General features: G+C 34.1%; 4 protein-coding genes across 4 annotated transcripts; 1 reads left to right on the top strand and 3 right to left on the bottom strand.

The window, feature by feature from the left end:
* Positions 1–444: 444 nt before the first annotated feature.
* Positions 445–14395, bottom strand: LOC123556960 (N(4)-(Beta-N-acetylglucosaminyl)-L-asparaginase-like). The gene is made up of 8 exons (XM_045348089.2): positions 14232–14395; positions 5665–5821; positions 5161–5273; positions 4901–5013; positions 4313–4503; positions 3882–3989; positions 3399–3532; positions 445–603 (listed from the first exon to the last, which is right to left on the bottom strand). Exons 1-8 carry the CDS (start codon positions 14362–14364, stop codon positions 509–511), a joined length of 1044 nt encoding a protein of 347 aa, XP_045204024.2. The 5' UTR covers positions 14365–14395; the 3' UTR covers positions 445–508.
* Positions 14396–23259: 8864 nt separating this feature from the next.
* On the top strand, positions 23260–27118 carry LOC123558331 (neuronal acetylcholine receptor subunit beta-3-like). The gene is made up of 3 exons (XM_045350209.2): positions 23260–23405; positions 24020–24149; positions 25985–27118. The coding sequence occupies exons 1-3, from the start codon at positions 23260–23262 to the stop codon at positions 27116–27118; spliced, it is 1410 nt and encodes a 469-aa protein (XP_045206144.2).
* A 3394-nt stretch (positions 27119–30512) lies between these two features.
* LOC123558332 (jerky protein homolog-like) lies at positions 30513–32129 on the bottom strand. The gene is made up of 2 exons (XM_053544557.1): positions 32115–32129; positions 30513–31808 (listed from the first exon to the last, which is right to left on the bottom strand). Exons 1-2 carry the CDS (start codon positions 32127–32129, stop codon positions 30513–30515), a joined length of 1311 nt encoding a protein of 436 aa, XP_053400532.1.
* A 4888-nt stretch (positions 32130–37017) lies between these two features.
* On the bottom strand, positions 37018–39023 carry LOC128557303 (neuronal acetylcholine receptor subunit alpha-3-like). The gene is made up of 2 exons (XM_053544558.1): positions 38446–39023; positions 37018–38157 (listed from the first exon to the last, which is right to left on the bottom strand). The coding sequence occupies exons 1-2, from the start codon at positions 38602–38604 to the stop codon at positions 37018–37020; spliced, it is 1299 nt and encodes a 432-aa protein (XP_053400533.1). The 5' UTR covers positions 38605–39023.
* Positions 39024–72089: the final 33066 nt, after the last annotated feature.

A 72089-nucleotide genomic window follows, 5' to 3' on the forward strand; every position in this document is an offset into this window, starting at 1 on the left:
ACCAACAAACCTGACCTCACCATTACATGTTTTGCTGTACTGTCCCGTACAGTGGATACTTAAGATATTCTGAAAAAGTTGTCACCTTTTAAAAATGAATGCCATTTGTAAAGAAATAAAAATAAACAATTGCTGAAAACTATGTTCCACCTAGTTAGTGATATTTCAGCTCTGGGACATTATTGCAAATGCATCAAAACAAAAGTATGTAACAGTTCTTTAAAAATGGTGAGTTTTTAAGGCTTTGAGCTGTCCGAAAATGTGACCCCTTTATGCAGCCCTTTTTCGGAATTCAATGTATGTATCAGTATACTGACAATTGTTTTGTAGAGTAATATACATGTTTTAAATGCTGTTCAATTTTCATGTGAAACAACCGTTTCTTTGGTTTTGTTTTAATTTGTTTTCTCAAAATGTAAGGCTAAGCATTAAAAAAGCATTGGGTCGTATAGTACACAACTCCTTGTTCTTGTATTACCCCATTCAACATGAAATTTTATTCGAATCACTACTGTGTACATGTTATGTTATAGACGGTAGCATCAGAAAGAGCTGGGGTCCTTACAGTGATGGCAAAATTCGTCCACACATGGCAAGCTGCACCTAAATAAATAATGAAAGTACTTCGTACGTGAACTGATAAGCAAACATAGAGAATATGGTAAGGTTAGTAGGAAGCAACCCATAAGGCTTCTAATTGGTTGAAAATGTTGGGGAATTCCGCTGTGTATATTTCCATGTAAAGTGGTATCCCATAGGGCGAATATGTGTTGAACGTTTTTGAAAATTATCTAATTTCATAAATTAAAATTCAAATCCATGATTACTGGCTAAAATATTGGGAATGATGCATTTTGGGAGATAGATATGTATGTTTTACCAAAATGGAGCATTAAAAAACCACTACCGGACTATCGGTAACTGAGTTCGAATACGGAAAAAAAGTGCCCAAAAATGATGGTCAACAGGTACATTTCTTGCTGTTTTATGATAGGCCCTGGAAAGGTTTTCCATCCTGAGTAGGTAGAATAGTTAGCCATAACACAAAACATTACAATGTTGGCCTTTGGAAAATGAGTTAGTTCCCTCTGACCTAACATTACATACTACAATATCAATTTTACCTAGAGTTTTGAACAATTCAAAGAATGTATTGACCAGCTTTCATCTGTTTTCTCTTATATGTCCACCACACATATTGTGGAAACAAGAGGACCATGATGGTCCTGAATCGCTCACCTCTTCCCACATGACCCAGTTTTGAGTATGACGTCGTTTTCTCTATTATTTGACATAGTGACCTAGTTTCTGAGCTCATGTGACCCAGTTTTGAACTTGACCTAGATATTATCAAGATAAAAATTCTGACCAATTTTCATGAAGATCCATTGAAAAATATGGTCTCTAGAGAGGTCACAAGGTTTTTCTATTATTTGACCTATTGACCTAGTTTTCGAAGGTACGTGACCCTGTTTTGAACTTTATCTAGATATCATCAAGGTGAACTTTCTCACTAATTTTCATGAAGATTTCTTGAAAAATATGGCCTCTAGAGAGGTCACAAGGTTTTTCTATTTTTACACCTACTGGCCTGTTTTTGACCGCACGTGACCCAGTTTCGAAAGTGACCTAGAGATCATCAAGGTAATCATTCAGATCAATTTTCATGAAGTTCCATTGAAAAATATGGCCTCTAGAGAGGTCAAAAGATTTTAATAATTTTAGACCTACTGACCTAGTTTTAGACCGCAGTTGACCCAGTTTCAAACTTGACCTAGATATCATCAAGATGAACATTCAGACCAACTTTCATACAGAACCCATGAAAAGTATGGCCTCTAGAGAGGTCACAAGGTTTTTTTATTATTCGACCTACTGACCTAGTTTTTTAAGGCACATAACCCAGTTTCAAACATGACCTAGATATCATAAAGGTGAACATTCAGACCAATTTTCATGAAGATCCATTCAAGGGTATGGCCTCTAGAGAGGTCACAAGGTTTTTCTATTTCAAGATCTACTGACCTAGTTTTTGATCGCAGTTGACCTAGTTTCAAACTTGACCTATATATCATCAAGATGAACATTCAGACCAACTTTCATACAGATCCCATGAAAAATATGGCCTCTAGAGAGGTCACAACGTTTCTCCATTATTTGACCTACTGACCTACTTTTTGAAGGCACGTGACCCACTTTCGATCTTGATCTAGATATCATCAAGATAAACATTCTGACCAATTTTTATGGAGATCCATTCATAAGTATGGCCTCTAGAGAGGTCACAAGGTTTTTCTATTTTTAGACCTACTGACCTAGTTTTTGATCGCACATGACCCTGTTTCGAGCTTGACCTAGATATCAGCAAGCTGAACATTCAGACTAACATTCATACAGATCCCATGAAAGATGGCCTTTAGAGAGGTCACAAGGTTTTTCTATTATTTGACCTACTGACCTAGTTTTTGATGGCACGTGACCTACTTTCAAACTTGACCTAGTTATCATCAAGATGAACATTCAGACCAATTTTCATACAGATCCCATGAAAAATATGGCCTCTAGAGAGGTCACAAGGTTTTTCTATTATTTGACCTACTGGCCTAGTTTTTGATGGCACGTGACCCAGTTTCGAACTTGACCTAGATATCATCAAGGTGAACATTCTGACCAATTTTCATGAAGATCTCAAGAAATATATGGCCTCTAGAGAGGTCACAAGGTTTTTCTATTTTTAGACCTACTGATCTAGTTTTTGACCGCACGTGACCCAGTTTCGAACTTGACCTAGATATCATCAAGATGAAAGTTGTGACCAATTTTCATACAGATCCAATGAAAAATATGGCCTCTAGAGAGGTCACAAGGTTTTTCTATTATTTGACCTACTGACCTAGTTTTCGAAGGCATGTAAGCCAGTTTCAAACTTGACCTAGATATCATCAAGATGAAAGTTGTGACCAATTTTCATGAAGATCTTGTGAAATATATGGCCTCTAGAGAGGTCACAAGGTTTTTCTATTTTTAGACCTACTGACCTAGTTTTTAATGGCACGTGACCCAGTTTCGAACTTGACTTAGATATCATCAAAGTAAACATTATGACCAATTTTCATGAAGATTTTGTGTAATATATGGCCTCTAGAGATGTCACAAGGTTTTTCTTTTTTTAGACCTACTGACCTAGTTTTTGACGGCACATGACCCAGTTTCGAACTTGACCTAGATATCATCAAGATGAACATTCTGACCAACTTTCATAAAGATCCCACAAAAGATGTGACCTCTAGAGTGGTCACAAGCAAAAGTTTACGGACGCACGGACGCTGCATGATCACAAAAGCTCACCTTGTCACTATGTGACAGGTGAGCTAATAAAAAGTAATACATATTTATACCATATTCTCCTTGTTTATTTGCTGCGACTACTGCTCCGCTAAAGGTCGGGTACTTCCGGCGTATTGCGTTTATAGCAGCCATTGCAGCGTCCGTCGGTGACATACCAGTGCCCATCAAAGTTACAGCGTGATAACTGAAAATATATTATTAGCTAAAGTGCCTTTGAATTTTATGACAGTCCAGGTGACTGAAATGAGCTGGAGTATGTCAGCATACCTCGAATTATTTGACCATTTACAAAAGCTGATTATTTTTTAAAAGATATGCACTGACTGTTACTGTTACAATCCATGCATAGGGAGTGCTCGCAATTTCATCTTTCAAGCACGGCCACCACAAATTTCTATATCATGAATTTTTATAAGAATTTAAAGCTGATAATAGTTTGTATCAAATAATCGATTTAACAAAACAAAAATGGAAGCAGCGGAGTGGAAACAATAATTTCACGTGCGTTAAGGGAAAAATCTACTTTTGCAAACCTTGGCAGAAATCGCATCATTATATCTCCGTTTCCCGTGCATGCCGCTGCACCTATATCTGTGTCTGCGTAGGAACCGGCTCCGGCAACAGGGGTGTCACCAACACGACTGTAAAACCAAAATGAATGGGTGATGCTATAACACTCCAAACTTGCAAGTAGTATATATGTTCTCTCATTAATACATACACAATCTCAATGCCAAGAAGACAATATCAAATATATTAGATACTACACACTTTTCTTAAACGGACTGATTTTCTTTGATTTTCCACGATAAACATTTTATCATCTAGCCTGTGTTACCTCATTGCATAGCATTAGAGAATATAAAGACCACAGCCTGAAACGTACGTTGGTATGGGAGCAACAATAATGACAAATGCAATTATACTAGATCATTATATACAATTTGAAAGTAAAAAAGTATACCCTGGAATTTTATACGTTAAACCATTGGTTGACGCGCCTGAAGCAACTGTTCCATATGCATCTATGGCGATGATTCCAATCGTGTCGTGATTATTTTCACCAATCATTCCTGGCGTTTCATCTCTTGTTGTATTAGAGCTTTTGATTGGATGATACGGGCCGCAAGATTTGCTGGGATCAGGGAAGACATTCTGTTAAAATATTGAACATGTCACTGCCCTGTACAAATCGAGGCTTAAACTTCTATGATCGCTATTTTAAGTATGATTTATTTGTTGTAGCCAGCCACATCAGATATTAAACGCCAGGGTAGCGACATGTCTATCTTTTTAAAGCAAAATAAATAAATAAATAAATAAAAATAGATCAATAAAAATACAAGAAAATAAGACAAAAAGGATCATATTGCCTAACAGTTGCTGACGAAGCTATTATCGGTCTAGAACAAACATATATCACGGATAGCACTATTAACCGAAACATGCCATTGTTATAGCAATTTTCAGCTCAAGAAGACACTAGCGTGTAACTAATTGTTACACGACATACTTCTATTTGAATAAATAACAAACTGAAGAATTTAAATACCTCACGAAAATTTGGTTGACAACTTCCATTTTTCCATACTTCCCACAGTTGCTCAGAGTATGATGTTGTCAGGTTTTCCTCCATGAACCCCATTTCAACGGCAAACTTCGTGGCTAAAATAGTGATTTTTTAGTATTAGATATGGCACCCTAAATAAAGTTTTTTTTTTTAAATTAATGACATCATTTACCAAGCCTCGAAAAAAAGAAACCCCTTATAGATAAAACCTTCAGAATGACACTCATATTTTAAGATCGAACCTGCATCTCCAACTAACAATGTATGGTCAGTGTTGTCTAGGACCTTCCTGGCTACTGATATGGCTTGTTTGATCCTTCTTAACCCACCAACTGCACCCACGTTGTGTGTTGTACTGAAATGTAAATTCAAAGGCATTAAAACAATATAACCGAGACTTACAGTCCTCATTTAAGATTCAAGTTTTGTCGTAATGGAATCTAAAGCTTATGGGCATTGTCTCGAAAAAGTTTCACAAGAAAATCATTACTTGTTTACGTAAGATTGAAAGCGCTGCAGAGTTTGTACCAAAAGCAATAGGCTGGTATGAATAGTACCTTTATTGTATCGTATTTATAAACGAGTTTCCGCATACCCGTTTTATGGGTGGCGGTGTTGTCTGCATGTGAATTTTCCTGCTGGACTTCTGCTCTTGCTTTTAAAAACTGGAAGTAATAGAATATCTAAGAGATGATTTTAAGTTTTTTGTTTTTGATTAAATGATTTCAGCATTTTAAGTTCCCTACCCGTCCATTATCATTGCATCAAGAGTAGTTTCACCACTTTCGTCGGGTGTGCCTCCAAATCCTACGGTGTGTCGGCACGTAGACATCTCACAAGAATGACCAGTCGCCTCAACGGCATCAACCGCGCTGTTACCACTTCCGGTTAAAGTCATCCATCCTATAAATAAATACTGCTGCTAATGATAAATAATAAATTTTACAGAGCATTAGACAATGTTCGCAGTCTGTTGTTGATGAAACATACCACTTAGATTAATCCACAACGTGGTGGCGGGAAAAAGTTGTGTTGATACAGTTAGTTGCTACGCTATCCTGTTTGATGTTGCGATGACTTGTAAAGTGTAAGACTCCATGATGAGGTGTCAAAAATATTCTGGACCTTGTAGAGCATGGTATATCGTAAAATGTCAGGTCGATGCTGCAGGATGGTCCTGTTCATGTCTTGACGAGCACAGAAGTCGCTCTGGTTGACAAAGGATGGTCCAGACTGAAGAGGTTTTTTCTATGATAAGATGGCCAATGTCTTGTAGGTTTTGAACCCAGAATTTTGATTACCAAGTATTGATACTTCTATGTAGAAACGAGAAGACTGAATTCTCTTTTTCATGGAAATGTATTTAAAGTAGGTTTCCCAGTTAAGGTCGTTGGTAATGTTACTGCCAGGTATTCGAAGCTATTTGTTGATTTTAGGATGGATTCTTGGATGGTGTGCGTTGACTTAACTGCGGTTTTCTTCTTATTGGTATGTATAACATCGCACTTGTCTTGGTTAAAACCCATCTGTTAGTCATCTTCCCAGCTTTGAAAGTTGTTGAATTTTTGTTTGATTTCCGCATCAGCTTGATTCTGGATGGTACGATATACTAGACAGCCATCAACAAAGAGCCTATATGTGGAGGAAGTTATGCTTTGAAGGTCGTTGACATAGACAATGAAAAGCAAAAGACAAAGAACTGGACTCTTGGGACAGGGGCTGACGGGGATTATGTTCACCGGGACAACCTGTTCCATGCGATCTGGCAGAAAATGTTTAATCCTCTTATGCCATAATTGTTGAGTTTCTTTATGAGGCGCTGGTGGAGGACTCTTGGTTTGATCAGCACACTCTTTTGGAAGTTTATTTTACCGTTCTGAACGTTGTCCAGCCGCTTGGGCCATTGGATTTTCTTGCTACCGAAATCAGCGCTTCCTCACACGGGCCGATCTGACTTCCCTGTTGATCCAATGTTGATGGAAACACTGGAAGGATGGGAATTCATCTTGAACGAGCTTCTGGTAACTTACAAGTTTTATTTATATCTTCGGTGGTATATATAAGTCTGTGATGAAATTGGAAAGGGAGATGCGCTTGGTCTTAATACTTTCGACGTTGGCTTGCTCGACATGAACTTGGTTTTCTTGTTAGTTTTCTTTCTTGGGGCAGCAGAGTTTGGTTCAACGAAGATTGCACGAAGGTCACTGATTCCAGGTATGATTTTGAAACGACTTATAATAGAGATCTTACATGTTCCGACAACGCGGCGTTGGAATATCTATATTTTGGCTCAAACCCGTGACAAGAAACACACTGAGGAAAAGTACGAAGAAAATCTCATGGGTCTGTATTTATGGCCCGATATGATTTTGCTTTACCATGAAATATCTAGTAGATTGAAGCAGTCCAAATGAATGCGTCTCGGAACAACTTGCAGTCCTAGATAACGACATTATCATTTATAGGGTGTAATTGCCATTGCTGTTTGTAGGTCTGTATGAAAGCTAGCATGAGGTTCGCTTGTTAATAAATACAATGTACAATATTTCTGAATAGCATGTCACAGCTTGCATCGATTTTTACTTATTCGCTTTAGGTGTTATTTTTTAAGTGGAGCTTGTTACCATCTGGGGGATCCTTGCGGAAGATCTCATAGTCCGTGTTGCGTGGTGATACTTCAGCATCTGAGATATTTGTCTCCAACCATGACTCACATCCGCATACAATACGGTATCACTACGACTTGAATCTAGAAAGTTCCAGATATTTGTTTTTTTTTTTTTGCACTGGTCACGCCCTTGATGTAGAGTATATTAACCGTAGTGTTGCTCCTGTGTAGCTTGGTACTATGTCTCTTCATTGGGATGGAGCAGTATGATACATGGCTGTCTAACCTGGATGAGGAGCGTGTTACAAGGTCAGTCAAAGAGGGCTTGGTGGTTGAGAACTGACTGTGCTTAAAATAGAATGCAGGCTTTGGTCTGGGCGTGATCTGCCAATGTGATTATTGCGACTAGTAGACTTAAACAGGCTTGCCGCAAAATTGGACACACAACATGAAATACAGGTTAAACTCATGTACGACTTGGTTTATGGTAAAAACACAGCTTCCCTCATAAGGAAGCAGGATACCATATTTTACAATCATTGCAAATTGCTTTCTGGTTCTAGCGATAGCCGTTTTGTTAAACACCGCCTTCTTTTGGAGGTGCTGCACTTTAGCTCTGTGCCAGATGCTTTAAAGATAAGCAAAATAGCAAAATGTTCGTGTACTTTAAGTGTCTTCCATTATGCTTTTGTCTGGTAGGTAATTACTGTATTGGCGTGAATGCTTGGGAAATGTTCATTAATGCACGTTGAATACTAGAGAATTTGGATCAGCAAGGAAAATAATCATGTCGTTCTTGCATGCATGAAAGTCCAAAACAGTCCAAAGTACAATAAGGAGGTCAATGCTAGTGATAAAGAAACATTGTAAACAACTAAAGTATGTCTCATCTAATTTTGGACCTCATATAATTGATTTATACTGTAGGTGAAATTTAGGTCTTTAGGCATGCGGGCGATGAAGTTCTTATTAAACCCTCTGCCTGATTAGCCTAATCCAGCAATACAATAGGGTTATTGTACCCCCCCACCCCCTCCCCCGAACAACGAAGTTGTAAGAGGGGTATTCTGGTTTCAGGTTGTATGTCTGTCTGTCTGTCCGTCTTTCCGTCCGTCCGTCCGTCTGTCTGTAGACACAATCTTGTGCACACCATCTCTCCTCATCCCCTTGACACAATTTAATGAAACTTCATACAAGTGATCAGTAACAACAGTAGTTGTGCATGGTGCATGTTAGGTTCTTTCAGAAAAAATATTGCAGAGTTGCGGGACTTTGTTTTTTGTTACTTTACTATATACATAGAGTCTGCATATACACTTTTGTGCGCGCTAAATCTCCTGAACCCATGCACACAATTTAATGAAACTTCACGCAAGTGATCAGTAGTAACCGAAGTTGTGCATGGTGCATGTTAGGTTCTTTCAGAAAAAAAATCTGCACAGTTATGGGACTTTGTTTTTTTGTTAATACAGTCTGCATATGCGATCTTGTGCGCGCCTAATCTCCTGAACCCTTGTACACAATTTAATGAAACTTCACACAAGTGATCAGTACCAACCCTAGTTGTGCATGGTGCATGTAACTGTCTTTTAGATACATATTCTGCAGAGTTATGGAACTTGTTTCTTGTTACTATTCTATATACAAAGAGTCTGCATATGCAATCTTGTGCGCGCCTAATCTCCCGAACCATTGCACACAATTTAATAAAACCTCACACAAGTGATCAGTACCAGCTTTACTTGTGCATGGTGCATGTTATAGGTTCTATCAGAAAAATATTCTGCAGAGTTATGGGACTTTGATTTTGGTTACTATACTATATACATAGAATCTATATACATACAGTCCACATAATCATGCAGTCTTGTGTGCGTCAGATTGCAATGTACAGTGTCAGTGCATGTGGGGGATACATTCATCACCTTCAGTGATAGCTCTAGTTATAATAGCAACTCTATCTTGGATGCTGTATTCGGCTCGAGTGGATTTTGCCAGATCGGATCTCACGAGGCGCGCAAGCGCCGAGTGTGATCCGACTTCGCAAAATCCACTCGAGCCGAATACAATATCACACATCTAACTACTATTATAATGACCCTTTTATTATATTCCTCCGCTTTGTTTTGTTTGAATTTTGCTATCGTACGAAATCTTCAATATTTATTGATGCTTAAATAGAACTGAGAGTTAAATGCGCTATATATAGAATTGTGTCAGATCATACATATCAAATGAAAGTAGTCCGGCAACATACAATACAAAAGGTACGATACGGACATTTTTTCTGCCTGTTCGTATTTAACGAAATTTGTGAAATATAAGCCGAATTTTTGACAGAAGTTATATAGGTATATAATAAATGACAATATGTATTACTTTTACTTAGATATGGATAGGATCATATATGGTTGGCGTAATCGTGACGAGTTTGCTACATTGACGTACTCGAATAGCCAATAAAACCATATAACGTACGTACCGTTTTTCTTATTATCCCCCGACGAAAGTCGGAGGGATATAGTTTTGGCGTTGTCCGTCCGTCTTTCCGGAGCCATATCTAGGAAATGGTTAGGAATATTTATATAAAACTTCATATACATGTTCACCACAGTATGAGTTTTTGCGGCCCGCCAAGTTTCAGTCAGATTGCCCTAGTAACACCAGAGTTATGGCCCTTAGAAGTTTCTAGTGTTAACTATATAGGGTACTATAAATACGGCAATTTCTGCATCAGAACTTTTGATATATTTGACCTAGAACTATGAAACTTGAACAGAATTTAGAGCACTATAATGTGGTTGTGCACACACAATTTCGTACGGATTTCTTCTGTAACTTCAGAGTAATGGCCCTTTAATTGTCTAAAAATCCACATTTTTGTATATAACAAACTTACCATTTGGCATATTGGCAGAATTTCATTAAATTTCTTTCATTTCTTTTCCCTGAACATTTATTATTAACATGTGAAGTTGTTCACCCACACCTGGTCACCGACTTGCCTTGATCACACCCCCTCCCCCTCCTAACCCGCCCCCCCCCACCCTAAAAAAAAAATTTTTTTCATGCCTTATTTTAGATTTTTTTCGAACCTTCCATGAATATTTATCAACATGCAAGTTGTACCATTCCCCCACCTCGCATTTCAATTAACTGCATTTAATTTTAAAAGCTAAGTTTATTACAGTAAGCATATCCCATTCAAAATAAATTCTTTAGTCAGGATCAAAGTATCATACATTTATTATGTACTCTTTAATTAAACATTTGTTTTCTGTTAAATTGATTTTGACTAATGAAATTATTTGCTTCTTATTAACATCCTTAACTTTTTGCCGGATATATTTTTTTGCCATTCCTCACCACAAACCCTTTCGGCGGGGGATACCAATTCATCGAATTTGCTTGTTTTACTTGTTTTTATTGCTTGCTTAATATGAGACGTTTTGGTTGTAAGATTTTAGACATATTTTCAGGATGCCATTTTATGGTCAAATAATACTACATGAACAGACATTTTCGGTTGTAAGAGTAAGGAAAACATCTTTTAAAACTTAGAATTAAATTTTTGTCTGGTTATTTAAAATATTTTATGACTGCTCGCCTTTGTATTTTATCTAATAAACAATCTAGGTCTTCGAGTGGTTTGTCGCCTGATTTGTCACGGTTCAGAGTTCAGATGCGCAAGAATTGACCCACGAGAGCGTTAGTCTGAGTGGTTAAATATCTAAGCATTAGAACGTTGAACCGTGGTAAATCAGGCGACAAACCACTCGGAGGCCTAAATTGTTTATTCATTAGAACGATGAACAGTTAAATGTCGCAACCACCGCTAAATGTCGCAAAATCATCTGCCGCTATAAATCGCACCTTTAACACTAAATGTCGCAAGAATTTGTCCACCGTTATAATTATGTCGCCACACCAACGCCAAACACCAAAAAAAAAACAAACAAACAAAAAAAAAACAAAGCAAAAAAACAAAAAAAAAACTAAGGTAAGTTCAACGGTCTTGACAATTTAGATATTACATTGTACTTTGAACCAAGATAAGATAAGGTGGGTGCTTGCGTGCATGCATGAGTATGCATTGTGTGGATTATGGGAAGGGTTTTTAATGATGCCGTGCCATACAGACTTTACTTAATTGATAAATTAAGGTTGATCCTCGGCACGGTATTCACCACAGTACTTAAAGGATTTTAGGTATAAACTACGGAATTCTATGAGGTCGTGTTTTGGTCATGTAACATTAATGTGGCACGTCGTGTTACTCGTCTTATCGTATTTCGCGTTGTCTCGTATTGTCGCGAGTTGTATCGCATGTCATGTGTCGACCTGGAAAATAAGAAGGTCAACACACAACACGAAACACAACAATGCGACACGACGCTCCACACACGACACTATGGACAATATAACACGACATCGCGACATAAATGTCACACGTTGTGTTGCATTGTCCAGTATTTTGTCGTATTGTCGTGTTGTAAAATCTTTTAGGTCGACGCAAGACTTCAAGTTGTGGAACTCGGGTGATCGATCAAAGACCATCATTACTATCCTGTTTAAAGGTAAAATCATCTCGAGCGGACGACATCTTATCTCGAGAGTACGACATCTTATCTCGAGAGCATGTCATTTTATCTCGAGCATAAGACGATCACACGGCATCATACCTCTAGAGCACGGCATCTAATCTCGAGTGCATGACATTTTATCTCGAACGCAAGACATCTTATTTCGATCGCGCGACATCCAAACTCGAGAGCACACCATCCTATCACTAGAACACGGCATCTTATCTCAAGCGCTCGACATTTTATCTCGAGCGAACGACATCATATCTCAATCGCTCGACAACTTTTCTCGAGCGAACGATATCTCATTTCAATCGCGCGACATCTTATGTCGATCGCTCGAAATAATTTAAAAATATAAGTGTATGTCCTAAACTTACCACCGTACTTTCTGTAGGTGTCATAAACATAAAGTATAACATTTGTATTTAGATAGTTGCCGGCAACTTTCCCACACAATTCCAAACATAAAAAAACAGTGATCTTCTATCAAAGGCATAGGCAAAACTAGCCTAGCGCAGCCTAGCCCAGCAGTCTGACTCATTTCCAAGATATATTTTCACAATAGGAAAATGTATGATGGATCGAACCCAGGAATGTTGAAAGACAATCGCAAACTGATGTACATGTGAGTAATGCTAAATGCACCGATCGTGATAACGCCTGTGCCTGTGTACACTAGAGACTTAAACCTGTTAGTAAACAGGTTATCTGTGTTTGATATCCTTTTATGTAGTCATGGGTTCTTTTTCTGTTTTGGAATTTTACAGTTAAAGTCATAAGGCGACTATCCGGCTTTAATGGCGGGGGAAGATCCTATGTGCCCCTCCGTGCATTATTTCAAGCATCGTGCGGGCACCTTGATATTATTTTTTACTTATACTTTTAGTTTCTTGAATTTGTCTCTTAGTATCAAGTCACCATCCTCCCTGCCCAAATTATGCCCCTCACTCCTACACCCCCATCACCTGAATATTAACCGCCTCCACCCTAAAAATACTTGTTTACTGTTTGTTTGTATTGTGTCTTAGACTCCTGTATTATTATTCACCCTCTTCCCCACACCTACCCCGCCACTATCCCATCCTTCAAACACACAATGTCATTATAAACCCGTATTTATTAAGTGAAAACTAAGTAAAATCCTGTCAGAAAACACTGTCCCTATTTCAAAATAATTTCACAGATATTTTTCTTGCGTGACCCTCTATCAAAACTGTTCAAGCTAAATGTGAACTTGAAGTTAGCGATCTAGGGCCGTCATGGTCCTTTTGTTTCTATATGTACATAGATAATTACTTGTAGCACATTGATAGTATAGCAATCTTTATTAATATGTTAATACTGCTACCCTCGAAAAAGTATAAAAGAACGTATGAGTATGATATTATTTTACTTTTGAAGATCCAAGTCTGTTACATTAAATAAAATTTAAAAGAAAAAGTGAGCAATGAATTGTTAATATATGTCTTAGTTTTAAATAGGCAGTGCGACATTTAGCGTTGTTGTTGCGACATATAACGGTGGACAAATTCTTGCGACGTTTAGCGTTAAAGGTGCGACATACAGCGGCAGATGATTTTGCGACATTTAACAGCGGTTGCGATGTTTAAGGTGTAGAAAATTAGACGACAAACCAAAAGAAGACCTTGATTGTTTTCATTCTTACATGGTCATTGAAATCTTAATCGACGTCATAATGCTCTCTTACCGGTCCGCGCGTCAACCGTTGTTTATCGCAGAAGATACAGGGCTTGACTTTATTCTTTGTTTACTTGCGATCAAATCCAGTCATGTTAGAATCTTTAATTTGCAATTCAGTTAAGTACGAACTAGAAGGACTTTCACCGAAAAATATATAATTGATATCTGGAAAGCGAGCTTGTAAAAGCAAGACACTCTGGCAGTCAATAATCTTATTCTGTATTTTCTTACAATGTAAATATCTTAAACTGTAAGCCCATAGGAAAGTTCAAATCAGTGTCTTACCAAAATTACAGCATTAATAATCTTTCTTTGTTTTCACATTGAACGTTGTATGAAGATACAAAAATATCATGTATTGTTTTGAAAACAAAAAGCTAATACAAATACATTTAGTTGCACTTATTAAAACACTAACCTGCCCTCACTGCATCTTGATAAGGCCATGTGGTTAAAACGAGAGGTAACGCATCGTTAGAGGATCCTACCAAAACAAAGCCTTTAACAAAACATAAGACACACAATCCCACAACCAATGTCTTTACAAACATTTTGTCCTCGCCCTAAATACTATCTCTATGGACTAAGACATTTTCATGTAGAAACAGATATAGATAGGCCTACAGATAGAGATAACAGAATGTCGATTCTGTATTTGAATTAGTGTCGGCAGTATAACGTTAATTAATATTTTTCAAATGCTAAGTACAAATATATATTTTGTACATATACAGTGGAATTTCGTTATTAAAAGGATTAAATGCGAAGTTTTCTTTTTATTTAGCTCGCTTCTTGGGGTAAATATTAATATGGTGCTTTGGTTTTGAAAAAAAGTTTAACATTGAAATGTGTATTTTCTGAATACATTCAAAAACGAATTTGCTAAAAAACACAAAATTATATTCAGATTTCCTTGGAATAGTCCCTTTAATGAATTAAAAAAATGACAGATGTTATCAAAATCGATCAGAGAAACATTTAGTTGACACGAGCCCGATATTATTTATATAATTCTTTTCAAAACAAAATGGGTGCATTTGTAATAAATATATATACATTTTGTATGTCTAAATCAGTGTGAATGTTGAATCAAACATATACAAAAATTACAAGATAGATATTTTGTTATTTCAGTCGCATGTAGAAAGTAAATTCTGTGATGACAGTAGTCTCTAACTGTGTTTAGAGTTTTAATTAAGCTCTCTCCAAACAGTAAGCGTTACACTGGCAGATCTGAAATCAAAACCAGCAAATTTGAAAATTTGCCAATAACTTACCTTAAATCAACGAAGGTCGAATCTCTCTCCCTCTCTCTCCCTCTCTCTCTCTCTCTCTATATATATATCGTAAAATTATAAAATGACTTCACACGCTCGCTTAGATTTTCTTAAATTTTAATATAAAAGTCACAAACTAGTTTCGCCGTGAATGGCTCATCAGTGTGTCTAAATATATAACATATATATCTAAAAGTAAATCAAGTTTTGCAGATAATTCTATATTTAATTCTACTACCCCATGCTCTTCATAAGTCACCGATTATATTTCATGAATCCTTTTGTTTCGTCTTTTGAGAATGAGAATATTTTGCTTATGCAGATGTTACATTTGCATATAAACACCTTTACAATATTATTTTGCGAAGCATGGTTATTTTCATCGGGAAGTAAACTTTTCATGTGAAACGTATATAAAGCAAGCTCGGCAGCTGTGAACCACCATATAATATCAGTTTCAAGGATTCAACTGGTAAATAAGTAATATGAAATAAGACAATGCCTCAATCGGGAATCGTTACAGTCCATCAGCTTGCCCAGAAATATGCGTTTGTATCAATTTAAAGGTAGATTTTGGAATAAAAAACATACTGCACATATTTGTACTGATGTGCAAGACGTTGCGGTTCGGACAAGTTATGTGCACGCTTATTACGCACAAGGAAAACGCGTATCTTCCAAAAAATCCGAAATCAGACGCTCTGTGCATGTGCCGGAAGACCACATTTTTTTAATTCGATAGTATATCTTATTCGGTATATGTCGCATGTTACCGTAGAGCGATCGGTAGGATCGATTCCCTATTAAAATATTGAAGAGAAACATCTTTTTGAAAAAAAAGTTAATATCAATCTAATTTCCTTCAAAATTGCCACGAACAAATAATTTAATAACAAATGATTCTTCTTAAGAACGTAAGTGCGTCTTCTAAAATAGCATTTGCGAAAGAAATAAAAATTCTTCCTAATACCATATAGGTAGCATGATACTAGTTCATTTTCATATTTTGTTTCATAAACGACTACATTTGCAGACATCATTTTCAGTTCTTTAGAGCATATTACTGAAAACAATATTAAGCCATTTAGTATGTCATTCCTACTGACTAAATATATAAAAAAATATTCATATACAAAGCCAGGAAAGAAATTTATACAGAAATAGCTACTTTTTGTTTGAAGATGGGTTGGGGTTATATTCGATATCCCCAAATAAAAGAACAAAACGAATTTTTTTAGGGTCTATGTACATTTGTCTTGAGTTTGTCGATCATGTCAATCATGACAGAGAAATTAAAAATGCATTACATTTATTTATTTTAATTTTTTTTCACAGCCAGAAACGCTGTGGTTCCCTCAGTAAATAGTACTAAATACATGGCTGACCGCGCGGTCCTTTTGTCTCTTTTTTTTTTTTTTAAATTATTTAGTGATAACCGGTTTATTTTCCATTCCATGTAAAACAGTACAATTTACACAATACAACATGCTGCATATGTAAGTTAAGTAACATTACAAACTGGAAAAATATTAAATATTACATTTATGGAGCAATTTGTTGGTAGGAATAATCCACAAAACATATTTATATTGAAATACTCTCAACTTAGCCTCGACAGTAGTCTTAAGTGGTATTATATAGATACTCTTCCAATTTAAATTTACTAAACATTCGTTCCATTTTTGCTCTGCTGTTAAGATTTTATTGTTTTTATTGTTTTCTAAGTATATTTTGTACAAGAGTTTGTTAGGTTTTTTTCAAGTGCATGATTTTATTAATAAGATAGTATGCTTCTCCCACTTTTTCATTTACCTTTTCTGACTTTATACTTTCTTTCCAGGCAGAGGGGATGTTTAATATCAGAGAATGGTAGTGAAGATAATGATAATTTTCGATTCCATAAAGAGTCTGAAGTTCCTCAAATCTGTAGAATCGTTTGTTTTCATAGCTATACAGAATATACAGAGCTTGGCTTTCTTCTTTGTTTAACTTGCAATCAAATCCAACCATGTTAGAATCTATAATTTGCAATTCACTTAAGAACAAACTAGTGGGACTTTCATCGAAAAATGTATAGTTTGATATATTGAAAGCGAGCTTGTAAAAAACCAAAACACTTTGGTAGTCAATAATCTTACACTGTATTTTCTTACAATGTAAATTTCTTGAACTGTAAGTCCATAGGAAAGTTCAAATCAGTGTCTTACCAAAATTACAGAATTAATATTGTTGAACTGAATTCTTTCTTTGTTTTCACATTGAACGTTGTATGAAAATACCAAAATATCATGTATTGTTTTGAAAACAAAAAGCTAATACAGATACATTTAGTTGCACTTAAACACTTACCTGCTCTCACTTCATCTTGATTAGGCCATGTGGTTAAAACGAGAGGTAACGCATCGTTAGAGGATCCTACCAAAACAAAGTCTTTAACAATACATAACACACACAATCCTACAACCAGTGTCTTTTCAAACATTTTTGTCATCGTCCTAAATACTATCTATATGAACTAAGACATTTTCATTTAGAAACATATATATGTAGGTCTACGAGGGTCCTGCAAAAAGTTCTGTCACTGGGTTCGGATTTCTTAAGTGCTACGTAATATCAAAATTATTTTTATTACAAACCTTCAAAGTATTCCCCCTCTACCGAAACACATTTGTGTAACCTTTTTACCCAATCGCGAAAAGCAGATAAATAGTTTTCTTTTGGTTTTGTTTGTTTGTTTGTTTTGGTTTAACGCTGTTTTTCAACAGTATTTCAGTCATGTAACGGCGGGCAGTAAACCTAACCAGTGTTCCTGGATTCTGTACCAGTACAAACCTGTTCTCCGCAAGTAACTGCTAACTTCCCCACATAAATTAGAGGTGGAGGACTAATGATTTCAGACGCAATGTCGTTTATCAAATAGTCACGGAGAACATACGCCCCGCCCGAGGATCGAACTCACGACCCCACGATCAACGCTCTACCTACTGCGCTAAGAGGGCGGGCTCTTCTTTTGGTATCTGTTTGAGACACTAAAATAAATAGCGCTGCCAGGGGAACTTGTGGGCTTATATTTCTTTCCAAAGCCTTGGAAATAAAAAAATGTCACAGGATGGTTTACAACTTGCACCTTTTCAGAAGCCAAAAAAAAAAAAAAAGAGTCTTAACCACCTCTCTTGTGTGAGAGGATGCGTCCTCGTGTATAAGATTGACTCCTGACCAGTTCTTGTAGAATCTTCCAGTGACTGTATGAGCACATGGATAAGACACTTGAACGACTGGCCCACTAGAATTGAAGAAAATTGCGTACAACATCTTTTTCGAACTTATAGTTCTCTTGGCAATATAGGGCTTTTTTTTATCTTTTCGCTTCCATTGCTTATTATCAGCCCTTCTCTGTGGCTCAAACAAGTTCGAAATAACCCAACTATCACAGCCTTTGTATGTTTTCAAAAGTTCCCGGGCACATTTAAGGCGTTGTTTTATTTGCTCCTAAGTGAGCAAATGAAGTACCCACCTAGCGCAAACCTTTCTCATTCAGAATTGTTTACACATTGCCTTCTGATATGCCAGTACAACTGGCTATATCTTTCACCGATAATCGCGCATCCTGTTCGATCATAAGTTTTACAGCAGCGATATTTCCCTTGGTAACAGAGGTTTTAGGTCTTCAAGAACGGGTATCATCTTCGACACATAATTTCCCAGCTTTAAAAGCTTTAACCCACATCAAAACTGTGCGCATTGAAGTGGCCTGAGGTCCATATTTACCACACAATTCATTAAATATCTGCTTTGAATCTATATCAAGCCTAATGCGGCATTTAATATAGCTACGAATTTCAGTCTTTTCGTCCATTTTAAAATGTGACAAGTTAATAGGTCAGTGTATATGTCTGCATGTATTTCAATTTGAAATAACTCGGTCACAATTTGCACGAAATAAACGGATGGCACACCATTCAAGCGCATTGAAGCGTTTTAAAAATACCTTAGATAAAACCGCGGAAGCCCATTAGTGACAGAACTTCTCGCAGGACCCTCGTACATATAGAGATAATAGAATGTCGATTCTGTATTTTAATTAGTGTCCGCAGTATACCGTTAATTAATATTTCTCAAATGCGAAATTTAAACATACATATGGAATTCCACTACTAAGTGTTGTGTTTGTGTGTATGGAGGAGGGGTTTGAGGGAAGGGAAAGTTATCATTTAACATGCTTCTTTGGGTGGATGTTATAATAATACTTTGGTTTTAAAAATTAGTTTCACATAAAAACACAAAATCATATTTGTAGTTCCTTACAATAGCCCATTTAAAGGTGGTTAATCAATATTGGTCAACTGATAAATTTATTCAAAACTTAACCAACTGATCATTTACACTCATTTATGTACACGGAGTTCTTAATAAAAGTCAGTTTTTCATTTAAATTAAAATCTAAAATTTCATTTTCCTATCCTGGTTGCCTAACCAAGAAAGCGTTATTTCATCGTAAGTATAAACTTAATAAACACAATTTGCCTAAGGAATAATATGAATACAGGCACGGCTGTATCAAAGCTGTCAAAGATTAGCATTGACAAATACATATTTTGCCAAAATCAATAAAAAAATGCAAGTTTATAAGATATTTATTACCTTCCTTTGTCTATCTCGGTTGTGCAACCAAGATAGATTGAAAAAAAAGATTAAGTATTAAGCTAAACGCTGTTTTTAAACTTGCTTTTGTTTCAGATAATTGAAATATGCCAATAATTATCAAATGCAAATGTAAAACTGGAGATTATATTGAAATTAAAAAGATTTGTCAACTTTTTAAAAGTATTTTAATATTAAAGGGAGGTAATTACAAAATTTCATAAAAAGTAATAAAATATACATTTCCAATAGGGATGTAGCTCTATTTACTGGCTCTTACCGTTCCTTAAATAGATCTCTAACAGAAAATATGAAAACTAAAAAAGTCATAAAATGTTGCTCAGACGTGACCGTTGTTATCAAAGGCGGCCAGCAAGCATTTTGTTGACACGAGCACGCTACTCTTTTTAGAGATATGTTCAAGCTTCGAACTTAAGTTCCTTTGTGATAAATCTATATATGTCTAAATCAATGTGAATGTTAAATCGAACCTATACAAAAATTACATCGTAGGTATTTTGTTATTTCAGAAAGACTGCTTGTAGTCATTGACCAGTGCATAATGAAATGGCAGTAGACAGTTACTGTGTTTAGAGTTTTAATTCAGCTCTTTCCCAACAACATGCATTACACAGGCAGATCTGAAATTAAAACCAGCAAATCTGAACATGTGCCTATAACTTACCTTAAATCTCTGAAGGTTAAATACATATATATATCTATATATACTGAACAGCAAAAGAAACTATCCAAATGTATAAATGGGGTATTTTTTAATAAAAAAAAATAAATCTATAAATTTGACTTATACATTTTTACATGTCTGCCCTGATGATTGTATACAAAACCGATCGGTAGACAAAAATATGTATAGAGGAAAACCCATTGGATGTTTTTCTTATATATATATATCAAGTTTTGCAGATAACTCATTGTTTAATTCTCCTACCCCGTGCTCTTTACAAGTCGTCGACCATATTTGATAAGCCCTAAGGTTTTGTCTCTTCAGAAAGATGTTAAATTTGTATGAAAACACTTTAACAATATCATTTTGCGAACTATGATTATTTCCATTAAGAAATAAAAAGTATATAAAGCAAGCCCGGCAGCTATGAACCAGGAGTTAACTAGGGGATAAGTATTTAAATATTGTAGAGAAATATTTCTTGAGGAAAAAGGTAAATATTAATTCAGTTTTTCAAAATTGCATTGAAAATAATTTGATAAAATAAAAGATTCTTCTTGAGTATGTATTCGATGCTTGAACTGTGCGTCTTTATTTATCATTTTGCAAAAGAAATGACCGCTTCTCCCTTACTCCATATAGGTTACATAGTACGTACTCATTTCCTTCTCTATTTCTTGTAAACGATTACATTTGCAGACATCATTTTCAGTACTTTAAAGCATTGCAGTGATAAGAAAACCATATATAGCCAGTTAGTAAAACATGTCTACTTTAAATATTAAAAAAATTTCATGATAATTTTATGCTTATTTAGGTAAAAGTTTGTCACGGATAAGAATTCGTCTGAAAAGGATTCAGACTCCCCGTGCAATTTTCGTTTTATTTTTGTTGTACAAAAAATACTTAAGTAAGAATATTTGTAAGTTGTATTTGATTTGCTCATATACCTACTGTATATTATGCCACTAAAAATCTAGAAGTCTGTTTGGAACAAATGGTTGTTGCTATATAGAGCATACAGTTAGGTTAGCATACAGTTAGTTCAGCCTAGTTAAAGATGTTTGATGAGAGTGTGCTAGATTTACATGTCAATAAATATCCAATGATGAAATATTTACTATAGGTAAAAGGTGAGCATAGTGCATCTTTAAAGAAACGTAGAAAAATGCTTTGATAAAGTCGTTTTTGTTTGGTTTAACGTCACAGCGACACAATTATAGGTCATATGGCCAGTTTCCAACTTTTGATGGTGGAGAAGACCCCAGGTGCCCCTCCGTGCAATATTTCACCACCTGGGTAGAACCATCGACCATTAGTAAGTCAGTTGGATGGCTTCGTCACATGACAAATTCAACGCCCGGAGCTAGGCTTGAACCCACATCGGTGAGAGAAAAGTGATTTGAAGTCAGGAACCTTAACCACTCGGCCACGGAATCCCCCTTAGTCTTTTCTACGCTGATTCTTGATAAAAATGTAAATCAAGAAACCCGTTTATATTTAATAGTAATACTCGTTTATTACTGAAATTAAAAATAATTAAAACCAAAAATACCATTATCTCGCCGGGACTTGAACTCACGCCCCTTAGAAAAAAAAATATCGTTTATTAATAAACTGTAATATAATTCTACATGTTGACTATTTCACGAATCTTTCTGAATGAGAGAACTCTTTTCTTTCAGTCTAACACAAATGACACAACTATAGAATATAAAGCAGAATAATATGTATATATGTATCTTCTTTCACCAAACAACAGTCTTTTCTATTATTCGAGAACGCTTTAAGTATGATGAATATGATTTATACGACAAAATTTTCATCTTGAAACAAACTGTGATAGAGCCGCGACAAGTAAGGACACAATGGGTCGAGCTAAAATCAGATACGAAAAGATAATTGTTGCTAAAGCAATAGAGACAAATATGACTGAAAATAAACAAACGCCCCTTACTAAATAGACGTTACATTGATCCCTTTAGGAAAGAAGAATGTTTGTTTTCTGTAAGGAGAAAGGCACTCGCAAATATTATGTGTTCAGTGTGGCCAATGCTCTGTGAGTGAAAAATTACAAAATCCAACTTAGAAGTCTTACAATATGAATATTTGAAATATGTCCAAATTCGGCAATAAACATAAAATGAGCCGCACCATGAGAAAACCAACATAGTGCATTTGCGACAAGCACGGATTCAGACCAGCCTGCGCATCCGCGCAATTTGGTCAGGATCCATGCTGTTCGCTTGCAAAGCCTATTGCAGTTAGAGAAACCGTTAGCGAACAGCATGGATCCTGACCAGACTGCGCGGATGCGCAGGCTGGTCTGGATCCATGCTGGTCGCAAATGCACTATGTTGGCTTCTCATGGTGCGGCTCAAATATGCCAAAGCATCATAAAATCTATTGATGAAAACATGTTACTAACTACATACCTTGAAAAATACAAAATAAGCACACAAACGTAAGAAATAACGCAGTCGGTGCCATAGACATTCAACATTAAGAAGTACAGAACTAACTTAGATACTTCTTACATGGGTTATATATGTAGACTACTAAAGAAATTTAGCCCATCAGATTCAGACAGCTGATAATAGTACAAATATATACACTTTTAGTTTTTATATTCCATAAAACTTTGTGAAAGGTCGCCATACGTTTCAGATGTGATTTCAAAGAAGAGAAGACACCTGCGATGGCAAGAGTTCCTTTGTAGAACTGTGATGAAAATTCTTCAAAAATGTTACAAAATTTGTTGTTTGTCAGTCTTTGACCATTGATAAAATTAACACGGAACGTTCAAGAGCTAAATCAGAATGCCAAACAATGGCAATTGTAGAATGGCAAATGTTTCATTACCCAGTCGTGATACCCATTATGAAAAGTTTCCTACTCGCAAATTGCTTGCCGCACAGCCGAGAGATTCTAAAATGACGGTTATGGAAACCATGGATGCCACAAAAAGTTTATTGTTCAAAGCATTGTTGTATCTAATCACAATTCTATTTGACTTATACTTTTTTTCTGTAAAAGTGGTTTCGATTCGAGAAATCTGCAAGAAAATGGTGACTGGGCAATTCAAAAGCAACAGTTGTGCTGTTAAAATGATGATATTAGTGATAAACTTACTATTCCATCACATTACGATTTTCACATTTTGAAAACAACATAGTCCTTTAACCTTTCTTGTGGTTTTTACTTTCATCTGCTTGATTTGAATGCATCTAAAACAGCTATTATTAAGTTTAGATTGGCAATAGAAATTGCCATTCAATACTGACATTATTAGGTTATGACATGGAAGTTTGACAAGTACAATTCCATTACTTTTTTCCACTCTTGGCATTTTTTATAAAAGAAAGGAAATGCTACAATTATAAAATGGAAAGCTTTCAAGTATTCTTTTGTTTTCCACACAAATGTTATCAATTTTTTTATTCTAATAAGTGGAAAGAGAATGCAACTGCGTCTAATAGTGTTGAGAGAAGAACAGATTGGAACAAACTCAACTGAGTATCACATAAAGATAGAACATTTTTATTTGAATTATTTTATTTTGAAATATTTGGATATGAATTACGTTATTATTTGTTTTATTAGTTCTCAGATGCTTACATTTGTGTACGGACAGACGTACAATGAAATGGATCATTTGTTAGGACATTTGTTCAATGAATCAAGATACAATAAATTTCTCAGACCTCTACATAATCAAAGTCATGTGATGAAGGTAAGTGTCTTTTTAAAGAATGAATACTTTTAGAATTGTTAAAATATTTTCCTATCTTTTATATGTACATATAGTCTATATGCCTTCTTTAACGATTATAACTGCATGTTTATATTTATAATTGCATTTGGTTTATGCCTGTTGTTGTGAAAATAAAGTATTCATTTGAATATACATTATCCGAAAAATCTCACCCATTCGATATTTCGGCAATATTTTGAATAATGCAAAAGTAGATTTTTTAAAAACAATATTCTATTGACAATATTTTAAAATTTCGACAAAATCAAATTGTGCTATTTTGCGACACCTACACATTTTAAAAAGGGACACAAATAACGATATATGTTTTGATTTTATTCAACGAGCAAACATATTTCTTATGATGCAAAGATTTTGCTGATCGATTCACGTTTCAATTTGTTCTGAAAGGAGTTGTTTTTTGTGCTTTTGGAATAGTTTTCTTGTCTTAAACGCAATTTACTCGTTTGTAACCTATAGACATTTATGAATATTTTTTTGATTTTTTATTAACTGATTGAGGTTGTAAAATACATAAAATGATATAATAGCATTACTCGATTTTGTTGCACTTTTTGTATTTTATTAAGGGGAAATGGGACAGTTGTGTGTTTTTTTATATAGGCAAAGAAGGAAAAGTTTAACTAGAAGAGAGAATTTTCTTAAACTTTGCATGATCATAGAGATTCATATTAGAAACAAATTTATTTAAAAAACAACTGGGGGTCCCGGTGCTACTTTTTGAGTTATCTGCCCCTGAATGCGAAATTTTGTGCTCTTTTAGGTCATTTTTAAGGGCAGATAACTCAAGGTAATGGTTAGTTACACTTTATTTGATTTCAAAATAATATTTGTTACTTTATTTCCTGCAGCTGTACAAAATTTGCAGGAATTCTATGAGACGGATTTTATTCTATAGTCTCGCTTACGCAAACAAATAGAAAATTTCTTCCAATTATGCCCCTTTTTCAAGAAAAATGCAGTATGTTTACTTTACTCATTGAAACGCAGCAAAAAATCTGTTTGATAGAATGGTTAAAAACTTTGCAAAATGACTGGAAATGTAATAACAAAAAATAATGTGAAATGAAATAGGGTATCTGTATGCTAGATTTTGAGTTATTTGCCCTTGAAAATGACCCAATAGAGCAAATATCTCGCTTTCAGGGGCAGATAACTCAAAACGTAGCACCGGGACTCTCAGTTTTTTTCTTCATAAATTTGTTTCTAATATGGATCTCTATGATCATGCAAAGTTTAAGAAAATTCTCTCCGCTAGTTAAAATTTTTCTTCTTTGCCTATATAAAAACGCACACAACCCATTTCCCCTTAACTGTACATTATTTTTAGTGTGTATGGAATTTATGTATGTTGTTTAGTATTATCAAAGATATTGAAAAAATATTGAGGGTGAAGAGATATTCATTTGCGGCAATCTCTTGAAATAGTCTAACAATACGATCATAAGAATTAGATTGCAAATAAAGAATACGAAACACAAATATGTAAGAAGAACAAACTAAGACATAATGATTTCAAAAATTAAAATGTAGAGGTATATTTCCTGGAAACATAGAAAACAGCAAACGAAGCCAGATGCACATATCGCTAAGTACACCCGCCACAAATAGAATCTTTAGTAGGAATATATCGCAGTCAGGTTGCTTCAAATACTATCATCAAGTACCATATAATTTTATGAAAGATCAAAAGACAACTTAATGTTTTACATCGTAAATATTTGCAGCCACGATTGACGTAGCTAGCATTATTTATAAAAACGTACAGAAAGAATTTAACATCACTATTGCAGGTAAACTTTACACAACATTTGAGCAGCATAGAATATTTTGACATCTCATCCGGGGAACTGCTTATTTCTGGATTTTTTGAAATTACGTGGACAGATGAATTGCTCGCATGGAATCCATCAATGTACGGAGGAAAAGACATGATTCCGTTACCAAAAGGGGCATTCTGGAAACCAGAACTTGCCTTAACAAACGAAGCAGCGAATGACAAGTCGTCGATCGACAGTAATGGCTTTTCTCCAGCCTGGGCTACCTCCCAAGGGTCTGTGATAATGGTCCCAGCAGGAAGTTACAAGACTAGATGCAATGTCGATACCAGTTTGTATCCGTTTGACATACATACATGCTCTTTTCAGTTTATCGTATCTAACCATGACACTACCGAACTGATGCTGTACTCTCCAACAGGAAACTTGGATATTGGTAATTTAATTGAAAATGGTGAATGGCTCGTTGAAAACACCAAAGCGATCATTAAACCCGTGTCTGACGAAAACTTTAGATTGTCAGTTCCAATGTCGGAGGCGTCTTTTTCATTAAAAAGAAGACCAGCTTTCGAAATGATTAACAACTACACACCTGTCATACTAATGACAGTTCTCAATTTATTTACATGTTTTGTGAGACCTGATTCAGGTGAAAGGTTGTCATTTGCCGTAACATTGTATTTGTCATTAGTTTTCGCGACAACAGCGTTGGTTGAAACAATTCCAAGTAATTCCCTTAAAATTCCACATATGTCATTCGTGATTTTCATCATCAATTTCCTTAATACTGCAAGTGTATTATGGAACATTTTTATTGTTAATCTGTCAAGAAAAGCAAATGTAGGACATCCATTTCCTGCGTTCATCACGAAAATCGTTGTGCAAAAGAGAAAAAGAGACGGTAATAAACCAAATAAGATAAAACCAGATGACAGGTCTGCAACAAAGATAGTGTCAGTTGAAAGTGAAGAGACAACAAACGAAAAGAATGGAGACAGAATACACGAAACCAAATATGTAACCGATTTCACTGTAGAAGAAGTAGCAGAAGGTCTTGACAGAATCTTCTTTCTTGTTGCCTTACTCTTATTTTTCCTCATTATTTCTATTTACTCTATACTCCTTGCAATCGTCTGGAACAAAACGTAACAAATTGAAACATAATTAGAGTGCTCCGTCATTGTGTGGTCAAGGTCACTGATTTCGCATTACTTTCTGCACATAATTGTAGATTCGAAAATATAATCTTTGAAATCTTTGATAAGACCCTCTGGAAACATACGAGGGTGATTCATTTAAGTATGTCTCCAATCTAAACGGTTAGACTTTTGGTCTGGTCTCAACAAATACAGGACCCGTCTTCTGTAATTAGAATATGTTGGACGGTTCTGTCTGAAATGCCTATTGTGTGAGAACTATTTGGGAAATAGTATATCGACCATATTCCTCTATCAAACTCCTAACAGCAGACATTGTTTTCAATGTTGCTGCAACAACATGCCTGCCAATGCGGTTATTGTCTTGTAGTCTATTTTGAGCACCTTGAAATACTTAGCCCAACGAAACTACTATGGATACGGCACAACTCAGAAAATATCTCTTTTAGAGTTACCCGTAAAGAAACCAGGGCTCTGATGAAAGCCATGATTCCTACGTTTTTTCTTCACGTTTCCTTATAGTATTGAGATATAGCTACTGCATATGAATGTGTATAATTAAACAAAGGTAACTTGGTGATTTGTAAATGGATTAGATAAATATTTCACAGTTATGTTGAGTAAACAACCGTTATCAAGTACACGGAACTCTAAACATTTTGTTTAGAAGACTATTAGTGAACAAGAAATATCTTTAAAAATGATGGTCGGCGAATTGTAATAAGGAAAGAAGTTTATAAATTTTTCATCTAACATATCATATTCATCTTTCATCTAACATTTTTCAAAATGCAAAACTAAACACCGCACTTTAACAATTTAAATGGTTCTCTATTAATTTTTCGCAAAGGTTTCGTAGGGTTGCAATTTTGTTTCGTTTATCCTTAGGCGAATAATTACAGCAGTAGTTTGATGATTCATGAAGCGGTTCATGAGAAGAGGTCATTAAAGGTGTATATATTTTTAGCTAAATTGGTCCCTATCCCCATTTGTAACAAAATAGCAGGAGACCTTGCAATATTGTTACACATCGAGTTTGATAAAAATCCATTACATTTTAGTGGTTAATGCGAAGAAAGGCATATCTGCTTTTAGCTATAGTGGTGGTCCCTAATAGGGCCCAAGTTCCTATATAAATAAATTTGGAAGAGGACCTTATAATAATGCTCCAGACCAAGTATGACAAAGATCCACCAAGCTGTTCATGAGACGCTGTATAAAGGCATTTCTAGTTTTAGCTCTAGCAGCCCCTAAAAGGGGTCAAATGTCCCAGCTGAACAAAGTTGGCTGCGGGCATAATAAAGATGCTACAAATCAAGTTTGATTAGAATACATGAGAAAAAATCAATTTAAGGATTTTTTTATTTATTATTTTTATTTATTTCTAAAATAGGCCAACTGATCCCGCTTTAACAAACAGCATATTCGATATTCATGAATCTTTGGACAATGACGTCACACCTATAAAAAAGTGAAGGCCAAGCAAAACATACAATTGTAATTATTTCAATATTTCTGTTTCATAAGCAAAGTTTGACCGTAGTTATATCACAGAGATAAACTGTATACAGCGTACCTTCATTTCAGTGTAATGAGATTCAGTCATTATATAGCATATATATAATAAAACAGATTTCAACTGAGTTCAATATTTGCATACCGTACTAAAGAAAAATATTCATATATAATAAATCAGTTAAATAATTTATAACAAATATATCAAAGCAAACAAGTACTCATTTTAATATGCAATCTGAATAAGTCACAAAAGCAAGAAACATTTCATATACAGACGACAATTGTAACAAGGAAAATCTTTTAAAAAGCACTTCTCTACATAAAAGACTCTTATCACACCCTTATTCATGTGATATGCAGACCGTATTCAGCTCTTTCTTTAATTTGATATATGTTGGTATTTGAACAGGTTTTTATCATATTTATTAAACTTACTTATCATTTTGAGATATATCAATATTCTTGCTAAATATACTGAGCCAAAGTTAGCTTTAAAACTGTAAACAGCGTCGTTTAGGATAAACGCTTTGTCTACATTTCACTCAGCGTAGCACAATCAACAGAGTGAAAGAAATTGACACTCTCGTCCAATCAGGCAGAGTGTTACATAAATCTTCCATTTTGATAAATTATCTATAATGCGTTATCAAGTAGTTTGATTTGCAAACTGAAGTCACGTGGCATAGATAACGAAAACGAATTTAGACGGCGTCGCCGAAAAATACATTGAAGCGTTCTCACAGAATGGAACAATACAAATTAAAACAGATCTTGGTCATGTTAACTTCTTTTATACAAACACATTTGACAGACTGCATGATAATAAAGACCAGAAAATACACCATCACCGAAGAATTACTCCATTGCAGGAAGTTATACAGCTGACTTACAGAAGGTACTTTTCTGTTTGTACATGAAAATATAAAATATAAAAACGAAGAAAAAAGACGAGTATCCTTGGTTTACCAATTATCGGTGTATTAATGATTGACATTCCACTATACACAACATTTAATTTATATGCTTACCAAACTTTGTCTCATTTTAAAGAAAAATTATCTTATTTTCATTAAAAGTTAATTTTATTCACCTGGGAACGCAGTTATCGGAAATATTGGGTCACATAGTGACCGACCATGGGCGCCATCTTGGATGTTTACAGATATCAATTATCGGTGGAATTGTGGGAAATAATGCTACTGCACTAAACTTCCATCCAGATACATAAAAATAACAAAGGAACAAAGCTGAAAGTTCTGGCTACTGGATTATTTTAGCTGCTGTGGAAAAGAAAAGTATATTATAGCATACAGAATGAATTAAATAAATAAATGATATCACAAACAGCAATTTATCACATTTTGTCAAAAATCACAGTTACACCAGACATCATCACATTCAGTTAAACACAGTGGTGGCACAAGAACTCATCATGCCTCCTCAAAAACTTCACATCACAGCAGTATTTAAGGTGTGTCCAGTGGCCACACTTATCACACTGTCCCCGCTGCACAAGTTCCAGCGTGTACATCAGGTTCATGGGCTCTGGCGTGAACTTTCCACAAACACAACAAAGGTCTTCCTCAGCAATATCACTGTGGGAGTCTTCCTCTGAGTCAAAAGTGTTACTGTCACCAGATGGATTAGGGATATGTGACAATGGTGCTTTATTGACTCTCTTTGTGTTTTTCTTTGGCACAACCTTCTCCCCAGATGGACCAGGTACTTCTGATGCTGTTCCCTTCTTGTCTTTCTTGTTGACTTCAATTTTCTTTGGATGATCAACTGGAGTCATCAGCAACTTCTTTGATGGAGATGATATATCACCAATGATAGTAGGCTTCCTCTTTCTGGTACCTTTTGTTTTCTCAAGCACTTTCAAGATTTTTTTTGCTTTCAAGGAATGATACAGACTCAGCAGGTTCACCGATTGGCTGTTCCTTGTTTTCAATGTAAATGGTGGATGGAGTAGTCTCTGCAGCTCCTATGGATGTCCGCTGTAGAGGATACACACCAGTCTTCTTGAAAGCACTTATGAGATTTTCTGCACAAACTCCTTTGTTGTATGCCTTGCTGGAGACTTCTGCTATATTGCAGCGGTTGATCTGCAGCCCTGGGTTCCTGCGCATGTAAGCCTGGCACTCACTATGGTAGATGTTCTTAAGCGGTCCAAAGCAACCTACATCAAGGGGTTGTATTACATGCGAGGTGTGCGGTGGCAACACAAAGAATACCACATTGTTTGCCTCTCCCCATGTAGAAAGTGTGAGGTTGACATGGGACTTGTGGCCGTCGAACAAAATCATGACAGGATGATCCTTGGTTGAAACGTGCTTAAGGAAGTGCTGTTCTAGGTATTCCATAAACACAGCAGAATTAGACCATCCGCTCTCTGTAACTGTACCCGCTGATACTGGAGAAGCCCCTGTCAAAAGGTCCTGGTTCCATCTCATCCCTGGGAATACATAGTATGGCGGTAATCTACTGCCTGCTGCACTTCCACTAGCAATGATTGTCACTGTTTTCCCCCTGTTTGAGGTTATGGCCTGAGGTGTTGTTCCCTTCATACATATAACATGGCGGGGGTTGTGCTCTATCATTAAACCCGTTTCATCAATATTCCAGATGAACTCTGGGTGGTTCTCAAGGTCATGCTTCTTCAGCACTTTCGCCAGTTCACAAAAATACTTGTCCATGGTCTCATCTGAGGTACACTTTGCTCTAAGCACAGACAATTTCTGGGGTTTTGCTAAAGTTACATCTGGGTTCCGTCTTTTGAATCCCTTGTACCATGATGCTGCAAAATCTGGATCACTCTGTTTCTTCCTTCCTAATGTAACGGCCCAATCAAATGCCAAGCAGAGAAATTCAGCACGGGTATAGCCATACCCTATGCTTGCCATGTAGCTTATATGTTCTACTAGTTTCTGCTCCTCCTGGGCAGTAAATGTTGGAGGTGGACCACTGCTGGGTAGATTTTCTTTCTCTCCTGTCACTGGCTGGAGCCCAAGGGTTCTATCACGTAGAGTGGACTCTGGTATACCATATAACCTGGCTGCCTTGTACACAGACATCCCAGAAGAGACTACATCTTTGTATGCTCTTGCTATCAGCCCAGTATCATACAGTCGCCTTCTCTTGGTAGCCTTGCCAATGGTTGGTAACTGTAATGAAATAATAAAAATAAACTTACCACATGTACACAAAATTAAATGCATCTTTATTTCTCAGTTCTTAACAATGAAATGTCAGAAGTTTAGTCCAGTAGCATTGTTTATCAAAAAGGGCGCCAAAAAGCGCGTGCGCGAGGCAGTGCTCGATGACGTCATTTAGGCAGGGGGAATCCTTCTGTCAAATTTTTTTCTGAGGAATTATTCTTTATTCATCGAGAGATATTGAAGTTTATCAGTAAAACAAATTAAAAAAAATATATTTTCAATCAATTCATATACAATAAATACGTAACTTACCCTTAGGAAAGACATATTTCACGGAAGATTCACGTTGAGGAATATCCTGTAACTTTGTAAACAAAGAATTCCGGAAGTGCTCTTCAGGAAGTAAATATTCGGGATTTTCGGATTGCACCGTTAATCGGTAACCACCGATAATAAGTAAGGTGGGGATATGTTCAGGGTGTTCTGTATTTTGCAAAGATGCTCAATTAATTATAAAATTCTGTTTACTTTTACTAGATAAGTTCTCGTCTCCTTTATAGAAATTACACGGTACTTCAGCTAAAATGGGGTCGTTTTTCCTGCTATATACAAAGGAAACTAGACATAGAAAAGTACAAAATGTTTCATTCAAATATTCTAAAGTGATGTATCATTTTGTAAATTATTTAATCAAATTAATCTTTCTTCTTTTAAAATCTTGATGTTTAGGGGTATTTATTACATGCACTTAATTCTTGCATTAATTTTAATTTCAGTATTGTACATTTTCCTATGTTAACTATAATTTTCACTACACAAAAATATCAGTCTTCCCATACTTTCTTTTTTTTTTTTAATAAATTAGCATTTTTCCATTGTTATTGCGATTTTTTTTAAATTCAAAACCTGTTTATCATATGAAAACTGAGTTTCGGATTGGCATATTATTGTATACTACGAGATATCTACGTTTAGAGTCAGTGTCACCTTTGAGTGGGCTATTCTTTACAAACATACAAATGCAAAAACCAAAAATGAAACTTGAAAAGATTAACATACAGAAAAGTACATAATTCCACTTTTGATTATTAACCTTTGTCTTGCTAAATTTCTAAAATGGACTGGTCTATTATTCAATCTCGGCAGTACAATTTATTATTCGAAGGAGTGTTCACTGAAAATGTACTGACTGAAAAGCGAGCAGTACAGACCAAGATGATCTTGATCTGGCAGAATCATTTGCAGCCAGCAATCTGATTAAATTATGGAGCTTAACATTTTATAGTCATCCAAACAAAGTGTCTGCAACAAATCAGTTTTTTTCTGCTAGAACAAAATGTAGATATGATAGTATCGTAATCAAACGTATGTAACAAAGTTATTTATTATTTGATTACGCTGACCTTTGAACTGAATATAACTAATCGTTGTTTTTTTCTATCGTTTCATTTCTTATAAAAATGTTTAGCTAAATGATATGTAATATCAATCAACCGCCGTTGATCGAAGTAGGAAAGATGTGGGAAACAGGCACTTAATATATGCAAAGAAAAAAGACGATAAAATATGTTGGTATTAAATGCTTTACAATTGACGTTATTACTGTCTCAAATAAACTGGAACACAAAAACAAAAACAAAAAACCTTGAATTTTTCACCGCAAATTGTTTACTACCATACAACACGTTCAAAAGTGCTTTACAGAACACATTCTAAACGATTATGATAAGAAAAATAAATGCTGCTTGGATGAAGGCTAAAAACTGATATAAGAACTAACAAGAAAGACGAATATTTAAAACACTGATCTAAGCAAGTGCATCGGCTTCATTAATTTGGGTGGGAAGACAGTTTCATTACATTGTAACGTTATACGTAAAGCTCCGATTGCCATATATAACGGTTAAGTCTTGGAATATCTAATGGCACGGTACCTTGTAACATTATGTTCCCTACTGGATTGTACACTTCTAACAAGCAGATCGTTTAGGTGACGGCCAAAATCTGTATGTTAAGACAGCTTGTCTAATACAGGTGTAATATGAATGTAATTATAATAACAAGGCCTACTGTGTTCGTGATATGTAACAGTTTCTTTTCATCTTATTTTTTGGAGGGCGGATGTGGTAAGGCGGGGATGTAGCGGGAGGGTTAGTCACACCTACAAATCATATGGTGAATTTTCTACCTTTATAGAAACGTCCAATGTATTCAAAATGTATTCAGGCTTGTATAGAAATAAGTAGCATTGCTTTTTGTTGCTTAAGGTAGTAAAAACCCTATTTTCAAATGGATTGAGCAGTGAATCTACCAGGACCTGACAGGTTCTCCACCAGGAATTGTTTCAGGCATGGGCTGGTATCCTGGTAAAACAGCCGACCTCTGAACGGAAGAATTTTATTTATTTCATGATATGATAAAATCGATTTTATGATATCCAAAAAATAGACTTAACTGTTTAATATCAGTTATTCATCTAATGATATCATAAATGGATTTAGTGATATCTCAAAATCGTTCTAATTTTTGACACCCTTTATTCTAGTTGCATATGTCTTAAAGGTGGTCAATCACATTTGAGCAACACTTTATGACATTTTACAGTCTTCATATATTCTGTTATAGATTTTTTTAAGGAACAAAAACACCGATTACATAGAGTTAGATCCCAATTGGAAATGTGTATTTAATTACTTTTTATGAAATTTTGTAATTACCTTCCTTTAATAGGAAAGTTTTTAAAAAGTGGACTATTTCTTTTGATTTCAATACTTTGTCTATTTTTACATTTGCATTTCATAAATATTGAGGTATTTCAACAACCTGAAAAAACAGACAAGTTTTAAAACAACGTGTAGCTTCGGAATTCATCTATTTTCATATTTTGCGCAACCAAGATAGACAAAGAGAGGTAATTACAATTTAATAAACTTGCATTTATAATTAAGTTTTCGCAAAATATGTACCTGTCAATGCAAAGTTTTAACAACTTATTACAGTAGTGCTTATATTCATATATGTTTATCTAACTTATACTTATGCCAAAATAACGCTTGGTTGGGCAACCAGGATAGGAAAATCAAATTTCAAAAATACTTCCAGCGAACATCTTACGTGTATTAAGAACTTGGTGAACATAAATAACTGTAAATGATCAACTGGCTAAGATTTGAACAAATCCATTCGTTGACTAAAATCTGATTAACCACCTTTAAAATCGTTTTGTGATATAAATTGTATTTATTGAAATCATAAAGTAGAATGCAATATTTCATTAAATCCAAAATAATAAATGGTATTCCGAAATGAATCGATGATTTCCATAAAAGAATAAATTATATCACAAAAACTCATTGTATTTTTTTTTCAAAAAGAATTGATATGTATGTGAAGATTTATCACGAGAGTAGGTTTTCGTTGAACAAAGGAAATCGTCGTCCACCAATAAAGCCGTTGTTTGATTGATTGTTTTATTAATGTAGTTCCACTGATGTTATCAGTTCTTGCAGATGATTCACAAATATAAACGTTTTAACGTGAATACATTCTCTTTTTCAAAGTGTCAACAACAACGGTAATGAATTAGTAGAACATTACTCTAATGGGGATAGAAGACGCAATTCTAGAATTCGTAAACACTACATTTTGACGAATATAACTATACCGTAACTGTCAGACTTACAAATGCAAACTTATTAATGAAATTTCAACAACGTTTGATATAAATGTATTTGACCATGTTTATACTGTTATTAAGCTTAAGTTTAGCACACGCGTTAGCAACGATATACAAACGAACGTACATTCTGCAACGATATTTATTCAAGGAGTCAAGATACAACCAATGTCTCAGTCCTTAAAATAACAAACTCAAGAGTTTAAGGCACTTGTATGTTTCGGTCACAATTATGCAAGACATTTGACATTTGAGTTTTTCTTAAGTTTTATTAAACTGCATGACGTTCATATTTGCCGTATTAGTATTTTTCTAAAACCTGCAAAAGCATGCAAAACAAAGCATCTTGAAATATGTTGTTATTTGGTTTACATCCATTATTTGTATATACATATAGTATACAATAAAGTTACTTAAAAAAAAATTATTAATTTTTTTAAAGCATGCTGATGAGTATCTCAACTAAAGTGAATTTTTGTACACTATTATCAATTTAATTGTCATTTTAGAATAGTGTCATGAACGAAATTATTTCGTACCACTTAAGGTAAACTTTACCCTGTTCTTAAGGTGTGTAGAATAATATGACATCTCATTAGGGGAGCTGCTTAACACTGGAATGTTTTAGATCACGCGGAGAGACGAATTTCTGACATAGAGTCCATTTTTATTTGAACGTAAAGAAGTGATTTTGTTACCGAAAGAGAAATTCTGGAAACCAATTGATTGATCATTTTAGAGCAATGACATGAACGACAGTGTTTCTTGCTGCTACAGGTAAACTTTACACTGCTCCTAAGATTATTTGCACCTCATAGCTGTAAGTGTTTGAAACCTCGCTACGGATGTGTAATGTTTTCAGTTCCTGACTGATGGAAGGTCGGTGGTTCATGTGCTCATTCATGCTTTAAAAGTCGTCGACTTTTTAATGAAAAACACTCCTCTCACATTTGAATAGCCAGTGTTTCAATGTTATCCACAGACGACATCTGAATGATAGCAAATGTGTTTTCAACGGGACAACGATCACAGATTCTTTAATAATATATTAACAGAACTGTAATGGATTTAGTGCAAACGTTCTAATAATTAATTCCATCACGACCATGTCAGTAAATTACATATTTCAATTACGAATTAATGATTAACGGAAGGTTCAGGACAGTCCTTCATTGAAGATGCTTGTAAACAAAAATATCTTCTATGTTGAGTACGTTTGTTTTACGTTACATTTTGTTTTAAATAAGAGACACTGTTTCTTGTTCTAAGGCGTTGAAGTGGATCGATTAGATCCTATTTAACCATAAAAATAAGTCTCGTTCTATGAGATTTGGAATGCTCTGGTCCTTAGATAAAGTATCGACGACATTTATATTCTGGCCAGTCACTGATATAACTAAAACATATAGATATAAAAGTTGTAGTTCTGTGTGATTTTATGTAAAAGCGTTTAAATAATTTCAGTGTGAAAATGTCATTGCAGTTTCAGCTTCAACTAGCGATTCACAATTACCTTTGCAAGTGTTATCACTTCCGATCCTATTGCATCTCAATTCTGAGAACCAGATAACCAAAAACAGAATTAACGACAACAACGAAGAGTGAAACAAACCAAAAATAAATCGTGTCAAGAATTTCAGCTATTTCAAGGCCAGTTATGTCGTCCTCAGATAAATATTCCGCTACTTTTTGCTGTTTTGGATTGGCTTTGTTTTCGTCAAAGAAATTATCGTCATCCGATGATTCACTTTTTACTTCCGATTTGCAGTCAGGTTGCAGTTCCGAATCGTACGTCTTTCTTCGTCTCTTCTTCATCACCATTTTTACAAGAAAATGTGGAAGTCGCTGTTGCACTTTTGACTTACTTGCCAGATGTACGATAAATATACTCCATGTCACCCCAATCGTATTAATGCAGTTATTACATAGAAATTCGTATGACATAATAGGCATTTTCAGTGAGTTCTTCGGAATTTTTTCAATTGCCGCTGTTGTCGCGAAAACCAAAGATAAATACAACGTTACTGCAAAAGTCAATCTTTCACCAGAGTCAGGCCGAACGAAACATGTTACAATATTCAGAAAAGACATCAGCAATATAGGTGCATATACGTTTACTATTTCGTATATCGGTCTTCTTTTCAGAGAAAAAGAAGCTTGCAACATTGGAATTGACAGTTTGATGTTATCTTCCTTCAGAAGTACAACCTTCACGTCTATATTTTGTATTTCCCATTCACCGTTTTCTGTTAGATTGCTTGAATTGATATCGCCTGTCTGTGAAATTAGCATAAGTTCAGCAGAATCATGGTTTGACACAATGAATTGAAAGTTACAATTATGTATATCAAAAGGGTAAAACGTGGGATCAACGTTACATTTTGTCTTATAACTGCCTCCTGGAATCATAATAACTGATCCTTGGTAGGAGACCCAGGTCGGATAAAACCCGCTGTTATAAATTGACGATTTATCATTTGCGGGTCCATTTGTTAATGAAAATTCCGGTTTCCAGAATGTCCCAGTTGGTAAGGATAGCATTTCTTTACCTCCGTACAAAGATGGGCTCCATGTAAGAAAGTCATCTGTCCATGTTATTTCGAAAAATCCAGTGATTTGCAGCTCTCCTGATGTGATGTCAAAAAAGTCTATGCTGCTTATATACTGAGTAAAGTTTACCTGCAAAAATTAAGAATGGCAATTTAGATAACCAATAACAAATCTAAAAAAGGAACATGTTAAGTTTGTATTAATCAAATTTTATAAAATAACTAGGATAAGCGTAAACAATCATTCATACTTTGAAGAAAACCCATTTTCTCTTTGAATACTTGAATATGCTACACAATTTTAAAACTACTGTAAGATATTTGAATGAGAAACATACAGCATTTGATATTTATTTCTTGCACCTAAATGAAATTAAAAAGGTTATAAGGTAGTTAGCTTCGCTCAAGAGATACATACCATCATCACTTGACTCTGGTTCCGCAAAGGCCTGAGATATGTGTTGTATCTTGACGCATTGAATAAATGCCCTAACAATGTATCCATCTCACCGTACGTTTGACCGTACGAAGTTACAAACGTCTGAACTATAATCCAACTAAATAATATGTTATACATGATCAAGATCACTTTTATGAACCGTATTAGTATGTTTAGCTTACAATCATATTTTCCCACAGATTTAGATCACAATTTGCCTGTTCTAACATCTCTAACTTTCCATTTAATGAATCCAATACTGTTATAAAAGGGATACTCAAGTTTTTTTCCTGCAATAGATTCATGAATTATTTATTCTATTTCAGTAGAATAATTTAAGGAAATAGAAAGAGACCGTTTAGTCGAATCCAGTCTAGCTGTGGTAGACGATTTACGACTATGTTTAAGGTCGCGAAAACATATGACATATCAATAAGTCAATAATTCGAACATTAAACATGATCCTAACCTGATATTTGTAGGTCAGATTAGCAAAAGCATTAGAATCACACAGTAAATCCGTATATCTGTTTTAACTAAGTACGTCAGTAAAATTTGAGAAAGGTCGGTTCTACAATGATTCTAAGGATTTTAAGTTTACATCCATAATTTACCTGTGCATGCCTTTAATGATGCAATATAGAAAATGAGAATCCTTATTTACACATTCCACTTTTGCCTTGTTTGCTTCAACTGATAAAGTAAGGTATTAAATGGAACTGTAGTTATAAAACAATAAAGCTTCTGACGATTTTATCGATCAATGATGTTTTCCGTTGCAAAACTCGTGAAACTCTCTTGACGAATATTCTATTTGTTTCTTAACAAACATTGTAGAATGACAATTTACCATACTATAACCAATAAACTCTTAGGGAATCAAACGCCTAATTATCTAGACTGCCAAAAAGAAGTGTATTGTAATTACGTGTACGATACAATGGAAGGAAAATTACCTAGATACTGATGAAATAATGCAGGGAAGGGCAGCTGGGGTCTTCCTCCACCATCAAAGCTGGAAAGCCGCCATATGATCTGTCATTGTGTCGGTGCGACGTTAAACCCAACAAAAATCTATGTTACCTTTTACACAGGATAACGCAGTCATGCATCTAACAGTCCTGAAATTGTTTTCTTTGATTTTTTCATATTTCGAGATATTTTTCCCATACTTTGACGCATACATATGGGTAGTAGAGTTTGTTCTCTTTCCAGCAATAGCTTTCTGAACATATTTAACCTTGTGAAAGTCTGTGGGTTTTAACCTATTTTTTTTTCTTAAATCGTCCGTTTGTTTACAAATTTCTCCCAAAAAATGTCATACTTTCCCCAGGGCATTAGCTGATTTGAACTTTACATAATTTTCTTTTCAAACTGCTGGCCGTTGCTATAATTTGCATGCTTTTTTTCATGCCTATAGGTAAAAAGTGTATAGTTTGCACGAGATGCAAGGTACATAGTCATCTAAGCCTACAATAAAGTCGTAGCGGAGTTGTCTACATTTTTCCCAAATATTTCACCCAGGATCATTTTTCAGTTCAAATTGCACTTTTTCAGAAAATGATATCTTAATATTTTTTTCAGACTGTGTACTTTGTGCAGTTTGCTACTCATATATCTAAAATAGGTATTGTCTACATGATGTTTGTATTTTTAGTTCCAGTGCCCAAGTTTCCTCGAGATAATAAAAGCACACAACCTTCGCTATACTATATGTAAAAGACCCTATCATTTAAAATGTTTCCTACTCGGGAGAATGCCTGGGGAAATTTGACAGTTTGCTCCCGAATGTAAAAATAGACCAGGATGGATCGTTGATGTTGTCTTTATTCATTTAGACACGGAACGAATGACATAAAAAGTAAATCTCGTGTGAACATTGTTAGTGATGAAGAAATACTTTACATGCAACATGCACAAAGTGGTAAAAACTCAGGTTGTTATTAAACTAAAGCGAGGCATTGATTCACTGACAAAACATTTAACAAAGAATCTGCTGAAATAAATGTGATGGTGTGTGTGTGACGCTTGTAAAAAAAGAAATTTTATCATTTAATTGACAATGATGAAATCTTCTTCAGAAATGAAGATTTAGCAAGCATTTGTATGACACTCGAGATCCAGCCGGAATCCATGTTAACGATGAGGGGGCCGAGGCATTGTATGAAAACGTCCCTGCTTACTTCTATGAGGGGGAGTCTGATGAACTAGCTAAGAAGTGAGCAAGGGGCAGTATCTCCGCGACCCCACCATCTGTTGCCAGGAAAATGAAACAAGTGAAAACAGAATAGTTTTTATTACATTTATTCTCTTAAGAAAACAGACAATGAAACGATACACCTAGCTGACATAGTTCAGTTAGCAACAAAATCAAATAAGTATGTTAAAAAGAATGTTATTCGATAGAGCATGCGATTCTAAGAGTTCAAAAAGTAAAAAGAGAAAAAAGTTGAATTGAGTGAAAAAAAAACTAACGGAGAATTATGTTAGAATAATTAACATAACAGTTGAATATTAAAAATTAGGCATGTATAAGATTTTAACATATATAAACTTCGTCATGTATAAGATAAATAATAGTTCACATGTTTTCGGCAGCGTTCGGATAGTATTCACTTCGTCGTGTATAAGGTAAATAATAGTTCACGTGTTTTCGACAGCGTTCGGATAGACTATCTCCTAGACTGTGATAACCATTTTATAACATTTGAATGATTCTCAGTACTGTGAATACAGCCTGTCTATATCTTATGTCAATTTATTCTTCATTCCTCTATGAATTTTTTTAGAATAGACTCGCCTTTGTCCTATAGAATGGAATTATAGAAAAAAGACAAAAAAACTGTAGCAATGTTTTTATTATCAGTCTAGTGGAGTGCACATTTCTTTATCCAAAACTCATGTCTTTTTGTTACATATCCATTTCTACTTGTAAAATGATATATATTTTTCCTTGAGCGGATTAAAATTCAAAAATGTACATTTTAACACCGCGTCATCAACTACTAGAGTGTCATTATTGAACTCATATACCTTGAATGAAGTTTCACGTTGATAGACAAAATATTGACGGATGTTCCATTGCAACTAATATAAGTATACATGTAATAATATGTATTTTATCAAATCCAGACTTTCAAACTATACAGCAGTCATTAGGCTTAACTGATTACGTGAATTTTTATTTAAGAGTTACCTTATTGTAAGTGTTACGGACAACTTAATTCACGTGGATTGTTATAGTTGTCATGTTTTATTAAAATAAAATAATCACTACAAATTTTCTCAAATTTGCAATCACATCTGTGAATGTTTTGCATAGACAAGAACAAACTAGATGTTTGTCCGTAGGACACAGCTGCCCCACTTTATGTCACTCTTCGGTGATATATTCCTTGTTGACAATGCGTAATATAAAACCATCTGAAATTTCTTGACTCTATGTCAAATACTCTTTAAGATACTTTCACCTTAATAGATAGGTCTTTAATTGATATTTAAATAAGTCAAGAGCCATAACTATGGTCTGACTGAGTGAAATTTCAAACAAATCTGCAGGTGCACAAATGAAATTCCAATAAGGTTTAATGACTCTAGGTAAACAACTGTTTTGAGGTACATGGGAAACGAACGTTTAGGCCCTTTATTCTTTTTTGAAATGGCAAGGACCATAACTCTGTCCTTACTGATTGAAATCTCAAACAAACCCCCAGGTACACAACATAACATGCAGAACGAATTTCTATATGGCTTCATGACTCTAGGCAAAATACCGTTTTTGAGATAAGTGCAAGACAAACTTTAAGGCTTTTTATGTATATCTAGCTATTAGCATCTCCCGTGGATGAGATTCAAAACATACGGTTGGCTTAAAAAATACAAGGAATCCAATTTTCTGAAGCAGTTAACTGATATCTTTACATTTTACTAGTAAAACTTGTGTAAGGAAAGATTTTCAATTTTTGTGATATTTTTTAACTTATTTTATGTCAAACAATTGCTGCGATTTTGATAAGGATTATTTATTTATTTTGAAGTAAACCTAAAGCTGCTCTGATGCATATTTGACACTTTTATACAGGCAATTTCGATCTCTTTTCAATTAAGCAAATACAGGATTGACAATGGACGTTACGTCAATAAGACAATAATTACTGAGAGGAGTGTGCCTTTGTATATTGCATGATTACAGAAATAAAATGTTTTAATGAAGTTCTATTGAAACTGTAATGCATTTTAGAACAGCTGAATGACAGTAATAAATGGTTCTTTCTGTTGCAAAATAAATACAATTAAATATATGCAGGCATTTATCATGTCAGGTACAAGTAAACTTACAGGCCGCAAAATCAGTTACATTTGTTTTTGGAGACAAATTCGCCAAATTATTTTCCTATAAGAATATAACTATATAACATTTATTACATCGGAATAGCACATCTATTATTGTTCCAGACTCCTTCAGTTTGTGTAAACAAAGGGTAATGTAACGTGATGCAATTCTCTATTGAATCATTTGAAAAGGCAATGCAGCCATCTAAAGCATTAAAAATGACTAAATCAGTGTATAAAAACAGAATATCATGGAAATTTATGTAATGAGGCAAAGCAATTTATATGTTTATGTAGAAACATAATCTTATAGAAATTTGATGAAATTATCGTAAAAGGAGACATTCGTTTTACCCAGTATTTGAATAGCAAAGACTGTTTAGACATTTCATCAGGGGAGCTAGCTGTCACTGAATTTTTCGAAATCAGATAGACAGATGAATTATTCATATGCAAACCGTCTTTGTACGGAGGTAAAAAATCATTCCGTTGCCAAAAGTGAAGTTCCCTTGAAAACGAGGATTTTCACTTAGTAATGGAGCCGCGCATGGCATGTCGACACTACATAACAGTGATTACTCTTCGGCCTGGTCTAAGTTGTAAGTTATAAAACCAATTGTAGCGTCGTTACAACTTTATATCTATTTCATAAGCATGATTATAGTTTTCAGTTTGTTGTATTTAATCACGATTCTACTGTATTTATACTTTATTCTCAAACACATGGTTTGGATTCCAGATATGTGCAAGCAAATGCCAGCTGGGTAGTTCAAAATCCAAACGCAACAGTTGTGCAATTAAAATGATGATAATATTGATAAACTTACTATTCCATCACATTGCGATTTTCACATTTTAAAAATAACATAGGCCTTTAACCTTTCTTGTGGTTTTTAATTTTATCTGCTTGGTTTGAATGCATCTAAAACATCTATTATTATGTTTAAATTTGCAACTGAAATTAACATTGAATACTGCTATTATAAGTTTATGGCATGGAAGTTTTACAAGTGCAATTCCATTAATATTTCCCATTCCTGGCATTTTTATAAAGGAAAGGAAATGCTACCGTTATGGAATGCAAAGCTTTTAAGTATTCTTTTGTATTCCACACCGACGTTATAAAACTTGTATTTGAATAAGTGGAAAGAGAATGCAACTGCGTCTGATAGTGTTGAGAGAAGAACAGATTGGAACAAACTCACCTGAGAATTACTTTAAAAGATATAATTTTTTATCTAAATTATTTTATATTGAAATATTTGGATATGAATTACGTTATTCTATGCATAATTCAGATACTTGTAATTGTGTGCGGACAGACGTACAATGAGATGGATCATCTGTTAGGACATTTGTTCAATGAATCAAGATACAATAAATTTCTCAGACCTCTACATAATTAAAGTCATGTGATGAAGGTAAATTTCTTTATTAAGAATGCTTTTAGAATATATTCATATTTTTTTATATGAACATTTAGTCTATATGCATTCTTTTACGATTATAACTGCATGTTTATATTTATAATCACATTTGATGTATGCCTGTTTTAGTGAAAACTAAGTATTTAATTGAATATACTTTGATCGAAAATCCTCACGCCCTTCGATATCTTGGCAATATTTTGAATAATGCAAAATCAGATTAAAGACATTTCTTAGATATTTAACAATATGCTGTTGACAATATTTTAAAATTTCGACAAAATCAAATTTTGCTAATAGAACACTTTATTTATTTTGCGACATCTACACATTTTAAAAGGTCGCAAAAATAAGGATAAATGATTTTATTTTATTTAACGAGTAAACACATGTTTTAGGATGCAGAGATTTAGCTGACCAAAGCACGTTTCAATATGTGTTGAAAGATGACATGCTTATTGAGTAGTTTTTGTGCTTTTGGAATGGTGTCTTAAACGCAACGCAATTTACTCGTTTGTAACCAAAAGATATTTATGAATATTTTTGTGATTTTTTATCAATTGATTGAGGTTGTAAAATACATAAAACGTTTAACATTACTCGATTTTATTGCAATTTTTGTATTATCTTTAACGTAAATAATTTCAAATGTGTATGAAATGTATGTACGTTGATTAGTATTATCAGAGATATTGAAAAAAATGTTGAGGCTGAAGAGGTTGCGTTAGAAATTTGATTAGTGTATATGGTGCTCTTAAACTTGACATGTTCATACTGTCGAGAAAGCTAACGAATCCAGATGCACACATCGCAAATTACATCCACCAAAGAAAGAATCTTAAGAAGAAATATATAGCAGTCAGGTTGTAAGTACTATATATTTATACGAAAGATCAAAAGACAATTTCATTTTTTTTATATCGTAAGTATTTGCAGCCACGCTTGACGTAACTTACATTGTTTATAAAAACATGCAAAGGAAATTTAATGTCACTTTTGCAGGTAAACTTTACCCAACATTTGAGCAGCATAGAATATTTTGACATCTCATCCGGGGAGCTGCTTATTTCTGGATTTTTTGAAATTACGTGGAGACAGATGAATTGCTCGCATGGAATCCATCGATGTACGGGGTAAAAGAAATGATTCCGTTGCCAAAAGGGACATTTTAGAAACCAGAACTCGCCCTTACAAACGAGGCAGCGAATGACAAGTCGTCGATCGACAGTAATGGCTTTTCTCCAGCCTGGGCTACCTTCCAAGGTTCTGTGATAATGGTCCCAGCAGGAAGTTACAAGACTAGATGCAATGTCGATACTACATTGTATCCGTTTGACATAAATACATGCTCTTTTCAGGTTTTTGTGACTAACCATGACATTACCGAATTGATGCTGTACTCTCCTACAGGAAATTTAGATACTGATAATTTGATTGAAAATGGTGAATGGTTAGTTGAACACACAAAAGCGATCATTGATCCCGTATCGGATGACAGCATTGAAGGATCGTCAGTTGCAATGTCGGAGGCGTCTTTTTCATTAAAAAGAAGACCAGCTTTCGAAATGATTAACAACTATACACCTATTATGCTAATGGCAATTCTCAATTTATTTACATGTTTTGTTAGACCTGATTCAGGTGAAAGGTTGTCGTTTGCCGTAACATTTTATTTGTCATTAGTTTTCGCGACAGCAGAGTTGGTTAAAACAATTCCAAACAATTTCCTTAAAATTCCACATATGTCATACCAGGTTTTCATCATCAATATCCTCAATACTGCAAGTGTATTGTGGAGCATATTTATCGTTAATCTGTCGAGAAAAGCAAATATGGGACAGTCACTTCCTGTGTTTGTCAGGAAAATCGTTTTGCAAAAGAGGGAAAAAACGTTAACAAATCAAATAAGATAAGACCAAATGACAGGTCTTCGACAAACGTGGTGTCACTTGAAAGTGAAGAGACAACAAACGAAACGAACGAAGGCAGACAACATGAAATCAAATATGTATCCGATTTCACTGGAGAAGAAATAGCAGAAGTTCTTGACAGAATCTACTTTCTTGTCGCCTCCTTTTTATTTTTCTTCTTTATTTCTGTTTACTGTGCATTCCTTGTCATCGTCTGGAACAACACGTAACGCACTTAAACGTTTAGAGAGTGCTCCGTCTTTGGGTGGTCAAGGTCACTGATTTCGGTTGTGTTCTGCATATCACTGTAGATTCGAAAATAAAATCTTTGAGAAGATCCTCTGGAAAAAGCCGAGGGCGATTCATTTAATTATGTCTCGAATCTAAACAGCTGGACTTTTGGTCTCGTCTCAACAAATAGAGGACAACTCTTTTTTTAATTTCAAACGGTCATTCAGAATATATTGAACGGTCATTTCTGAAATTCCTATTGTGTGAGCTATTTGGGAAATAATATATCGATCATATTCCTCTACCATACCCCTAACGGCAGAAATGGTTTTCAGTGTTGCTGCAACAAGCCTGCCAGGGCGGTTAATGTCTTGTAGACTATTTTCAGCCCCTTGTTTTTTTAACCCAACAAACAACTGTTCGTTACATCATAGAAGAACTATCATGGATACGATACAGCTCAGAAAATATGTCTTTTAGAGTAACCCGCAAAGAAACCCTCGTTATGATATAAGCCATGATTTCTATATTTTTCTTCACGTTTCATTATAGCATTGAGATATATCCACTGCATATGAATGTGTATAATTAAACAATAGATAACTTGATGATTTGTAACTGGATTAGATGCATATTTCACAGGAACCGTTATCAAGTACACAGCAAAATCTGTAAAAGCAACCAAGCAGAATAATAGCAGACGCTGTTTGACTGAGCCTGTTCATGAGAGGTAATGAGATGTGCACCCTAGCAACAAAACTCCTATCTGTTATGGCTTCTGTTATGCCCATTGTTTTCTCGTTTGGGGCAATCCCATTATTTTATCTGGGGACCAAACGCCGCTCTTCATGGAATTACACGCCTCAACACGTGTATCATTGAAGGTTCCATGTTCACCGCCGTTTGAATACATCTGCGGATGTCTCTAAATTGCTTTTTGTAATTTTAGCATGTGTAAATGTTGAGTTCTGCTCAACCCGGGGCTAGAGGGCGTGGACGGTAGCATGCATTTCCACTACCGTTCATGAGCAGGCTCCATCAAACCGAGCCTGCAGCATTTTCGTTTTTGTCGTGTTGAAGTTTCCACTTTTCTCTATTTCAGAAGGTAGTTGTTTCCGCCAAGATGTCTGTTTGTACATGAAAATGTTGCTCGGAGTGAAATCTAGGGTCTTCCTCCACCATTTAAAGCTACAAAGTTTTGTCTAAGATTGTGCATGTCTAATGTCGTACTGCAGTCGCCCTATCATTATTCCTTCTATTTTGAAACTTATTTAATCACATTCATCTTTCTTCTTTTAAAATCGTGATGTGAGGGTGTTTATTTTCTTATTTCTTGCATTAATTGTAATTTCAGTATTGTACGTTTACGTATGTTTATTATAATTTTCACTGTCTTCCCATAAGTTCTGAAAATTCAAATAAATCAGCATTTTCTCCCTGTAATTGTGACCCTCTTTTTCATTCAAAATCTATTTTCCATACAAAAACTGAATTTCGGATTTTCATATCTTTCTATACATACTAGGAGATACCTACGTTTAGAGTCAATGTCAGCTTTGGATGGGCTATTTCTTTACACACACAGAATTCCAAAAATCAAAAAGAAACTTGAAAAGATTAAGATAGAGACAACTGCATAATTCCACTTTTGATGATTAACCTTTTCCCTGCTAAATTTCTGAATTGAACTGGACTATCATTCAATTTCGGCAGTACCATTTCTTACAGAAATGATTTCAAGCTTTCATTTCTTTAACACACAGATATTGTTATTAAATAAAAAATTACAAAGAACAGGCCTGGATTCAGGGCCTGGCCAAGGGGGCCTTTGCACCCCCACCCACCCAGCTGAAAAGCGACAAACTCATCAAAAATGCACTCTACTATTTTGGAAAGAGTATTTTTTTCTCAAAATTTAGACCCAGAAATGCAGCAGAGGCCACCTTTTATTACCTGTATTTAAAAATGTTCCAGGGGAGAGCCCCCTGACCACCCAATTAAGAGGAGAGTAACATATCCCTGCAATACCTCGAAATGTAGACCTAAAAATGCACCTGAGGCCATCATTTCTCGCCTGTATTTCAAAAATTTCTGGAACTGCCAAGTAAAATACGAGCAACAGCATTCTAAGTATGTAAGAGATGACAAACTGAGCCTATCAAAGCACAAAGTATGCCTAATACCATGCCTTAAGAGTGCCTAATATAATGCTAAAAGTATGCAAAATTCCTTGTCTAAAGTGTATGTTAAAATGCCCCTAATGCATGCACAAGTTACAATTTTATTGGTGGGGGGATGCCCCCGGAACCCCCGCCCCCTAGATGACAGAAGTGCCCTTCTCATTGCCAGCACCCTGCCCTTTTCTAATCCTAGCTGGAGCACTGTTAGTTGAAGGGGTGTTCACTGAAAATTTACTGACTAAAAGCGACCAGTACAGTCTAGGATCAGCATGCACGGATGTCTTGGTCTGCATTGGTCGCAAAGGCAGAATCATTTGCCGCCAGCAGGCTAAAGATTATATTATGGAGCTCAACATTTTTTAGTTATCAAAACAAAATGTTTGCAACAAATCGACTTTTCGTGCTAGTTTTTATGACAGTATCATAATCAAACGCACGTAACAAAGTTATATTTTATTCGATTATGCTGACCTTTGAACTGAATTTAGCTAAAACGCAAATCTTTATATCTGTATTGATATCCTTTACCTACTTGAAATTATGAACAAGTGCAAAGATTGGTTGCACTTCTTTTCGAAAATCCCTCGTATCACCTTGAATAACTAGTTGTGAAAGTAGTACATTTTTACAAGGATTATCCCAAATATGCTTGAAATTCGGCTAATATCTCTTATCGATGTCAATTACGAAAAGGATAAAAATGAAATCATCAGTGTTTTTTTGTTTGCTTGTTTGCAAGATTTAAAACTTCACCATTTTGTTGTTTTCGTTTAATTCGTATAGAAATGTTTTAGTTGAATGATCTATTGTATCAATCAACCGCCGTTGATCGAACAAGAAAGGGTGTGGAAAATAGGCACTAAATATATGCGAAAACGATTAAATGTGCTGGTATTAAATGCTTTACAATTGACGTTTTACTGTAACAAATAAAATGAAACGCAAAAATACTTCCTTGATTTTTTTCACAGCAAATTGTTTACTATCATACAACACGTTCAAAAGTGCTTTACAGAACACATTCTAAACGATTATGATATAAAAAAATATAAATGCTGTTTGGATGAAGGCTATAATACAGATATAAGAGCAAACAAGAAAGACGGATATAGATATATAATATTTGAAACACTGATCTAAGCAAGTGCATCGGCTTCCCTAATCTGGATGGGAAGACAGTTTCATTACATTTTAACGTTATACGTAAATCTCTGATTGCCATATACCACGGTTATAGTCTTTTGGAACATCTAATGGCACAGTGCCTTGTTATCTTATTTTCCCTATTGGATTGTACACTTCTAACAAGCAGGTCCTTTAAGTGACGGTCAAAATCTGTATGTTAAGACAGCTCGTCTAATACGGATGTGATATGAATGTATTGATAACAAGGCCTATTGTTTTCTTGACGTGTAGCAATTTCTTTTTATCTTATTTTTCAAGAGGCGGGGAGGTGGGGGGGGGGGGGGTGCGTCGGGGGATGTGGTAAGGCAGGGTGGTTGGAGGGAAGGTTAGAGTCACACCTACATATCATATGGCGAATTTTCTATCTTATAGAAACGTCCACAGTATTCCAAATATATTCAGACTTGTACAGAAATAAGTTGCATTGCTTTTTGTTGCTTAAGTGACTTATTTTCAAATGGATCGAACAATAAATCCTAACAGTTTCTCAACCAGGCATTGTTTCAGAAATGGGCTGGTACATTGGATAAAAGAACCGACAGTCTGAAAGCTAAAAGTTTACTTATTTAATATAATGAAATCGATTTTAAGAAATCTAAAAACATACTCATCTGTTAAATATCAATTATTCATTCAATGATATTATAAATGGATTTTGTGATATCTCAAAATCATTCTAATTATTCTAGAAACAGATATTTTAAAATAGTTTTGTGAAATTTTACTTATTGATATCATAAAGTAAAATAATAGATTTCATTAAATTGAATTAGATATCATAAAATAACACTGATTTTAAGTTATGCAGTAATTAAATTTTAAATTTCATTAAAATCATTATTGATACTTTAAATGCATTTAATGATATCCAAAATAATAAATGTTATTCTGAAATGAATCGATGATTTCCATTAAAGAATACATGGTATCACAAAAACTCATTGCATATTTTTTTTTCATTTTCAAAAGAATTGATATTTATGTGAAGGATAATCACAAGAGTAGGTTTTCGTTGAAGAAAGGAAATCGTCGTCCATCAATAAAGCCGTCGTTTAATTGATTGTTTTATTAATGTAGTTCCACTGATAATATCAGTACTTGCAGATGAATCACAAATATAAACGTTTTAACGTGAAAGTAATCTCTTTTTCAAAGTGTCAACATCAACAGTAATGAATTAGTAGAAAACTGCTCTGATTGGGTAGGACACGCAATTTTGGAATTCCTAGACATAACTTTTTGAGAGTATAAGTAACCGTAACTGTCGACTTACAAATGAAAAATTTTTAATGAGTTTCAACAATTTTGTAAAATGTACTTGACAATGTTTATACTGTTATTAAGCTTAATTTTAGCACACGTGTTAGCAACGATATACAGACGAACGTACATTAAGATGGATCATCTGCTACGATATTTATTCCAGGAGTCAAGATACAACAAATGTCTCAGTCCTTTACATAACCAAAATCAAGAGATTATGGCACTTGTATGTTTCGGTCACAATTATGCAAGAGATTTGAACTTTGAGTTTTTCTATAAAGTTTATCAAACTGCATGCTATTCATATTTGCCGTATTAGTATTTTTCTAAAACCTGCAAAAGCATGCAAAACAAAGCATCTTGAAATATGTTGTTATTTGGTTTACATCCATTATTTGTATATACATGTATTATAGAATAAAGTTACTTAAAGGGAAATTTTTAATTTATTTTTTTTTAAAAAGCTACTGATGTGAATTTCAATTAAATGTTTTTTTTTGTATTTTATTTAATTTAAATTTTTTAGAACATGTCAGAACAATTTTATTCGTCCTTAAAGGTAAACTTTCCCCCGTTTTTTAACGCGAAGAAAATATGACATCTCATTGGGGGAGCTGCTTAACACGGAATTTTTTAGTACCAAAAGGGGGAAATTCGGAAACCAATTTAATAAAAAATTTTTAGAACAATGTTAACCAGTGTTTCTTACTGTACAGGCAAACTTTACCCTGTTCCAAAGCCGTGACGTTTTGAATCTCATTAGGGGAAGCTTATCCTTGAATTTTTTGGATCGCCGGGGAGAGGAATTTCTTACTGGAGTCCTTTTTTATAGGGACGTAAGAAGTGATTTCGTTCTGAAAGAAAATTTGGAAACCAAAATTTTTTCTTAACAAATAAAAAATAAACCCGAAAATAAAGGGAATCGTCAATTTACAACAGTGACTTTTATCAAGCATGCCAAGGGTCAGGCATTATGATTCCGACTGGAAATTACAAAACCAGGTGTAACGTCGATACAGGATTGTATCATTTAGACGTACATCCTTGTTCCTTTCAGAAATTTGTTCTAACCACGACTATAAAATTAATGCTAGTCTACGACGGGCGATATCCGGGCAAAATGATTAAATAAAATTTTTGTGAATGAGAAAAAAACATAAGACCCAAAGGTTTGCTCCTAACAAAGAAACATAGGAAACATGCCTTTTTCTGTGTTGTAGTAAGCTTCGTTTTCAAAAAAAGAACTGCAAAACATTTACCCTTTTTAAAAACGCAAAAGTTTTGGCTTTCGACACCGGTGAAGGTTGTTATTCCTTTTTGTTTTTTGTTTGGGTTAACGCCTTTTTTCAAACAATTTAATTTTTTAACGGGGGGCAGTTAACCTCCCACGTTCCTGGATTCTCACCAATACAAACCTGTTCTCCGCAAGTAAATGCCAACTTCCCTACAAATCAGAGGTAGAGGAGAAGTTTCAACAAAATTTTTTTTCCCAGATCGTCACGGAGACATACGCCTCGCCCGGGGCTCAACTCACGCTCCGCGTTTCGTAAATCTGCGTTTCCCTATTGACTAGCGGGGGGGGACTGTGTTAAATTTTCATCTTTATGGGGGATGGGAAAGAATAAAAAAAAAACTCCTGAAAAATGCCCTTACAAACACGGGGTTCTTTGTATTATTTATAAAATACAACGAAGTTACATAGAGTATAGTTTCTTACTTTTGTCGAAAAATCAATTATACGGGGGCCTTCCAAAATGAGAAGGGTTTTATAAAAATTTCTTTCGTTTCAATTTTATTCCAGCACCAGCTTAATGATCGCGAATGCGTTCTCAACGGAAGTATGATCACAGATTCAGTGCATTCAATGCATCGTCAAAAGTTATGATTTTAGGTCAAGTTTTTATGTGGTAAATATATTTAATAGTTACATAAATAAATATGGTATAACAATAATAATTATGATATGACAATGATCCATTTTAGATAACACATTGATTCACATATAAAGGAATTGTAGTCTTTTTATACAAACTCTAACATTTTCGTCTTTGCTCTATCACGACATGTCAATAAACACTTTTTCTTTAAAGGTTTGAATTTAACAAAAATTTAAATGAATTTGAAATTGGTCTCTCCTTGATATGCATCAATGAAAAAACCCTTCGTATTTATTATGTTTTTTTGGGTTATTTTTTATTTACAATGTTTTTAAACAACATGTTTCCTTTCAAAGCATTGACCTTTTTATTGTACCATGTTTAATCGTAAATTTTTAACTGGGTCTATTAATGGGGCATGACAAATTTCGACGACATTAAATTCTTTCCAGCACGGCTGAAATTTTAAAAATAAGATTCTAGAAGTCAGAAAATTTGTTTTTAGTTCTGTGTGATTTTATGTTAATTCACTGATATAATTTCAGGCCCTTTTCTCAGGAAATACTGTTGTCATTACCAGTAAAGCTTTTTTACTGTTCATTAGAAAATGTTATCGCTACATTTTGGTTTTATTGTATCTAGAATCTGAAAAAAACAATTACATTATGTCAAGAATTTCTTCTACTTCAAGTCCAGTTGTGCCATTCTAAGAAAAATGCTCATGAACCGATGACCCATTTTTTATTTCCGGCTTGCCTAATGGTTGCACTTCAAAGTTATACGTCCTTCTTTGTCTCTTCTTTGACTGTTAACTTACTCGCTAAATGTACGAAAGTTCCATTTAAATTAAATGTGCCTTCTTTTGGGTATTTCTTTTCGCCTTTTTGTTAGATTACTGGTGAAAAAATGGCTTATACGGGATTTTTCAAAATTACATGGAGGGTAGTTTCTAATATGGATCCATTTTTGCAAAATGTAAAGAAATTGTTCATTCCCAAAAAGGGGCATTCTGAACCAAATTTAAAAATTGACTTTAATAAATGGTTGTAAATAAAATTTTCATTTAAAAAGAGTCTTTTATTGATTTAAGGGGCCTTTTGGATGTAACGTCAATCAAATTTTTTACCGTTATGAATCTGTATTTGCAACTTTAAAACCATGATTCGAAAAACTTATGCTTAATTTACGGGCTGCTGCCCTGGAAATATCAAAAGAATGTCTAGTAATCTAAATGCAAAGAAAAAATTAAAGAATATATTTTAAAAAATGACAACAATCAATGCAGTTACAGTAATTGTTTTGATAAAATCGCTAGGGTAAGCAAGTACGTTAATCGTACTTTTGGGAAATGAAAAATTTTTTCCCTATAAACTTTTTAATGCAAAAGCTTGATCAACTAAAATTTTTTTTAACTGCAAAAAGTGAAACATATAGGCTAAGAATTCACTATCAAACTTTTTTACCTGTCCGTCCTAAAAATGGTAACTCAAAAAAAAAGTAAAATGTAACATTTTGGTTCTGTCTTTAACGAAAAAAGTAGTTCAGATGTCAAAAGCATAAATTTTACGAACCCAAATATTAAAATTATTACATGAAGTCAAACTTGTTCCCTTTTTTAACTTGTCGCGATTCTCGGTACAACATAAAGCTTCGGGAAACGACATTTTTTTCAATGTTTTGCTATTTTTTCATTCTTATCATTTCTTTTATCCTATGCAAGCCTGTATATCACATATATTTCTACATCTCTGATCTGTCGTATCAAAAGTTTAGAAAATAAAGCAAACCTTCGACAAAAACTGTGATGAACAACATTAAACTTAAAACTACTTTCACGCTTATAACATCAAATCAATATGAAGATGTTCTGGGGTTAATTCTTGCTTTTTCACATGCTTCTGGAGTAATAATTGTGTACTCTTAACTGACAGACCAAAACAAAGTCAATATCTACCACCTTGGGTCATGAATTTATTTCTAAAACATGTATGGAAGTGCTTTGTTTAAACAATACGTTTTTTTGTAAAACATTACCTGTCTGAAAGACCTACTGCATCGTGTTTGCAATTTTTTTGTTTGGTTCCTTTTTATTTTTTCCAAAAATCGCTTAATTTTTTAAAATTTTTAACGACTATCACAACGACCGCTTGTGTACTATACGGCGGCGTAAAAAGTACCCGCGTACTTGGCCTGGGGGGCACATTTCTCCTCCTTTGGGATCAGGAGCTCTTCGATTTCAAAATAACGAGTTCTGCAAAACAATTGCTGATGGGGATGGGTGTTGCGGCTTATTTCTCTCATCAAACCAAGCCCCCATTACTGCAAAACTGAATTCTTGTGGGGGCAAGCACCCAATAAAAATGTCAAATACCCTATACGTTTGTTTTAATAAGTTTTAAGGGTTCTCGAGGGGAATTGAAAATTTTTGTAACGGCTGATGCTAATATATACGTTGCACTCAATCTGATTTTCTTTAAAGTGTTATCACGTGTTTTCTACGGGCATCACTATTTACAAAAATCAATATTGTCCTTTTTTTCTTTTTAAAAATTTTCTTCCGTCTAAAACCCCTACTTTATCATTAAAAGCAAACGGGCACAAGTATATACGTTTCAGATTTTAAAGGATTCTCTTTAGCAACGGTTTTGGATTAATAGAAAATGTGTGCATATGTTAGGACAGCCAATTTTTCATAGTATAAAAGGAAAGTAAACAATTTTTTTTAGAATAATCCTTACGAAACTGTACAAACGTCAAAAAAAATAGTTTAGTTCGAATTGATTTTTGACAAACATGTTCTTGGTAATGTATAAAATACTATTCAGTTTAATTATAGCACACATATTCGTAACTGTCCACGCACAAACCTACGTTGAAATGGATTCACTGTTAGGATATTTATTCAATGAGTCCAGATACAATAAAAATCTTAGGCCTGTGTGGAACCAGAGTCAAGTGATGAAGGTATGTGTCTATTTCATTCCAAATATCGGTAGAACTAGTTTCGATTCCCTTTTAAGATATTTGACAATACTAAAATGTTCTAAATTTGATTTACAAATGTTGGTATTAAATTATTATGTTTTGTTATATTTGTCTTTAAGTGATTAAAGAAAATATACAAAAACAAATGAAGTAAATATTTTCGTAACTTTTTAAGTTATTTTTGGGGGTTTATTCAAAACTTCAAAGAGGAAATTTAAAAATATAAAGATATTTTTGGGTTTTTAAAAAATATTTATTGCATAGAAGAAAAAAAAAAGAATGTGGTAAAAAATTTATTAAAACATTTTGTGCAATTTCCTAAAAATAACATTCTTACATTTTGCAGGTGAACTTAACACAGTATTTAAGTAGCATAGAGTATGTTGACATATCATCGGGAGAACTACTTATCAGTGGATTTTTCGAAATCACGTGGACAGATGAATTACTAAAATGGGATCCATCTTTGTACCAGGATAAGGAAACTCTATCATTACCAAAGAACAAATTCTGGAAACCTGAACTTTCCATAAGAAATGGGCCTGCAAATCAAGAATTGTCAATTTACAACACTGGCTTTTCTCCGACTTGGGCTTCCTACGAAGGGTCAGTTATTTCGATTACAGGAGGAAGTTATTAAACAAGATGTAACGTTGATACCACTTTATATCCTTATGATATACACACATGCTACTTTAACTTTATAGTGTCTAACCATGATACTACCGAACTTATGCTTAATTCACCAACAGGAGATATTCAAACCAGTGATTTAAAAGAAAATGGAGAATGGGAAATAAAAAACACAAACACGAAAGTTGTTGTTATGAATGACAGAAATGTAAATAATGTGTCCGTTCCAATGTTGCAAAATTTTCTCTCTTTGAAAAGAAGACCGACATTTGAAATCATAAACATTTTTGCGCCTATAAATCTTATATCCTCGCTAAATATATTAACATGTTTTGTGCGACCTGATTCCGGTGAAAGGCTAACCTTTGCAGTAACGATATCTATCTTTATTTTTGTGACAACACAGCGTTTGGGAAGAATTCCGAAAACTCCCTGAAAATCTTTTATGGCTTATGAAGTTCTAGTTATCAATTTCATCAATACGATTGGAGTGACATGGAGTATATTTATTGTACATTTGGCAAGTAAGCCAAAAGTGCAACAGCGACTTCCAGCTCGTCTCGTGAAAATGGTGATGAAGAAGAGACAATTACAGACATTCAAATCTCAACTTAAACCTGGCGTCAAATCTGTAGAAGGAATCGAGCCAGTGAAAACGGGGACCCCTCAAACAAAAACCAAGTAAAGAAAAGAAGACAGACTGCGAATATCCATGTAATGTATAACTGGCTAAAGTACAGAAAATCTTGAAAAAATTAGGGGGGGCGCCGTACTCTTTTTTTCATTTCCTTTATATAGTTTCGGTGCACTAATTTTCATATGGGTAGATAAAATTGAAAACTTAGGTTTTTGACCTGAAAATTATTTTCATGATCGAAACGGCCTCTGTCGATTAACTGTTTTATACAATTATTTTCTCTTCTTACAGATTTTATTTCATACCTAACAAAGATGGGGAACTTTCCGTATATATATTTCTGCCGAACCAAAGCCGCATTATAAGTTTGCATTTAGGCTCTCTGTCATCCAGGAAAGAATCGCATTCTATATTTTAAATCAGTGTTACAGACTCAGCAAGTGAATGAAAATTGCCAACTCCTATAAAAGGGAACTTTTTTTCTCTATTCAGTTAACATAATAATTGGTATCTGTCATGATGTATAAACATTATTGTACTATATATACTATAGATTATAACACAACATTTACAGTTGTTGATTGCTAATAACATCTATAAATATAAAAAATATTTAATTACAATTTTGACAACATTTCATTTTAAAATTGGTTTGAAAATATGAGAAAAATATGCAAGAAATCATCATATTGAAGGGTAGTAATTTGAAAAAATAAACCAAAAAATTTTTTTAAATTGGGGTCCTATGAAAAGAGTTTTTACAAATATTCTACGACGGGACAAGAAAAACCTGTTGACTTTGCCTTTAAGGGTGACCTTGATTGATCTAAGGTCGGGTTTTGCCATACTCTATCTTTTTGGGAACATTTGTGTCAAATGATTTAAATTCCTTTATGGATAAAAAATTAGGACCAGAAAAAAAAAAAAAAATACCCTATTGACTTTTGTTTATGTGACCTTGATCTTAAGGTTTGGAAAGGGGCATTTTGCCCCCTTAGAAAACATTTGTCACAAGTATTTTAAAAAATCCCTAAGGTTGACTAATTATTGCCTACAGGAAGAAAGACTATTGACCTTTGACCAAAAATGTGACCTTGCCCTTTAAGCTAGTGGGTCTGAGTGTTGCGCATTACATGTCGTCTTATTATGGGGTGCATATGTGCCAAGCTTTTTAAACCCCTTTAAGGTTTTTGGTTTTCGCCCATGCCGGGAAAAAAACCCTGTTGCCCGTTTGACCCCCAAGTGAGACCTTAACCTTTAAACTAGGGGTCTGGCTGTTGATCATGACATGTCGTCTTATTATGGGGTACATTTGTGCCAAGTAATATTATTTTTTAAGGATTGTTGAGTTACAGACCGAACAGAAAAAAGAGCCCTCTTGACCTTTGACCTCCAAGGTAACATTGACCTTTTGGCTAAGGGGCCTTTTGAAGGACATGTCTCTCATCCGGGAGAATTTTTTACCAACAATATTTAAATTTTCCGTTTTGCTTTAAAAAGTCTGAAACGGAAGGAAAAAAATGCCATTTATTTTTTTATCTCAAGTGCTTGACCTTTAGCTGGGTTCTGGTGTTGCAAAAACATATCGTCGATTAGGGGGAACATTTATCCCAAACAAATTGTAATTCCTTGATGGATGACAATTTCTAAAGGGACAAAACAAACCTGTTCATGCCTTTTAATTTTATCACAAATTGTGACCTTGACCTTTTATTTTGGGTCTGCAATTCATACATGACAGATCGTCTTATTATGGAGTACATTTGCGCCAAGTAATATTGAAATCCCTTCATGGATTGTTGAGTTACAGACCGGACAGGAAAAAAGCCCTGTTGACCATTGACCTCCAATTGTTACATTGACTTTTGAGCTAGGGATCCGAATTTTGCGCATGACACGTTGTCTTATCAACTGGAACATTTGTGCCAGTAATATTAAAATCCCTCGATGAATGACAGAGTTATGGACCGGACATGAAACTGCGGACGGACGTTCCATGATAACCTTGTTTTCTTTTTTCCTGTACCTTTTAATAGTCCAAATCCCAAAAGTTACTCGACAGACGGAGGGACGACGAAATGACAATGACGGCCCGGAAAAGCGCAATTCTACAGTCCCCGAAACTGGTTTAAACCCAGCATGGGGGTCTAATAATGACCTTTTAGGCGATTTTTTAAAAAGAAAAAAAATTTGTAAAATAAAATTTTTTGTAAAACATGCCCAATAATTTTCGACCATTTTTTATAAGTTTTTTTGAACTAGGCGTTTTATCTTCCATACGCAAATATAACAAGAAACCAATGACTTTGATAGTGTGTTCAAAGCCAAGGGTTATTACTTCTATATCACAAAGTTTCTAAGGAAAGTAAATATGGGAAAGTGTTTGGTTTTTTTTTGCCAGATTTTTTTTCAACTTTTGCAGCTATTCAGTTGTTGAATTCATTTATTTGAAAATTATTCTTTGTAGACCGTGCACATACTGTCGTAATCCCTTTTCCGTCCCGCTGTGGGACAAAAAATTTTTCCCCGGGGGCTTTACGGATTGAATTCCAACTTGATCTATTTAGGGCCCCCTCAAACGTTCCTTTGCAGGGGTCGGGGGTTTAAAATACCTGGAGCCCGACCCAAAGGGCTTAACGTTCAAGAAAACCCAGAATTTAAACCCTTTTTTGGGGGTTATTTTAAAGTTTTTTACAATGCTAAGGCTGCTTTAACAATTTTATTTTATCCACTACTTTGATTATAAAACAAGAATAATTTAATAAAGACACGAAGATAAATCCAGTTTTATAATCTATTTAAATCTACTTTTCACCCATAAACACCCTTTCACAATTACAAAGATGTAATATGTCTATTAACAAGCTTCTACAATTAAAATATACACCAATTCTGCAATTTCCTTCCCTTAAAAATATGTGCCAATATAATTTTGTCAGAAACTTCCACAACAGTTTTAAATATAATGCACATAAATTTCAGTATATTATTCTTAAGCAAATTAAATTTAACATAAAACTCCAAAGTTTGAATTTATTCTCCAATAAAATTAAAGTCCAAAAATCCTACATTTGGCTCAAAATTTTCATTAATTTCTAATCCAAGAAGAAGTGTTAAGTCCAAATTGTAAACTAGAAGAGCAAAGGAATAACTGATAAGCCTATATTTATTAGAGAAGTGCCAAAATGCTGCAACCTGATTGGTCAATGATATTTTCTCAAGTATGCACAAAACTGTTTTCAACAAATGCAAGAAATATAATGATTGTCATCAAAAACCAATTATACAAACATTAACTAGACAAAAATCTACATCTAATCAGTATATTCTAATTCAAAAATAATGCTTTTAAAGTACTTAAATTACAAAATTTCCCCAAAAAACAATATGAGGGCCCACTTTCTCTTCAAATCAAAGGGGCCATTTTTTAAAGGATTAAAAGAGAAAAAGCATCACTTACACTACAAATCATATAACTAAAAAATAACTCTTGGGCATAACAAAAAAAATTTCAGTCCTCAAAAATATTCAAAATATTTTTTAATAAATTTTTTTCTTGGTCGCCTACCCACAAAAAGAAATTAACTAGAAAAAAAAATGTAAAAAAGGACGTTTTTAATATTTTTAAAATATAAAATGCCTTTCCTAAAAGTAGCAAAATGTTAAGATACATTTTTACAAAATTTTGAAGATATAAATATTAAGGCAAATATGAGTGTATTTGATTTTACCCAACTGTGTTCCCGGTCGAGAAAAAATAGCAATTTTTTTGCTCATCCCCTTTCAGATCATAATTAATTTAAAACTTCCCAAGGCTAAATTTTAAGATGCTCTCTAAGTCACTGTCCTCAAAACGGTGCAAAACAGTAAAATCATAAAGGTATTTACATAAAGCAAAACATTTCTTTGCCTAAAGCCAGGTTTACCACCCATATTTTTGATTGTTTTAATCAACTCTAATTGCGGTCCAAGAAAAAGGTAGCAGGGGACACTTCGAATTTTTGGCCCCCTCAATATTGCTAAATTAGAACTTCGTGATTTTGGGTGTCGAAATTAATGGAGATAAGATTATTTTTTTTTAGAAAATTTAACAGCCAACACATTAAAATTCTATGTCATTTTAAAAAATAATGCTGGGAGCTTTTGTTGAAACAATGAGCACCCTTTTTGGGAAAAATTTAAATCACGGAAGGGGTTTTGGCTTGTTGATTAACTCAAACTTTTTCGCTATTTTGGAAAAAAAAGGGGGTTTATGGCCCCCCCCTTTCCCTTTTATCCAATTCTGTAAGGACTTTAAATTTAAAATGCAAAAAAATTGGACATTGTTCTGCACGGGGGTTTTATTGCACTGTTCAAAAGTCAAAATTTATGATTTTTGGGTGCTTTTTTCACGGATGTTTTAAAAACTTTCGTTTTTTTATAAATTCTTTATTCTTGTATGAGAATTGATTTGCCATTAATTAAAAACACAAAACATACGCAATTTTTAAAATGGCCACCCTGATTCTTCATAAGGGGGTGCAAAATTTCGACTCGCTACTGAAAATGTCCCGGGCCCCAAAAAATTCGAATCTAAGTTTACCCTGCTCCTAAATGAAAAGGTTTTAAACGAAATTGTAAAAATTGCAGTTGAAACGTTGAAAGGGGGGTTCTTTATGTTTTTGTGGTAATTGCCGAATACCGTTTAATTCTGAGACTGTTCTGGCCAGAGTAGAGAAGCTACTTTTTTTTATCGGTTTAACAAACTTAAAAAAACTTACATGTTTACAAAAGAATGCTTTCCCAAGAGTTTAGTACCATTTTAATTAAAAAAATTAAAGGGTTCGAAATTTAAAAAACCCCTTAATCTTACCCCTTTTAGGGGTTGTTCTCCATGAAAATTGGTTTTATTGTTTTTTTATAAAAATAAAAACCCTATTTGGGCCCCACCATTTTTGAACTTTAATAAATCCGGGGGATTTAAAAATACTATAAAAGGAAATGGTTTATGCGTATTTATTATTTTAATTTTTGAATACAATTTATAACTTGCTCGACAATTTATCTCGCGTAAAATCAAATAGAACAACTACAACGGAACTGTCAATCGCAAAATAGCGACAAGATGTAAATTGTTTTCCTCAAGTATGACTTGACATTTTTAAAGGTAAAGTTTAAAAACTTTAAATGACCGTTTTTTTATATGGTGAAATTTCATATGCTACAATTTAACAGAGGACAACAAAATGACTTTAAATTTTTGACCTGTAAGTCCAATTCACCTTCAGATTAAGGTTATGATCCTTGCTCTCAACATGTTTTCTTTTTGTAATGTATGTTTGTTCTCAATTATTTTAATACCATGCTTGTGTAATGACCCGGGAAAACCCCACTTTGAGCAGATGCAAAACCTCGCTTTTTTAGAAGGTTTTTTTATGCCAATATTCCAAATCGAGTCAGTTTTTACTTTACCTTCCAGCTTGGACCAACAGTCTTTAAATGAAAATCATCTTAAAGGCATTTGTTTGAGATAAGTTGTATGAATATATCCATTTGAAAATGCTGCGAAAGGCAAAAAATCATGTAAAATTTTTTTCCCCTCTTGTGACCTTTTCTTTTAAAATACTGCAGAATCTACATGAGCACATCGCCTTTTTCGGTAAATGTTTAGCCACGTTTTTTTAATATCTATGCAGCATAAAACCTTATTGAGCGACAGGAAAAAAAAAATTTTAATCTTTTAACCACACGCTGATTTTAATCCAAATTTTGCACACGACCAAAACTATGAAATAAAAACGTTATGTTTTTTTTTTTTTTGCCTTTATAATTATTTTTATTGTGAACCCACTCCGTTACAGGGTTTTCTTTTAGTTTCATATGTTTATCTTTTGTTTTTTTCAAAATTGTAAAAACAGGAGTCATTCTTTTGGGAAAAAAAAACAGCACTGATAGGTCAAAAAAAATATTTTGGGAACATTAATGTAAGAAAATTTAACCCCTTTCAGGGTGAACCCTGGTGTAAAAAAATATTTTTTAAAAAGATACAGCAGCCTTCCTTTAATCAAATTTCGGGATGCGTGTGTGTAATTCTATTTTTGATGACATATAATAATAACGGGTTTGGGAAACTGTTTTTGAAAATATTGCCCTTTTAAAAAAGGGATTTTGTACTGTTAGCTTTTTTAATTGCAAAACTTTGACCTTTTATAACTTAAAAAAATAATATTTAAACCCAAAAAATTGTGACTTCAAATGAGGATTAGGGTTTCGTCTGAAAACCCCATACAGCTCTAACTCAGGAAACATAAATATTCCCATAAAATTTCATAAAAATTGCTGGCAGAACCATAGTGAATTTTGCTCCCACATTTTAAGTCTCAGGGCATCCAGCATAAAAATGTTAAACGTTTCCAGTGAATAATATTGAACATACAAAAACCCGAATTTTAAATTTCGCGGCCCGAAACTATTAAAACAAAAATTTTTAAAAATCAAGAAGGGTTTACAGATTGTAAAATTTTCCATTTTCTTGATAATTTTATGTTTTATTTAAACACACGGGGCTTTGGTTTGATTAGACTCTAAAAATGTAATATAATTTTTGTCTTATATTTACATTTGGTCCCTCTTTTGGGAAGGGGGTTGAATATTTGTTCAAAATTTAAAAAGTTTTTTACTGGATCAAAGCCTATCGAAATTTTAATTTTTTTTTACCATTTTAAAAATGAAAACTTTTCGAATTGCATTTTTTTTTTTTGGTAAAAAAAACCCGTTTTTGCATTAAAGTTTCCTCATTGTTTTCGCTTTTTTGAAAACAAAAAGGGGGACATTATAAGTAAAAAAAGTGTACTGAGTACTTTATTGTAAATTTTGGGGAGAAGACAATTTTACAGCAGAGAACCTTTAGCATTGGGAAAATTTACAGTTTTGTTTGGGAAAACCCGGGCCAGAACAAAAAAATACAAATCAGGTGACAACAGGGAAAATGAAAAAACCCCCTTGCAAAGTTTTTAAAAATGTACACAAAGTTTAAAATTTTCTGAGTTAGTAGAAAAAACGCTTTCTCATATTTTAAAAGATTTTGGCTTTGAATTTTCAAAAAAAAAAGTATTTCAAAAAGTTGCCAGAATAAATTTTTTATGTTTGCCCCTTTAACCGTTAGGCGGACTGCTCTAATGGAGACTGTATTTTCAAGAGTGAAAAACTTATAAAGCAATGAAATAGCGCGTTAGACATTTTAAGACTATTTACGCGAATTTACTTCTTTTTTGCAAAGCAGTTGATTATTTTCATCAATAAAAAATTTATTGCAATTTACGTAAGTTTCATATATTGTCAAGGGTTGGGTTTTTTTTTGCTACCGTACATTATGGGAACTTCATTTTTTACTGTAATGGGGTTTAGTGGGGCTGTACCTTACCTATTCTAAAACGACCAATCAAAACCCAGTCTGCATTATGTAACTTGTTGCGTTCTATGCTTTTAAAACTCTTATCACGATTTTTGAAATCCACAAAAGCGGATTTAACCCATGGGCGGTTTTTAATAGCCTCCGTATTTTGGGCTCAGTTGTTATATTTTTTTGTCTTTTTTGGAGAAGTTTTATTTTATTGAATCAGAATTTCCCATACAGCCTTTTCTTTTTTGGGGGAGGGGGGTTGCCCCTTTCATGACCCCCCAAGAACAACTCAGTCCCCAAACCAAGTCTGCTATTATTTGTTTCGTTGTTCTTTGCTTTTAAAGGGCCCATTCACAAAATTTTTTTGCTTAATATGTTACAAAAAGTGTGAACAAATAGAAGTAGCAACAATGTCCCCATATTTTTAAACTGGCAAAAAGTCAATTGTTTTATGGGTTTAAAACAGTTTTTCAAGGGGAAAATTACAAAATTGCCAAAAAAAAAAAAAATCAATATTTCACCCAAAAGGAAAAACCCCATTGCAAAATGTTTAATGAATTTTTCCTTTTGTCAGGTCAAAGGAAGTATCTAAATGTTATATATGTTAGAAACAAGCAATGCAGCCTATCGATTATTTTTCTGATGATTGATCTATTTTTTCAGCAAAAAACGAACAGAAACAGTCTTGCTCCTTAGGATATTTATGTTTATGAAATATTTATATAGATTCTTGTATACACTGAAGTTCTTGGGATTTTATGTTAGCATTAAAAGGGGTTTTTGCCGTTTGAAAAACCGAAGTGATGGCGTAACGTCATTTATTCGGAAAAAAGAGAAAAAAGCCGGGTTTGGCTACGGGAAAAAAAATAATTTAGATTTTTTCGAAATCTTGATAAATTATTACTTGGCACTGTGCTTTATTTCTAAAGTCAAAAATATGATATTAAAAAATAGGGCACTTAAAAAATTCAATAATGCTTAAAATAGCGTAAAATTTCGGGTTCACTTTTAAACATGGGGCAAATTTTCAAAACTAAGCACCGGGGCCAACATTTATTTTACCAAATTGGCCATGTTTTTTTACAACTGTAAAAGTTTCATCAAAATCAAATTTTAGAAAAAATTCTATTCGCGAAAATGTTTTGAAATTATGATTTCCCCTAGACTCCCATTATGAAATATTGGTGAGGGCCAATTTTTTTAAACAGTTAGCAAAAAATTAAACACACGACCCCACTTTTTTTATTTGCTGAATTTTTTTATATTTTCTAAGTTTTGAAAAAACAGAGTTTTAAACAATTCTACATTGTACAAAAAAGTTCGACCCAAACGTGAGAACTATAAGGGGAAAAAAAGAAGAGTGAAACAAACCAAAAAAAAAAAATCGGCAAGAATTTCCAAATTTTAAGCCTTATATCTTCCCCAGATAAAATTCCGCATTTTTTGTTTTTTTCGTTTGAATTTGTTTCGCAAAAAATCTTTGTTTTCAGATGACTCCCCTTTTTCTTCCGATTTTTGCAGGGTGCAGTTCAGAATGACGTTTTTCTTTGTCTTTCTTCATCACCATTTTTTTCAAGAAATGTGGAAGTCCTGTTGCACTTTTGACTTTTTTGCCAAATGTACGTAAAAATTTCCCCTTTTCACCCCAATCGTATTAATACAGTTTTTACTAGAAAATTGTATGGCATAATAGGCATTTTCAGTGAGTTCTTTGAATTTTTTCAATCGCCCCTGTTTCCGAAAACCACAGATAAATACAACGTTACTGCAAAAGTCAATCTTTCACCAGAGTCAGGCCGAACGAAACATGTTACAAATTAAAAAGACATCAAAGTTTTAGGGCAGTAATTTTTTTATTATTCGTTTTGAGGGCTTTTTTCGAGAAAAAGAACTTGCAACATTGGAATTTACAGTTTGATGTTTTCTCCTTTAGAAATACAACCTTCAGTCTATATTTTTTTATTTCCCCTTCCCGTTTGCTTTGAAATTACTTAAATGGATATCGCCTGTTGGTGAGTTAAGCATAACTTCTGAAGAATCATGGGTTGACACAATAAATTGAAAGTTGCAAATATGTATGTCAAAGGGTAAAATGTAGCATCGACGTCACATTTTGTCTGATACTTCCCCCTGGAATCTAATAACTGACCCTTGGTAGGAGGGCCCCGGTCGGTAAAAAAGCCCCTTTTTAAAAGACGATTCATGTTTCAGGCCATTTTTTAATTTAATTTGGTTTCCTAAATTATTTTTTTGGAAAGGTATCATTTCTATCCTCCAAAAAAAGATGTGTCCCCCCTGGAAACTCTGTCCGGTATTTTGAAAAGCCATGATAAAACCTTCCCTGATGGGTATCGAAAAGGTCTATTCCGTTACCTAAAGGGAAATTCTGGCGACCAGAATTGACATTAACAAATGGAGCCATATATGAAGAATTGTCAATTTACAACAAAGACTTTTCTTAAGCCAGGGTTACTTTTTATGATTCAGCATTGTGATTCCACCGGAAATTAAAAACCCGATTAACGTCGTACCACATTTACCCCTTTAAAAATACACAAATGCAAATTTCATTTATTGTGTCTAACAATAACACAGAACTAATGCTTTATTTTCCCCAAAAGTATATTATATGATGGTTTATGTGGCGGGGGTAAAAAAGTCAACCTACCTTCAAACAAGCTGTTTTATTTTGATCCTTCAGATCGTTAGCACGACATTTTTGTTGTTTATGTATGTTTTAAGTTTTCAGCTTGACATTTCGCCTGGGTGGTTCCCATATCCCGCTTTAAAAGCTTGGGTATTGTTTAATCCCCCTTGATATGGTGCCTGTTTTTAAATTTTGTCAAGAAAACTTTAAGAACCCCGGGTTCCTTTTGATAACCGGGATTTCTTTACACCACCCGGGGACAAAGACGAGGTGGCTTGGTAACCCCGGTTTTCACGAAAACTCTTCGGGGGCGCTTTTCGCCCCCCCTTTTCCCAAAACCTTTTCCCCCCTTTCCCCGCAGCCAGCTTTCGTTGTGAAAAATACGAAGATAACATTACAGTTTGTTCATTATTTGTGTTTAATAAGGGTCCCTCCGCCCTTTAGGCCAGTATAGCATTTAAACATTTTATAGGTGAACAATGTTTAAAATGTAAGGGGCACTTTGTTTACTCCACAATTTTTTTTTTAAAAAAAAAATTTGGGGATCTTAAATATATAACAACTGTCACATGGACTACACCGAGAACTGTAAAAGAGTCTCGACAGCCAATATTCTAGGTCGTCAATGATGGGCCTTATTTTGTAATATATGTCGTTGTGTTTGGTGTTGTATAATGTGTTCTTTCCTAGTTAATCTTGCTTACTTTCCTATACCTTTAATGGCATTCTGAATAAATCTGTAAAATCAAACGTTTTTTTGTTTGCGGGGTTAAGAAACATACTCAACAGAGTTTATCTGACTTTTAACTTAATTAAAAGGGGGAGATCCTTCTTTTCAATTGTTTAGGCGGGACGGTCACCCTTGAGGAATGCTGATTTTCCCCCCGCCTTGGATTGCTTTAAAACACACAGAAAAAAAACATCCAAAAATTTTGAAAAAACAGTGACGGCAATTCTTCAGGGCAGAGACCTTTAAACTCTGTCCCAAATACGTCACCGAAGGGGGTGTTTTGATGTAATCGCCAATATATTTTTGGGTAACCACGTAAGTTAAGCGACGCTAGTTTTGGGTAGCACCAAAAAAGAAGCACACTTAAATTTTTTTTACATGAAAATTGCCTTTTATGCAAATTAAAGTTTTTATTCATAAAGTTAAATACTTTATGGGGATTTTAAATTTGAAATAAACATCAAAAGTAAAATTATTTTTTAATGCCCATGACCATTGAATTCTTTGGGCACCTTAGAACACGGCCCGCTTCTTTATTTAAAAACTTGTTTTCTGTTGAAAATGTACAGTAAAAGAACAGCGCAAAAGACAATTTCAAAAACCCCTTTTTGCTTTTTTAAGGGTTTGTTGTATAAAATTTATTTTCATTTTTATACAATATACCCTTGAACGAAAACTACCAAAATATCTTTATGAATTACTTTTATGTAAAAAGGTCGAGGTTGGGCTAAATTTACTACAAGATGCACACTAATGTGTGTTCAGATCCCATGTTTTGTTCACAGGACATAACCCAAGGCTATCCAAAAATGTATGATTAGTCCCTTTTTTTCTCAAACATGGTAACCCAAACAAGAACTATCAAAGAAAAGATTTTTAACAAAAAAAAGAAAAGACTGCTAGTCGGTAACCAAAACGGGATCGAAATCCGCCCAATCGTTAGGCATTGAAATGTGCAAATACCTCAATCCCTTGGGCCCCGCTTAAGCAGAATCCTTAAATCAACTTTTGTCTCCCTGATCCAAAAAAGACTGGGAAAATATAACGCTCTAGCCAATCCCGGAGACCCTCCACCCACCCTACACTGCATTTTAAATCACTGTTGTTTTGTTGATTAAGCCTGTCAGAAGTCATTGGGAAACATAAAGCGTACTAGCCCCAAAAAACAACCGTTAAAAGCACCTCCGTATGTAAGGGTCTGTGAGTCATCGAAAGGTCTGCTATCTAAAAATAGCACAGGACTCAATTTCGGACAAACAATGGGGGCATTCACTGTTTAATAGCATGAAACCTTGATTTGGCATTTTTTTCGTTTTTTTTGCAAATTTCTAGCCGCACATGCAAAAAAAACGTTTTTTTTCACCTTTTTTTAAATTTTAATAAAATAAACCCAGAAACAAAGAGTCTTTATTTTTTTTTTAACATACCGATTTTTTTATCAATATAGAATGGATAAGTTTTATATTTTCTTTTCATTTTGGGACATATCCCAGTTTTTTCAATATATTTGGAAAACAAAAAAATGCCCCCTCGCAAAAAATTATTTAAAAAAAATGCTTGACAGAACAGAAAAAAATCCCCCAAATTTTTTTCTTTTTTCCCTCATATCAAAACCCAATTTTTGAATTTTTTTTTTACCGATAGGTTTATAATTTTTAAAACTTGAGAAAGTAAAAAAAACTTTTATCGATAAAGAGTTTACAAAATTTCAAAATGTGATGAACAACATGTATATTCTAAAGTAAACGTCATAAAAAATTTCTATTCGGCCCCATATTTAGTTCTTCGTTGAAAAAATTTAAACCCCTTGTTCGACGCCCCCAGAGGGGGCGCGAGTATTTTGGGTACACTTTTATTTTGGACCCTGAAAATGGTAATGAAAAGTTTCGGAATGATACACTGAACACAGTGAATAGTTTTGTAAAAGGGCTTACGATATTGCACAAAAATTTTTGGAAAAAAAACAAAAAATGGCAAAAAAAAAAAAAAAAATATGTTGTAATGCAACTTTTTATGTGATAAAAAAAAAGTACCTCTCTTTCCTCTCCTTTTTGTAAGAGAAAATACTTTTTTATTTCAATTTCCAAAATGTGATCCGTTTAGATAAGGGAGGTTACCTGTAAGTCAATTTTCTATTTTGCCTTAGCATGACCTATTACCAATCTCATTTTTTATAAAAAGAACAACCGCAATATACCTATGCAAGCGTGATTTTGGGGCAAGGGGGCGTTCATGATTTTACAAAAACCCTTTTAGTAAAATTCGAAGAAATACGAATTTAAAAAATAAAAATCCGGAAAAAACACTTTGCCCGCTAAAAATTCCCCTTTAAAAAATAAACAAATTAAAAAAAAGGAATCAAAAGCATATATTTTGAAATGAACCTGGGGGTCCCCTGTTAACTTTTTTTTAAACCTTTTGTCGATTTTCTTTGTTATAGGTCAGTGAGTAATTTCAGAATGCGCACATTTTTTTCAGTTCCCTTTTAAAGTGTATATTTATTAATTGTTTGGTTTCCTTAACTTTAAAAAAAGTTTCCCTTTGTGACCACAGTTAACTGGGCAGAATATTTTAAATATTTTATAAACCATCTTTTTCTAACCTTTTACTTTCATTTTCATTTTTTTTTTAAAGTGTCATATACCATTGTTTTTTAGAATTTACCATCAAATAAGGTGTGCAAAAAAGGGGCCTCATTTGCTGAATTTTTCCAAAATTATACTTCTTTAAAAAAGTTTAAACGAAATATCAAAAGCCAAGGACCCTAATTACAAACATCAGGGGCTTTTAAAAAGATTTCATGTTGAATTTATATTTTTTATTAATTTTAGTGATAGTCATTTCGCGGTTGTATTAATTATATCTGTTACTTGTTTCTTTTTTTCCTTGTTTTTTTTTTTTACTTTTATAGACATTTTTTTTTTTTATCGTCCATTTCCCGTCAACTTAAAAAAAATTTTCATTAAAACATTTTTTTCCTTTGGCAGTGGGTTATTTTTGCTTGCTAAAAAATTTTTGTAATATAATTTGAATTGACAGACATATTCCCCAGAACCTACGGGTTTAACGAGGGTCAAGTTTACCGTTTGTCCAAAAAAATGAATTCTATGATATTCCAAAAAATAAAAAAAAATTATCAATTTCTTTTTGAATGGGGCAATATAGAGATTATTTATGTTTATCATTCTTTTCTCGACAAAATGTTTGGTTGTTTTTGGACGGAAACAGTAAAATGCGTTATAACTGCATTCTGAAATCTTAATGTAGGTGACAAGGTCCATGAAACTTCACAGGAATAGGGGAATATTTCTTTAAATTTTTTAGTAAAAGGGGCCCCCATCGAAGTCAAGTCTTGCGGTAGAGGGTTTTATTGCAGGGAAACTTTTTTTTTCATTTTTTCTTCATATTTTTTAACGTTTTTAAACAATTTGTATTTTGTGCTAAGCTGATAATTTTTAACCAGTCAGACAAATAAAGTAATGATTTGGTGATTTCTCTAGCAATAAATGACTTTGGCCAACACTTGGGGGCTCTTGATGCTTGCTCAATGAATTTCCCTTTTATACATATGTTTTTTTTATTTAAAATGCCCCTTTGGGAACATTAGATATTTTTACTTTCGGAGGGAATTTTAGATGTTATCCGAAAAACATGTTGCTAAAACTAATGCAGCACCTTTTTTCCCTCCAAAACAGCATAAATATGTTTTTCAATAAGGAAATTTTGCGGGCACCCACCCCGCTGACATCTCAACTACCTCATTTGGGAAAACATCAAATTTGCGTCTTGTGTTTTAGAAACAGTTTTTTAAACCCTACAGTTCTTTTTGGCGTTTGAAACTCGAAAATATTGTAATTTTTTATAAAAGTTTAAACTGTTCTTCTGATCAAGATTTTAATGTATTTTTGCAGAATATGGGTAATGTGCATGCAAAAAACTTTTTAACAGTGCTCTTTATTTGCTTACCCTGTTTTGAATCGTCTCGTTAAAAAAGTACGTCATTTTGTATATTTCCTTCATTCGTTCCGATATGTTTCTTTAATTAGTTATTGTTTCTTTTATTCATTCTGTTAACAGGTGAGACAATACAGGTGGCATGTTACATTTTAATACCCTTCGAAGTTTACTATACTGAGATTGTCCTTGTCCGCAATTCGCGCATTGCATTATGGTATAACTACTGTGTGTTCTAATTATAGAACACG

This window comes from Mercenaria mercenaria, chromosome 5 (assembly GCF_021730395.1).
Source record: "Mercenaria mercenaria strain notata chromosome 5, MADL_Memer_1, whole genome shotgun sequence".
In the NCBI taxonomy this organism is placed as follows: domain Eukaryota; kingdom Metazoa; phylum Mollusca; class Bivalvia; order Venerida; family Veneridae; genus Mercenaria; species Mercenaria mercenaria.

What these genes read in the sequence shown, in the direction of transcription:
- LOC128557303 (XM_053544558.1), bottom strand. Translation starts at nt 38,604, where the DNA reads ATGTATAACATATTATTTAGTTGGATTATAGTTCAGACGTTTGTAACT. An exon ending in ACCAGAGTCAAGTGATGATG is followed by an intron (nt 38,158 to 38,445) that starts GTATGTATCTCT and finishes TAATTTTTGCAG; the next exon opens with GTAAACTTTACTCAGTATAT.
- LOC123556960 (XM_045348089.2), bottom strand. Translation starts at nt 14,364, where the DNA reads ATGTTTGTAAAGACATTGGTTGTGGGATTGTGTGTCTTATGTTTTGTT. An exon ending in GATGCAATGATAATGGACGG is followed by an intron (nt 5,274 to 5,664) that starts GTAGGGAACTTA and finishes TTTACATTTCAG; the next exon opens with TACAACACACAACGTGGGTG. An exon ending in ATGATGCGATTTCTGCCAAG is followed by an intron (nt 3,533 to 3,881) that starts GTTTGCAAAAGT and finishes ATATATTTTCAG; the next exon opens with TTATCACGCTGTAACTTTGA.
- LOC123558331 (XM_045350209.2), top strand. Translation starts at nt 23,260, where the DNA reads ATGGCAAATGTTTCATTACCCAGTCGTGATACCCATTATGAAAAGTTT. An exon ending in TTATTGTTCAAAGCATTGTT is followed by an intron (nt 23,406 to 24,019) that starts GTATCTAATCAC and finishes TTGTTTTATTAG; the next exon opens with TTCTCAGATGCTTACATTTG. An exon ending in ATCAAAGTCATGTGATGAAG is followed by an intron (nt 24,150 to 25,984) that starts GTAAGTGTCTTT and finishes TCACTATTGCAG; the next exon opens with GTAAACTTTACACAACATTT.